Genomic DNA, 72,089 nt, shown 5'->3' on the forward strand with positions numbered 1-72,089 from the left:
GGAGTGGATTTTTGGCTGTTGGACCAGGTGTACTATAAAGGCATGCTTGTTTTTCATAGTGAATAATTGAAACTGAAAATAAGTCTAAGGTTCAATTTGTGTAATGGTTTAGGATGTCAGAAACAAATAGGCAATGGTAAAGAAACTTCAGGTTTTATTAAGAGAATGGCATGGAAGACATATGTTTGGAATCGCTTACCACATTCACGGTCTTCATTGGAGTTTTAATTTGTTAGTTGATCAAATTTACAGTGGTATTGGTAAAACATGTCAGGTGGTGTTAGAGGGAAGTAGTCTAGCATGCGTTGTAGAGGACCGTTAAATGTTCATGTGCTTCCTTGGCATGAGGCATGAGGCGTGGTCTCTAAGGGACCTTATGTCTAGGTGGCAAGCTCTGAATAATTTTAGGAGACTCTTAGAAACCCATGATTTCTCTCAATGGGATGTATGACATCTAGCGTAAGGAGCTTTATGATTTTAGAAAAATATGAATAAATCTCTTGCTCTCTAGGAGATCCGTATGTTTGATATGCTAGCTTGCATGTTTTTGTCTTGGATTAAATGGATCACTGTCCTGTATGCAGGTGGTTTTGATAAAGGTAATACGTAACAAGATCACTAGTCAGCCAAAGGGTTATGGATTTGTGGAGTTCAATTCACATGCAGCAGCTGAAAGGGTTTTGCAGACATACAATGGGACACAAATGCCTGGAACTGAGCAAACTTTGAGGTTAAATTGGGCTTCCTTTGGGATTGGAGAAAGACGCCCTGATGCTAGGCTGGAGCACTCTATCTTTGTGGGGGATTTAGCACCTGATGTTACAGATTACTTGTTGCAAGAGACCTTTCGAACTCAATATCCATCAGTTAGAGGTGCCAAGGTTGTGACTGACCCAAATACTGGGCGCTCAAAGGGATATGGTTTTGTTAAATTTGCTGATGAAATGGAAAGAAACCGTGCTATGTCTGAAATGAATGGTGTCTATTGCTCAACTAGGCAAATGCGTATCAGTGCGGCAACACCGAAGAAGACCACTGGCTTTCAACAGCAATATGCAGCAGCTAGAGGTAATATTCAATCTTATTGTAATAGAACCAAACCTAACTTGCAAATTGTTGATTCATTTGCATGTGAAAATAATTGTCCGTACGAGGTTGTGATTACGTATTGTTGTAATCTTCTTTATAATGTTGTCCTCTTGTAGCCTTAATCTTGTCCGAAGCTCTCTTTTCTCTTTCTAGTAAAGTGCTTTTTTTTTTTTGGGTATAGATGTTGATAAGTTTTTTTTGGTAGTGCATATAATATATTTCAATGGGCCATTGGTTTAGTAGTTAAAACTCAACATATCAACTTTCAGGTTGTGGGTTCAAATATGAGTGCAGCCACTTTGTGCGGTTAATGCCAAAAGGTTAGGTCTGTAGCCCAATCTTTTTCTATTGGACCATCGTCCACTAGGGACTAAACTGGGTGTATGTTTCTTTTTTATTTTTGTAGTATTATATATATATATATATATGACCATAATGTGTCAGGTAGTGGGAATGTGAATTGACTAATTGAAATACATGTCACGGACACTTATATGGAAGAGACGTGTCATGTTGGACCTCGTGTCAGACATTGGCACACTGTGAGCACTAATAAAAATATGTCCACCACTTCTTCAATGTGTCTTAAAAAAATTTAAATAATAATATCAAACACTTTAAAGACACTTTGCGGACACTTTGGTGGACCTTTCGTGCACTATTTTTATGATGAATCTCTGCATAGTCTACATTTTTGGGAAAGTAACTCGTACACTCTAAATATGTTTTAAAATATTTCTAAGATGGATACATCACATATGTATTTCGATGTTCTATAATGGTTTCACATTTTACATTTTAAGAATGCAATTGTTTTGTGAATGATATCTTGATGTTTAAGTTGTGAAATATATGACCTTTTAATTTTAATTAGTGTTATGTTGCATTTTTTATTTCCTTTGAATAAATCATTCATATATTTGATTTTACAATAAATTTATAAAGACATAATTTTTTAACATGCTTCAAGTGTCATGCCTTGCCTTTTTATTTTTATTATGAAAAATGCCATGTCCACGCCATGTGCACAAGAATGTTTGACTAGAAGTTAAAAATGAAGTGTTAAAATCTACCATCACCTACTCCACCTACTACACCTACCACCACCTACTACCACCTACTACACACCTACCACTACCACCTACTCCACCTACTCCACTACATCTCCTATATAAGGAACCCCTCACCATTTGTAATATAGACAACATACATCAATCAATAATACAATCATTTCTCTTTATACATTAAATTTCTACATGGTATCAGAGCAAGGTTAAGAAACTAGTCATTCTGCTTCACCGGCGGGCGGCAGCCTCGCCTTGGCCGCCCGTCGGACCTCTACACATACCTTGAATTTTTTCACTAACAAGGCCCGCCATGTTGCTATACAATCATCACCTTAAGATCAGCTGTGATTCATGATCCGACGGTCCAATTTTGTTACTGCTTTTCAACTTCAATAGACCATACAACTTCCGTATCTCTTTCACTGGAACCAAACTCTCTTTGCATCCACTGGACTCGCCGGAGTCATCCGCCGACGGTCTCGACGACGAGCTCTCCCAAGATCTCCGGCCATATTTTCCGGCCACTCTCGAATCGCCGTTGGTCTGCAGCGCCGCCGCATCACAGATTTCAACTGCCCTACCTCATCTTCGACGACATCGACAAATACTCCGTCGACGACATCGCCATCCGAGGCTTCAACCCAACGTTCCTCTCCCTGATATCAAAGGAATTTGTGCTCTCTGTCGCCGCCGATGGTCGCCGTCCCTCCATCGTCGCCGATGTCGTCTTCGATCTTCCTCCTCCGCCACCGACTCCACATCGTCAGCAATCTCCTCCTCTCTCGGTCGCCATGCATGACCACAGAGCCACACACGGCGCTCCCTCTCTCAATCTCTCTCTGTCTCCCTGATGGGGGAGAGAAGAAAGAACAAAACCAGTGTGTGTTGAATACACACCGCGAGGGCTCTATCTGTGTTCCACCAAACACACCACAACAAAGCTTCCAATGTTATTATAAAATATTATCCCCACTCATCCACCACTCCACTTTCCTTTTCTTTATTTTATTTTATTTTTCGTAATCAAAAAAAAAAAAAAAAAAATCCTGCCGACCTCAACAGGAAGCATGGGAGCATATCTCTAGCAACTTTTTATTTATTTTATAATAATAATCATAATTATTATTATTTTCTCTCCACTCAAGGACATCCCCCACTTTGTCACCTTTCCCACCATTTCGTCTGATGAAAGGAGGAGACAGCACATGGAGGGGACACACAGCAGCACATAGTCCAAACCCATTTTCTTTTCTTCTTTTCTTTCTTTATTTATTTCTTTTAATCACCTTTTGCACCCCACTCACTGCCTCCCTCACCAAAAAATAGAATACCTTTATTTATTTATCTTCTCTTTCTTGTGTTCCATTTTTCACAAAAAAAAAATAAAAAAAAAAAAAACAAAACCAAAAATACAGCTTTGCACAACAACTTTGTTTTATTTATCTTAGGGATCCACCCCGATCACAATTTTACACACAACACAAAAAAAAAAAAACAAAACAAAAAACAAAACAAATACACAAACAACCACATCCACCGGCGGGATTTTTCTTCTCTACTCTGCCGCCGGTCTCTTCTTCTTGCCTCCGTCCTGGGCGGCCCTTGACAGTGTTGCCTCCGTGTTTCCCACTCCACTGGGCACGATCACTCCACCCTGCTCCTCCACTACAGCATATGGCGGACCTCCAAATCGGAACATAACGGTGGCCTTCCGCTTCAGCTCCTTATTTTCCGCCTTTAACACACTTATCTCTGCTCGCGCATCCTTATACATGTGTTGGAGCAGAGCCAGCTGGGCGTTTAACTGCTGCACCTCATTTGTCCTACTCTGCAGCCGGTGCGACAGGTTTGTGACCGCCGTCATGGTCTCCACACATGACTTCAAAGTATACTGATTGGCCTCAATATCAGTTTGCACCGCTATTTTTTGCTCCACCGACCGCATCGGAAAGTTCAACGGAGCAAAACCAGAGGCGCTTGGTTGAGGTTCACTGGCCACCGCACCAGTTATCTCTCTTGTTAACTCGTTGAGGTCGGGAAAGAGAGTGAGCAGACCACGGGACGAAGAGGCCATATTCTGGGTAGCTGAACGGGAAGACGAGGCCATGTTATGGGTTGCTGAGTGTTTCAGAGAAGGGTTGGTTACAGAATGGCAACAGAGTGTTCCAGAATCTCTTTCTCAGAAACGGAAGAGTTTTTTCAAAGGATTTTCGGCGGTTTCAGACTGCTTTGCACAGCCTCCGCCTCAACCTTGGTTAAATAGCCGAGGCAGACACACGCGTAATGCGCCTCTCGGCGCTCGCCAACAACATGGGCGCTCCTTTTGATAGGCACGCCTTTTGATGGCACGCCTTTTTATGGATTGGGCACGCCTTTTGATGGCACGCCTTTTGAAAAATTGGGCACACCTTTTGAGGGTGCGACTTTTTAGGGGTCCGACAAGACTCTGTAAACTGTCCCGACATTGATTCCGGTTAGCTCCTTCATGGGTCCGACAAGACTCTGTAAACTGTCCCGACATTGATTCCGGTTAGTTTCTACAAGGGTCCAGCAAGACTCCGTAAACTGTCACAACAACTGTCACAACATTGTCTGCTCCAACGGTCCGACATGACCCCATAAACTGTCTTCTACATCGGTCCGACACGAGCCAGTGTCTTCTACATCGGTCTGCCATAACCATACAGTCTCCTACAACGGTCTGACACGACCATACAGTGTCTCCTATCCATTTTTTATTTTTCAGATTATTTTCTTGTTTTGTTACTCTCTCCAAACTCAAGTTGGTTAGTTCCTATCCCCCTTGAGTTTGCGGGAGGCTGTTAAAATCTACCATCACCTACTCCACCTACTACACCTACCACCACCTACTACCACCTACTACACACCTACCACTACCACCTACTCCACCTACTCCACTACATCTCCTATATAAGGAACCCCTCACCATTTGTAATATAGACAACATACATCAATCAATAATACAATCATTTCTCTTTATACATTAAATTTCTACATGAAGCTTGGAAGATGATGCACATGACTGCTCCTGATTTTAACTTTGAAATGCTTATTTATTTAAAAACTTGGCAAAACAGTAAGAATGCTCTGCATATTGATGTCGATGGATAATAGATATGTTGAGCTCCCTGAACACATATGTATCACAGTTGAGTGACTTGTCATTATTGTGAAAAAAAAATTGAAGTAATATTGAGAACTATGTGAAATTTATGATGAAACTTAAAGGTAGTAAAACTGTAAAGGACAAGTACACTTTAGTAGGGCAAGGAGAATGATATTAATAACACTACAGTAAGTCCAACACTTTGAGTTATTTATGCTTCATAAGTTCCATTTTTTTTTATCTAATGTGTTTTTATTTTGCAGGTTTTTATTGGAAACCTGGACCCCAATGTCACAGAAGAGGAACTGAGGCAAATATTTTTGCAGTTTGGGGAAATTATCTATGTGAAGATCCCCACATCAAGAGGATGTGGTTTTGTGCAGTTTACAGCTAGGTTCGCCAGGCTTGTGGAATTTCTATTTGAATTGTTGGAAAAATTTAATACGATAAGTTGAAAATATGAAAGATGTCTTGATTTATGTTCTCTCCCATCGAAACATTTTTTTTCCCTTTACTTATCTCCTCTCTCTCTCTCTCTCTCTCTAGGATGGGGATGGATTTATATTCTGTTTAATTTGACCATATGGTAATTGAGTTAAGTTGGTGATTTTATGGTCTCTTGTCCATTTTTCCCATGATATCTTTGCTTTATTGCATAAACTTTACGTACTCCCACTTATTTTACCTCCCTATTTATTGTCTTATCATATTGCTTTATATTTCTTTGTGCAGGGCATCTGCTGCAGAAGCAATCCAATGGATGCGGGGAACAATGATTGGTCAACAAGCGGTCCACCTTTCTTGGGGCAGGAGTCCAACAGCTAAACAGGTGAATCTTCTTTTTAGACTGCTGTAGTATAGTATATTGACATGGCAGTAATGGAGGAAGGAACTACATATCGTTCTAGGAGATGAAACAAGGACTAGATATCATTCTAGTAGACATGATTCATTAAATCCACAAGAACAACCTTGAATCGACAAGGAAAATAAAAAAGAATCTGAAAATAATATTGATTGAATGAATAAGTTACTCATGCCGTAGTCTTTACGCATGTATTTATTATAACCTAAACCTAATACATGTAGAATAAATAATTCTAAAATAAACTAGGGAACTTTAAATTATTACAAACTAGGAAATCTAAGAGAATAATCCTAGTCAAAATTAAATTATGAAATAATAAAAATATAAAAAGTTTGAAACTCTTGTTTTACATCATATAATTATATGGGCTTATAAGAAGTGGGTAGCATTTCTAAATTTAGATAGTAATCGTCTACGAAGCATGGACACGACCTCATTAAGTAACATTCAGTAACATTAAGTTGGCCACATTAAGTAACATTCATAGTAATCGTCTACGAAGCCATCGACCTCAACCTCCATCCAGTCGACTTTGACCACCGTAAGCCTCTCTCTCTCTCTCTATCTTGCCTTCCCTCTCGCTCGCGTCTCTCGCTGATTAATATGTATAATATATATATATATATATATGTATTTATTTAATATTAATAAAAAAGACATCTTATATAGAAACACATTTATTTAAAAATATTATAATTAAATAAAATAATTAACTTGTATTAAAATAAAAATATATATATAATTTCTTTTTTTGCTGTGTCCTTAGACGTGTCCGTGTCCCTATTTTTTTAAAATTGCCATGTCCCGTGTTTGTGTCCGTGTCCGTATGCATGTCAGTGTCTGTCTGTGTCCGTGTCCATGTCTGTGTCCGTGCTTCATAGGTCATCATCATCATTCTTAATTGTTTATTGGTCCAATTGACTTATGTTAAATAATATTTAAAAGGTTTAAACCGACCTGGCCCACTCACTGTCCATTCAGTGGGAGCAACTCCATACTTTCCTTTTGGTCCCTCCAATGTTGAAATTATGTCCCCACCCCAAGGTATGTGTCTAATGTAAGCAATGCTAATGGTTAAGGTTTGAAAAAATTCATACAAGCACTCTAACTTTAAAAAAATATAGTGGAATTTTTAATCCGAGTTTATATGCTAGTACCATACAAGCACTCTAACTTTAAATCCTCCACACTTACGACACTATTGCCAACAGAAGAGTTTTACACAATCTTGTCCTATTCTGTTGTCTCAAATTCTATATCGTACCACACAATAAATATCGTACCACACAATCTTGTCCTATCCCCTTTTATCTTGCATCTTTTACACTAAAAATTTTGTTAGTATGAATAACCATATTAAAAAAATTTGCGCATTATACACTTGCTTATAACACTAAAAATTTGCGCATTAAAATTTTTTTGTTAGTATGAATAACAATATAAATCACTTGCTTAGATATTGCAGTTCAACAGGACTAAGCCACTGGATAAAGTATTTTGCGCATTATACATGGGCAAAGTTAAGCAAAAAATATTTGAAAAATGGCATCTTAATTGTGCTCAATGTGGTATTTATTGAAACAAGGATTAGAATAAGCCATATTTGGTGTTCCTGTTAATATATATGGTCGTTGGTTTTGTGTCAGTTTATATGCCAAATTGTTTGTATTACAACCCTTCGCTTCTGAGTCCTGACCTGATGACATCCTTTTATATGCATGAATTATTAAGAGAGGATCTTTTTCCATGAAAGCAAATATCTCCAAAATAAATTATCAATTTTAAAAAATGTTAATTTTCAAATGCATAGCAAAATATTTGTATTTGCTATAGTGAATGATGAGCATTTTATAAATCCTAAATATTTTTTCCTTGAATTTTTTTGGGGTTTAGAATAGGGTTTTGTGAATTGTTCCTTGTTTTTGGAATCAATGTTGCTGCTGCTGAGTTATGTGTTGAAACTTGGATATAGAAAATTTTATAATATTTGCTAATCTGTAAAGAGTAATAATTGATTTACATGGGTTTAATAAAAAACTTCAATTTTGAAGTCGAGGGTTTTGTGGATCTTGGACTGCTGGGGTTACTAACATGCATGGGAGGGAAATAAATACTTATCTATGGACAAGAAAGAAAGCCCGAATTGTTTTATCTTATTTTATTTTCTATGATCCAAGTGATGGTCACTTGGGGGTGAGGTGTCGTGAGTATTGATTTTTTTTTTTTTTCTTCCCCTTTCCCGTCATTTTAATGCTTTTTGATAGTAAATGGTGTAGATTATGAATTTAACATATGTGGGCAGACTACTTGAGAGGTCATGATTGTTGGAAACTGCAAAACGTGTGGATCTTTGTGCTGGTTTGTAATTTCAATTGCAATGAAATGCTGATTATTAGACTATCACACAGCCTACTTAATGGAATTATAAGGAGCATTTCGACGAGATGTCAGATATTTTTGACCTTTACACAATTAGAAGAAACATCGCCATGACTTGAAGGTTATCCTTGATATTTCTAGCGCAAAAGGCAATAATTAACTTCAACTTTCAGATAGACAACTTGTTGGACTTCGTTTGAACTAAGTCGTTGTCTGAATCCTTAAGATCTTTTCTTATAAGGCGAATATATTACTCGGATTGTTGTGTGCTTCTCATGGAATTTAATGATTGTTATTTGTTGCTGCAAATTAAGCCGTAGGAATAGGCCTGCTTTGATTCATTCATGAATTTTGAGTGATCTGGGTGCCATTTTGAACTTTGTCTTGTCCATATATCTAAGTGCTAATTGTTGAAAATGTTTATATGTGGAATGTTGGCGTTGAAGAGATGAATGATTTTGATTGCACATTTCTTTTGGGTACATGTTGCTGATAAATCGGCCTCACATTGTTTTTGTCACCCAGTAAGATGACATTGTAGTTGTTTGATCTTCAACTTGATCCTTAAGAGTGCTTGCTTAAACATTTTGTATTTGATTTTCAATCCTCGATATTTGTACTCATTTATCTGCTATATTGCTTCAGCAGCCTGATAGCAGCATGCTCTTGGAGCTCACCTTTCTCTATCCTATAAATTGCCACTTTATACTGAGTTTGACATCTGTAAACTGATAAAGACCCTAGTAATTGATTGACCTTGTCTGATGAGTATAATGGAAGAATTATTGGTGCATGTTGAGATTTTGGTGTTTTTAGCATTGAGTTAGGTCAACCAAGCCTATTTATTTTGGAATCTGAAATGTTAATTGCATACGTAATATTGATTCTATTTTGTAGCATTCACGGTTGTCTAGTTGATTTATTGTTTTCACAGTTTATATACTACTGACTTGTAGCCTTGGTCTGATTGTGTGGCTTAATTTTTTTCATTAACTCATCTGACATTACTAGGTGGGGACAATGATTTTAACGAAGCAGTATCGCTGCATGCACTCAACAAGCTGTACATGCACGAAAGGGCATCTAACTGAGGATGCGATCTTTCTAATTTTTCAGCACTTGAACTGGAATCCTAAGTTGATAGCAGCCTTTTCTTGTGCATGCAAATGGTTTGATGATGTTGCTAAAAGAGTACTCTGGAAGGAGTTTTGCAAGGCTAGAGCTCCGAAGATGATACTTGATCTGCAATCTAGTGGGAGTCACAGTGTTGATGGGAACTGGAGGGCGCTTGGGAAGCTACTTATTTACTGTCCTGGATGTACCAAGGGTGGCTTGTTCAATAATATTCATATTCGTGGCCATTTTGTTTATAGGACCTGTTTCTCTAGGACTTCAGGGAAAAGCTTTCTTTTGCCGCAATGCAGAACAGATGTACTGTATGTGTCTGATCCTTGTGAACATCTTGACCAAGGGGAAGAGGGAGATGTGGGATTTTTCCGTGGAGTTTTCAAGTCATTTGCAATGTCAAAGGTTCGAAAGATGCTGATCAGCAGGGGGGCCAAGTTTCATCCAACAGAAGTGTGCCCCTATTGTAAGGCAAAGCTGTGGAGCATGCTGCAAGCAAAAATGGTACCGCAGAGTGCTAGCTGCAGGTTAGGTTCTTACGAAGATGCAATCGAGTATTACGTGTGCCTTAATGGGCATGTGCTTGGTATCTGCACCCTCTTGCCATTGTCTGATTCAGAGGCATCTGAGTTGGAGTGATACTTTGAACTGAACCCAGGTATATCTAATCTAAGCACACAGATTTTTCTTTCCTTTCTGGTTTTTCTTTTTTAAAATCAATAGGGTTCCTTTTCGTATTTGTCATGGAACGCTACCATATATATTTATTTAGTGTAATTTTCTACTTTTTCCTGAATGAACACTGCAAGACACTCTGCTACAATCTGTTAACTCTTAAAAGACCTGGCCTTTTAGTGTAGACATTAGGATTTTTATGAGATACAAACGAAGATTCTTTTGCTCGGTCACCTTTTTAACACAGCACCAAAAAATAGTACACACTCGGGGGGTGGTAAATAAGCTGAACTGAGTTGAGTGTTGACCATGTTTGAGCTCTGGTTGAGAATGTAACATTGCAATAAGGGGTTTATCTTGAAAGTGCCTGATTACAATCAACTAACTATTTCACATGTGATTTATCAAAATATCATTGGCTTAAAGACTGGATTAACACCAGATTTGGGATGTAAAACCTTGCAGTCTTTTTTACTATTGTTGTTCTTTTTTTTGTTGACGTGTACGACAAAGAGAGATCACTGTAGGTTTTCTGTAATTGTTTTTTTTCTAATAACACTTTCTTTGTCCATGTGATTTGCATGCAGGCACTTACCTTGATCAGAAGGAGAAGCTCATTAAGTACAGTGATTTTGTCAACAAAGAGCTTATATTGTTTTCTAGAATGTTATTCTGTTGTTTCATGTTGTATATTGCTATTTTTTTGGTGAGGAAGGTTAAGTTGATTATGTTCTCTCTATGTGTCTGTTTGTCTTTGTACTTGACACGATTGTAAAGAAATAAAGTTGTGTTGTAATGTTTATGATTGATGGGGAAATATTCCGATCTTTTGCATTCCATGGCAACTGAGAGTGTGTAATGTTGTACTTTTGTCCCAAATTTCCAATAGCTTTTGCTAATCAAAGCCCCAAAACTAGTAAGGGTACTCGTGCCCCAGTAAGTTATACTTTTGCCGACTAAATAAAGTAGTAGGTGTATCACCAAACACATTTGGCGACTAAATAATTAGTCGTTAAAATTATTAATTTTGGCAATCAAATGATTTGGTCGCGAATAGGTTTATTGCCGACTAAAGTTTTAGTTGCGCAAAACATGTTTGGTCGCGGAATGTGACAATTGGCGACCAAAATTTTTGGTTGTGGAATGTCACAATTGGTGACCAAACTTTTTGGTCGTTGAATGTAATAATTGGCGACCAAACTTTTTGGTCGCGAAGTGTGTCAATTGACGACTAAGATATTTGGTTGGGAAAATATCACTTTTTGCGACCAAAGTGTTTTAGCGACTAAATGAATTAGTCGCGATAATGATATATTTAGCGACCAAAAATTTAGTCGGCAAATCCGACTATTCGTGACCAATGAAAATTTTGGTCGCGAATTACTTTTGCCGACCCTCGATTGGCGACCAAAGTAGCGACCAAAAAAATTGGTCACGAATAACTTTTGCCGACCAAAAATGGGCTTTTAGCGACCAATTTTTTGGTCGGCAAAAGTGTTAATTCTTGTATCTCATGAGATTATTCTGATAATTTGAACCGTCGTATTATAAAGTTTGTTGAACATATTATTTATGAAAAAAAAATTAAGTTAATCGGACATACATAACCCTACGATGTTTTAAAATAAATTATCAAAATTATATTAACCGTTTATTTTTTAAAAAAACAAATGTGGTCTTGTTTTAAGATAATAAACATTCAATTAATTAAAAAAAAATTATGAATAATTTACTCGACAAATCTTATAATATAAACGATTCAAATTAATAAAATTAGCTCAGAACAAGACCCCATAGACCTCACAGCACCGTGCACGCACCCTTTGTCGGTACATATCACTTGTTTGGTTTTAAATTTTCATATACAAGTGTTACAGTTTTTTTTTTTTTTTTGGTGTTTCGATGTTTTTAAAGAACTTTTCATATTTTAATAATTTTTTTTTTTACTTTTTGAATATATATATAAAAATAAAATATTTGTACATTTTTTAAAAAATAATAATAAATTCAAATAATATGAAAATATACTTTTGGGGGGCGGCGCGAATAAAAAGTTGAAAGACCATTAAAAAATTATAGTTATTTCAAATATGGAATGATAGAAATTTACTAATTTTCCTTCCTAATTCGTAGATTTTGGATCTTGAGTTGGAAAGAGATTTATAGAGGGAAATGTAAATAAAATCAACAAAATTTTTTGTTACTTTTCTTTCCTTTTTTCTTTCATTCTCTCTCTACAAATCCCTCATGAGTTGGAAAGAGATTTATAGAGGGAAATGTAATAAAATCAATTAAATTTTTTGTTACTTTTCTTCCATTTTTTCTTTCATTTTCTCTCTACAAATCCCTCATGAGTTGGAAAGAGATTTATAGAGGGAAATGTAAATAAAATCAACTAAATTTTTCTCTCTACAAATCCTGCATGAGTTGGAAAGAGATTTATAGAGGAAAATGTAAATAAAATCAACTAAATTTTTTGTTACTTTTCTTCCCTTTTTTCTTTCATTTTCTCTCTACAAATCCCTCATTGAATCTTAAATTCATAGGTTTGTTCAAAAAAAAAAAGACAAAAAAGAAAACACTTAATAGTCTTATGTAATCTGATTCATTTTCTCTCTACAATAAACCCTCCTTAAATCTTAAATTCAAACACTTAGATTAATAGTCTTACGCAATCTGGTCCAACAAAACAAACGTGGCCTCAAATACTAAAAACATTTCAGTGGATTGGAAACTTCAATCACATGAAAGAGTGATTAAGGTAGATATGCTTGAATTGAGCTTCCACCGCATCCATCAAATTCTTAATCATACAACCAAGTGAAAGACTCTTAATCGTCCATAGGTTATATATACATATATATATATATATATATAAGACAAAGTAAGAAGGTGGGGATCTTTATTTCATGTTCAAACTTTCCACAACATAGATTAACAAATGCTTGTGTGTCTTGTAAACAAAAGCTCGATCTCTAAAATTATGCCAACAACTGTGATCTTGGAATCTTCATCAGCTGAGGATATGTCTTCGCTGAATGTTTCCCAAGAGAGAAGCTCAGCATTGATTGGCAACATTTGCATTTGGGATGTTTGAACTGCGATCTGCAACATTTGCATTTCTCATTCAAATTACCTTGGCGGTGTTGAAGACAACATTTTTGCAATTGGGAAGAATGCTGATGGACCAAGGCGGGAGATCATAGTGCGTGCCTCTAAATGTCACCCTTGAAGTTGTCTAAATGGTAGTTTGAAAGAAAAACCGCACAATCTCCCGACTTGGAAGAGAATACATGTGCCTGAAAAAAATAAAAAACAGAAATCGTCCAATTATCAGAAATAGCAAAGCAATTTCAAGAAATAATCGGCAACTATAATTATTTCTAGTGGCCGGTTCAAATGCATCCTACGATGGTGGAAGAGGCTGCAATGTAGAATGCCTTCAAGAGAACTTGGGTGCAATCGGTATCATTTATGATTTTTGTTTTGAAAACTCTGAAAATGAAAAATAATATAGAAAACTTGTTTGGCAAATTGTTTCCAAAAACAGCTTTCATGAACTAAATCACTCCATTCTTAGGAAACACTTTCAAATTGTTTTATGAATTTCCAAAAATTGTCACACAAAAATGAAAACAACATAAGAACCATGGGTATTTTTTAACCATGTCCTTGAAATTGAGAAGGCGGAAAACCTGTGAATAGCTTCCCAACAAAGTAACAGTAGGATCAGCAGAAACTAAAGCTCGCTCGCATAGCTTGATAGAGCTATGTAGTTCCTTCAAATGACCATACTTGGGTTGCCTAATCAAGCCTATCCATTTCGCACGATAAAATAATTTAGCTCTTTTTTTTAAAAAAATCTTTCAAAACAGAAAAAAAAAAAGTTTAAATTCAACCAAACATGGTCTTAATCTTTGGCATTGTGGAAGACTATGGCATTGGTTGATACAATAATTGCATTCTGCAAATCCTACCAATTAAACACATTGTCAAACATATTCATTGATGATTATTATGATAAGAAATCTTTGAAGACCTTCGAGAGAAGATTTAAAATTTAAAAAAAAATGTCAAAAAACTCAACCAGATCAGATCAACAAAATTACATTGCTAATCAATTGAAGAGAGAGAACAACATGCATGACAAATATTAATTGAAGAGAGAGAGAACATACAAAGAAACAAGCTGTTGATCAGGAGTTTCAATTAACTGATCCATCTCATATGCTGGCAGAGCTGTCAATGGTGTGTAAGCTCAACCCCCCCCCCCGCCCCAGCCCCCCCGCCCCCCCAACCCCCCCGGCCCGCCCCGCCCCAGCCCCCCCCGCCCCCCCAACCCCCTCCCCTCACGTCACTCCCCTCATTCCCCTCACTCACGTCACTCCCCTCCCCTCACTCCCCTCCCTCCCCCCTTTGGCCCGCCCTCCCCTCCCCTCGCTAAGAGTGATGTGGAGAGATGAAAGGTTCAAGGAAGGTGCTTCAACGGGTGATCATCAAAGCACCTATGAATGCGAAGACGAATCCGGCAGTGACTTTCTGGGAAATAAGGTGGGTTTCAGAGAAAGAATAGGATTTACCGGTGGAATCGATGATGAGACAGGGTCTGTCTAGGAATTAAGAGAGGTTTTGGAAGCAGTAAATGTGGAGGTAGGTGGTTGGAGATGGGAATGTTAGGAAGCTTTGATTGGAAAACATGGATTTCGAAGATGAAGACGATTGGTGATGAGACGGGTCTGTCTAGGAATTAAGAGAGGTTTTGGAAGCAGTAAATGTGGAGGTAGGTGGTTGGAGATGGGAATGTTAGGAAGCATTGATTGGAAAACATGGGTTTCGGAAGATGAAGACGATTGGTTGTGCGGCGGAGGAGGAGAATGAGAAAGCTTTGGTTTTTGTGTTTTAGCAGAAGCCACAGACAACATTGTTGAGAAGAAAAAGCGAGAAGAGAAGAAAAAACGATTGCCCTGTCTCTTTCAACGAGAAGAAAAAGCGAGAAGAGAAGAAAAAGCGAGACCGCTGCCTCCATCCCCCTCCGCTCGCCCTCCCCTCCCCTCGCCTCCCTCCCTCCCTCCCTCCCTCCTCCCCTCCCCTCCCCTCCCCTCCCCTCCCCTCGCCTCGCCTCCCTCCCTCCCTCCCCTCCCCTCCCCTCCCCTCCCTCGGCATAGGTGGTGGTAGTGGTGTTGGTGGTGGTATAGGTGGTGGCGGGGGTATAGGTGGGGGTGGTGGTGGTGGTGGAATAGGGGAAGGTTTTGGTGGTGGTATAGGTGGTGGCGGGGGTATTGGTGGTGGTGGTGGTGGAATAGGGGGAGCTGTTGGTGGTGGTGGTGGTGGTGTTGGAGGAGGTATTGGTGGTGGCGGTGGTGGGAGTATTGGTGGGGGCATAGGTGGTAGTGGTGGTGTTGGAGGAGGCGTTGGTGGTGGTATAGGTGGTGGTGGTGTTGGAGGAGGTATTGGTGGTGGCAGTGGGGGTATTGGTGGGGGCATAGGTGGTAGTGGTGGTGTTGGAGGAGGCCGTTGGTGGTGGTATAGGTACTGGCGGGGGTATCGGTGGTGGTGTAGGTAGTGGTGGTGCTATTGGAGGAGGTGGTGGTATAGGTGGTGTTGGAGGAGGTATTGGTGGTCTGCCCCTCCCCTCCCCTCCCCTATATATATATATATATATATATGCGGGAAGCTACAGAAATAAAACTCAGAAATAAATAAATAAATAAATAAATAAATAAATTTCACTATTTAAAATTCCCTCCTATGCTCAACTATTCCTTTTTAACATTATTCCCTCCCTATGCTGATGGTGGCATTGGAGGAGGTATTCCTTTTTTTTGTTTTCATTATTTCCTTTTAACGTTATTTCTTTTTTCTTTAGTCATTTTTTATTTTGATTCTTTTCCTTAATGGCTGTGGTGACCCACCATTCAAATTTATTTACTCTAAATGATTAAAATTAAAAATAATATTATCGATTTAGAATTTTTTTTATATAAATTAAATTTATTATAAATACGTCTCACACTACATCAAGTTAAATTTATATTATATAGTCACTTTCTAAGTAAAATTTGTAGAAAAATCTGCAAAAAGAATCACACAATTATTAGACATACATCCTTCATGTATTTTATATGTTAATGATTGGACATACTTCATGTTCAAATAAAATTCGTTCACAATGTAATTTACCAAACACATCAGAATATTAAAACCAAACATTTTTTAACAAGATATGATAATATAAATTTGAATCTCAGTTATACACATTATAAATCTATTTTGATTTTAAGTGGTTATGATGAATTGTTTACTTTAAACCATTGATATATGCACATGAATACCAGGGTGTGTTTATATACAAATATACACCAGTTTGTAAGGCGTTATGTGTAAGCAGTGGTTAGTAATGGAAGAAGGGGGTATTTAAAGTGAGGGTGAGTGGGGGGACAGTTAAATAAAGAGTAGGAATTCATAAGTGGATAATCTTGCAACAAATTCGATATAAATTTTTTTTTAAAAAAAAAGAACAACAGCGCAAGGGCAAGTTTTTTGGGAATCCTGATGCTTCAAGGTTATGTACATACTGTTATTATGAGTCATTTAGTTTTAATATTTTTGGGCGAATTTTTGAATCAATCTAATACATTTTATACTAAAACAGTAGGTATGAACTGGTTTGCCTATATGGTTGCAACATCTACTTGTAGTGTAGTATGGTGTATGAAGATGGTTATGATTTCCAATTTTGTGTAAAACACCATTGAGTGTTATGAAATTTGATAAAACAGTAGGTATGAACTGGTTTGTCTATGTGGTTGCAACATCTACTTGCACTGTAGTATAGTTGCGGTGATAGTGTATGAAGATCATCAGATGGTCTGTGCAGAATACCATTGAGTGTTATTCTCTGCTTCTCTATTTTTTTTTTTTTTTTTTTTTTGGTGAAATTAGAGTTGGTTTACTGATTTATTGTTTAAAAAAAAAATTGTTGTCAAATTAGAGTTGGTTTTCTGATTTATTGAAAAAAAAAAAAAAAAAAAAAAAAAAAAAAAGACGCACCATTGAGTGTTTATGTTGGCTGTTGATTTAGATTTTGTTTGTTTGTTTTTTTTTTTTTTTTTGCCTATTAGTTGGTTGTTTACTTTTTAATGTACTTTATTGAATCTATAATTTTGATGCTCATATAAGACATGAAAGCAAATGTATTTTATCCGGTATGCCCGTGCATATGTCCGCGATAATCTATTTAATAAGACAGAAGGATTGGGATTACAATTATATTAAATTGATAATTGATAATTTATTAAATAGTGTTGGGATTACAATTATATTCTAATCACAACATTATTTATATCGTACCTTCAAGCACAAGCATACACTAGTATATTTAATTTCAAGTAAATTTATATATATTTACAACATCTTATTTAAGAATATTATATAATATATAATATATATGTGTGTTCGGTACAAGTCCTTGTACCCATATCCGATTTTGAAAAAATATCCCAATATCTTAAAAGATAAATTACACTCCACTAAACTTACATCATACATTGTTCTCTCAATAAGTTGTAACTTACATAATAGTTAGGTTCTTTTTCATCAGTAATTTGTTACTTGTATAAATGAAAAAATAATATTGTCATCCATTTTTCAATTAAAATGTATATTTATCTTCATTTATTTTATTGTGTATTGAGTATTTGCATTAGTTTCAGTTATTTTAGTTTTACTAAAAGGGAGGTCAGTATAATTATGTCAAAAGTGCAAGCTGACTATATTTTCTCCAAACATCAGGAGAGATGAGCGCAATTTACCTTATCTTAATCTTAAAATTTAAATTTGTAAAGGTTTGATACTTAGACATACACCCATACCTGAATCCATATAACATAGATAATTGTTGACAAAATAATGTAAATAATAGTCCAAAACTATATTACACATACACTTTTTGAGATTTAATTTTAATAAATATACTTCAATACTGTTTTAGAAATTACATTTTCCTCCCTAAAATTTATAATCTCATTATAATTTGCCTCCTCTATTAAATAACCATTGGGTTACCTAACAATATTTGCTGACATCATCAATTAATTTGTTTAATGAATCACGACGGTAGCACCAATAACCTAGGACCCTTCTCGACAATCAACAATTTTTGCACTATATATCTCTCTCTAATTTGTTTCTCATAGGCCACTTGTTTTTTGATTTTGCTTTTGTTTTTGTTTTGTATTGTTTTGTTGTTGTTGTTGTTTTTTTTTTTTTTTTTTATTAAAACTTTATGTTGCTTGATTTTTTCATGAAATGTGTTGAAATGTCTTACAGAGAGTGATTTTTTTTTTTTTTCTTACAATCTTTGCTTGACTGTTTTTTTTTTTTTTTTGGTTCATGTGTTGTCCCTCTAATGTTTAATGAAATGTCTTCCGGAGTGTTGACCAAATTTGTCCATGGTGACAGGGAAGAGATGGGCCATGAAGGGAGTTGAAACTCTGTACTAGTCCATGTCAAGGAGTTGACAGACAAAAACATTACAGAGAAAAGAAAAAAATTATCAACACATGAAGAGTGCAAGTGTCACTCCACACTCTTTCATTTACATCTCATTATAGACACATTTATATTTTTCATGTATTAATAACTTTTTTCTGTTCCCCTACCATACGTAGTTTCTCCAAAACATTAAAGTCATTGTGGAGAAGTGGTTTTTGAAAATACTCTTCCGATCCTGGGGGACGCTTGTGATCCACTGATAGGCACCTGAAAGGAAGTAAACACTCCGGTCGGGGGTGCTAGAATTAGCACTCCGACGGACAAGTCAGTCTCTCGTTCTAGATTACTTGTATTCTAAGTTAAACACCACAATTATCACATACATTTCTCAGTCTTCTATTCCTTTATTTATACTCGTTCCCTGGGCCTCGGGGCCAGGTCCACTTTTCGCTCATTATGTTCATATTTACTCGGCTCCATAGCTCAGTACCTATTCGGCCCATCTACCCTTTATATTCGGCATCCTGATGGTTCTGGATAGAGCCGGGCAATACCTATCTGTTAAAGTATGCCTCCTTTAAAATCTGGCTCCCACAATTGCCCCCCAAACACCCTTCTAGCATCAGTTAGTCAGCGTGTTTGGTTCCTGATTTGGGAAAACAGAAATTCGGCGGTTAATCATCTTTCTGATGCATGTCAGGACGCGTACATGCTTTTCGGTCACTGTAACGCCTTCCTGCCTCATTCATGCTTCTCTCGCATTTATTATGATTTGAAGTTTAAGTCCCTTCGAACACATACTTTTTTGAATATTTGAACCTTCTGGACCGCCTATCGGTATTTCTTCTCCGACGTATTTTCTGCAACTCCTGTCCGTGGCATGGCATGCTGCTGGCTTGGGCTGGGCTGCCTTTGCCGTGGCATGGCATGCTGCTTGCTTTGGCTGGGCTGCCTTGGCCGTGGCATGGCATGCTGCTGGCCTTGGCCTTGGCATGGCATGCTTCTGGCTTTGGCTGGGCTGCCTTGGCCGTGGCATGGCATGCTGCTGGCCTTGGCCTTGGCATGGCATGGCATGCTACTGGCTTTGGCTGGGCTGCCTTGGCCGTGGCATGGCATGCTGCTGGCTTGGGCTAGGCTGCCTTAGCCTTGGCATGGCATGCTGCTGGCCTTGGCCTTAGCATGGCATGCTGCTTACTTTGGCTGGGCTGCCTTGGCCGTAGCATGGCATGCTGCTGGCCTTGGCCTTGACATGGCAGGGCATGCTGCTGGCTTGGGCTGGGCTGCCTTTGCCGTGGCATGGCATGCTGCTGGCCTTGGCCTTGGCATGGCATGCTGCTTGCTTTGGCTGGGCTGCCTTGGCCGTGGCATGGCATGCTGCTGGCCTTGGCCTTGGTCTTGGGGCTGGGCTGCCTTGGCTGCGGTTCTTATCACTAGACGTACATTGCGTGCGAAGGCGTGCAAAGGCGTGCGCGACCATGCGCGCAACACGCGCATCGTGGTCAAAAGACCACGCGCGCGGTATTCGCATAGGCCACGCTGCCCACGCCGCGGGCATGTCAGGCCAGGCTGCCCAGGCCGGCTGCATGCCAGGCCGCCCAGGCCGTGCGCATGCCATGCCGTGCTGCCCACGCCGCGGGCATGCCAGGCCAGGCTGCCCATGACAAGCCGCCCAGGCCGGCTGCATGCCAAGCCGCCCAGGCCGTGCGCATGCCATGCCGTGCTGCCCACGCCGCGCGCATGCCGTGTGGTGCTACTCTGGCCGCACGCATGCCAGGCCGCCCACGCCCGCGCGCATGCCACGCCATGCTGCCCTAGGCCGCGCCCAAGGCCGCGGTCCAGGCCCCCCAAGGCCGCGCCCGAGCTGCCCAAGGCCGCGGTCCAGGCCGCCCAAGGCCGCGCCCGAGCCGCCCAAGGCCGGGTCCAGGCTGCCCAAGGCCGCGGTCCAGGCCGCCCAAGGCCGAGGCTGAGCCGCCCAAGGCCGCGGCTCAGGCCGCGGTCGAGCCGCGGTGCATGCCACCCAAGGCCGCAGCCCAGGCCGCGCCCAACATGGGGCGTACCTGCCACTGCCTTGCCCTGGGCAAGGGAGGTGCCCCCCCTTATAATAGCCTGTTAAGCCCTTTTCAATCTGGCAGGAGGAAACATCAACCATGTTCGAGGAGTCATAATGGGGGTTTTTTTAAAAGTAATGGTTTTTTGCCAAAACTTTCAACATGAAAGTTGCAGGAAATAATTTAATACACCATAAAAAAATAAAAAAAAAATATTTTGGTACCGGAAATATTTTATTTTAATTTATTTCGATTTTAATACTTAAAAAATAATAAAAATTAATAAAAATGGTCAAAAAAATTACACTTTTCACCTTTTGATTCTATTTCAATTTTACTTTGATCTTACTTATATTTTAACTTTTAGTCAAATTTTGACCTATTTCAATTTTACTTTGATCTTTACTTATATCTTAATTTTTACTCAAATTTTGACCTATGGAGTGACAAGAGGATTATATTAAAACTAAAGCTTGAAGTTTGAGGACTCAGCTATTACAATTAAAAAGTGAGAAATTAGAATGAACTTCAAGTATAAATCGGAGGGTGAAAAATGAAAATGGTAATTTTTGCTATTTTACATGTAGAACTTTTCATAAGAATGTTTAGGATAAATTACACTAATCTCTCTTGACATTTGAAGAAAATACATTAGGCTGACAAATTTAACATAGTTACATCAAGCCTCTTCAAAGTTTTAATTCACATAAAACTTAGTCCTCTTTTTTATTCATTAGTCGTATGGCTAGAAAAATAACATTGTCATATCTTTTACACTAAATATATTCTACCTAATTTATTCATGTGTTTACATATTATTTGTATTTGTTTCGATTGATTTAATTTTTTTAAAAGAGAAGTCGATATTCTTATATTGAACTTGAATAATCTAGAAATCACCTAAATATTGATTTGTGATTATGTATCAATTTTAAGCAGTAAATAACAATCACAATCAAACAATCAAGAGAAATCAACACAAAGATTTTACATGGAAAAACCACAATTGAAGCGCCTCCAATTGTGATAAAAAAAACCACGGACAAAAGCCACAAAACAATCCACTAAGAAGACAAAGGAATTACACAAGTGTACTCTCAATTACGTAGCGAATCCACGTCCGAATTGAACTGACCCCTATATGCCTCTTCCACCACGGTCTTCATCTCGGAATCGTCTTGCCCAATGTTGAATCCACAGCGTCGATGTCGAATCCACCACGACGAGCCACTCCAGAATCCACCAAAGCTTTAGGCCTAAATTCCACGAAATCCACCAAAGAACAACACTCTCTTTTATATTGAACGAAACAAACAATCCTTTGATGTATACTTTTCAAACTAGATTTAAACTCAAAGAAACATCAAAAAAACTAGCAAAGCAGCTCCAGATATAAACCCCAATATCCAAGAAGAATATCTGGAAGCCGTAACCCTAAAATCTAACTGAACCGTATATTTATAGAAAACTTATTCGCAATCTCCGCTTGAGAGCAAGAATGGCCGTTCGAGCACAGGAAAGTTTGCTCGAGCGTAAAATTCGCCCGTTGTTGACCAAATATGGTTCAAGTCCAAATCCGAGTTCCTCGACCCATCTGCCTTTGGTTTTCTCTAGCCTCTTCTTGATACCGTCCAAGATGGATTTATTAGAGGCTTCGGCTTGGCCATTGCCATTGCTTTGGGGATAAGCCGGCGTAGAAAAGTAAGGCCGAATACCGTATTTGCTGCACAACTCTCGGTATACGCCACAATCAAACTGGGTGCCGTTGTCTGAGATAAGAGCTCTGGGAATGCCGAATTGTGTTATGATGTTCCTCCACACAAAGCGCTTAGCGTCAGCATCTTGGATGTGTGTTAATGCCTTCGCTTCAACCCATTTCGTGAAGTAATCTGTTACGACGATTAGGTATCGCTTGTTCCCTGGGGCCCTCGACAGTGGTCCTACGATATCAAGCCCCCACTGGGCGAACGACCAAGGGCTGGTGATTGAGTTCAACTCTTTAGCAGGTAGATGGTTTAACGGGAAGAATTTCTGGCATTGTTCACACTTTTTCGCATAACATTCGGCGTCCGCTCTCATTGTCGGCCAATAATACCCCTGCGTTATAGCTCGATGGGCCAAAGAGCGTCCACCAGAATGGGCTCCGCCTTCGTGTATCTCAGCCAGAAGCATGGTTTAACGGGAAGAATTTCTGGCATTGTTCACACTTTTTCGCATAACATTCGGCGTCCGCTCTCATTGTCGGCCAATAATACCCCTGCGTTATAGCTCGATGGGCCAAAGAGCGTCCGCCAGAATGGGCTCCGCCTTCGTGTATCTCAGCCAGAAGCTCCCCGACTTTATCCAGGTGCACACATTCCAAATATGGGCTAAAGAGTGACTTTTTATAAAGCCTTCTTTGCGGGTCCAAGTAGTATCGCATGGCTTTGTTTCGCAGCTTATGTGCTTCTCTCTTGTCTTCTGGGAGTTGTTCAGAAGATAGGAATGCAACAATGGGATCCATCCAACTTGGTGCAGATTCTATAACGTTGATTTGGACTTCCTCCGAAGGGCCAATGCTTGGCTCTAGGATGAATCCTACTTCAATGGCCCGTTTAATCTCTGAGTTAATTGCGGAGGCTAGGCAAGCCAAGGCATCTGCATGGGTGTTCTGATCACGTGTTATCTGGTTCAACTCATGATGGTCAAATTTTGCCAACAGGGAATTGGCCATTTTAATGTAGGCCGCCATACGGTCGTTTCTTGCCGCGTACTCCCCGTTTAGCTGATTGATCACCAGCTTTGAGTCGCAAAACACAAGCAAACGCCGAGTGTGCATTCTGCAAACCGGCTAAAAGGGCTTCGTATTCAGCTTCGTTATTTGATGCTTCAAAGCCGAGCTTGACGGCCTGCTCAATTTTTGTGCCGTCGGGGGTCATGATTACAACTCCAGCTCCACTGCCCCGCTGATTGGATGATCTATCACAATACAACTGCCAGATGTCCCCAACATAAATCCTCAAGTTTGGCTTCGGTCGAACTTCATCTAACTTGAAGTCGGCGACATCAGATTTGAAGTCGGCGACATCAGATTTGAAGTCGGTAAGGCCCCCTGTGAATTCAGCGATAAAGTCGGCAAGCACCTGTCCCTTGATTGAGGTTCCGGATAGAAATTGAATATCGTACTGGCCAAGTTCCAGAGCCCACTTTGAAACACGTCCAGATGCTTACGCACTGCGTAGTACTGATCGGAGGGAATAATCTGTTAGCACCCCAATGCTATGCCCCTGGAAGTAATGCATAAGCTTCCTTGCCGCCATAACTAGGGCTAGGATGAGCTTTTCCAGCGGAAGGTAGCGTGTTTCGGCGTCAACCATCACCTTGCTCACATAATACATTGGCCATTGCTCTCCCATCTCTTCCTTTATCAATACGATGCTGACGGCTCGGTCAGAAACTGCCAGGTACAAAATGAGCGGGTCGCCAGCAAAGGGTGTTGTCAGGAGTGGTACTGAGCGGAGGTAGGTCTTCAGGCCGTTGAAAGCGGCTTCACACTCGGCGGACCATTCAAAGGCCTTACCCTGCCATAGCGTATGAAAGAATTGTCGGCAGCGATCTGTGGACTGGCTGATAAACCTGTTGAGTGCGGCAGCCATCCCCATCAACTTTTGAACCTCCTTTACTGAACGAAGGGAGCCAAGCTCCAGGATTGCTGTGATTTGCCTTGGGTTGGCTTCGATTCCTCTGTGGTTAATAATGTAGCCCAAGAATTTTCCAGAGTCGATACCAAACGCACATTTGGAAGCATTTAACTTCATTCCATATTTGCGTAGAATGCTGAATGTCTCTTCCAGATCGGCTATATGATTCTGCTCTTCTTTGGATTTAACCACCATATCGTCAATGTACACTTCCATAGTTTTGCTGAGTTTCTCCTTGAACATGGTGGTGACCAGTCTCTAATAGGTTGCCCTGCATTCTTCAGCTCAAAGGCATTACCATAGCAATAGGTTCCTCTTGGAGTGAGGAATGCAGTTTTCTCTTGATCCTCCGGATGCATAGCGATTTTATGATAACCTCTATAGGCATCAAGGAAGCTCATACGCTGATGGCGCGCCGTAGCATCTATAAGCTGGTCTATTCTGGGAAAAGGAAAACAATCCTTTGGGCAGGCTTTGTTTAGGTCCATGAAGTTGACGCACACTCGCCAAGTCCCATTTTTCTTCTTCACCACCACTGTATTAGAGAGCTATGTAGGGTAGGTCACCTCCCTAACTGCTCCGGCATCAAGTAGCCTGTCAACCTCCTCAACAACGGCGACAGTGTGCTCTGCGGCTGACCGCCGATTTTTCTGGATAATCGGCTTGCGCTTAGGATCGACATTCAAATGGTGCTGTGAAACTGACGGATCTATGCCCGGCATCTCATACGGAGTCCATGCAAAGACATCGAGGTTGCTGAGCAGAAAAGATACTAGTTGTTGTCTGTCGGCCTGATTTAAGGAGACGCCGACCATGAAGAACTTGTCTGGGCTTCGATCGATTTGAACTCGTTCCAAGTCTTTCGTTGCCTTTTCATTTGGGAGCCGACTGACATCGTCGAGGCTTTCTCGATCCGGCAACTCAATGGAATTCACCTATAGTTCCATTGGCGTTTTCTCAACGAGAAGATAACATGCTTGTGCCGATTTCTGGGAGCCACGGATTTGCTCAATACCGCGTTCTGTAGGGAAGTGGAGCAGCTGATGATAGGTGCTGGGCACGGCTCGCATAGTATGCAACCAGGATCACCCCATGATGAGATTATACGGCGACGACAGCTTGACGACCAAGAATCCCACATCCACTGTTTGGGAGCCTGCTCGAACAGGAAGTCTGATTTTTCCCAACGGGTACTCTGGATTGGCATTGAAGCCGAATAATGGATAAAGGGCTGGAGAGAGATCCGAATCGGAGAAGCCGAGTTTGATGAATGTCTTGTAGTACATAATCTCCGATGTGCTCCCCGGATCAATGAGTGCGCGCTCAACTGTGAATTGGTTTACGCGTAACTCAATTACCAAGGGATCAATGTGGGGCAGTGTTACTCCGGCCAAATCCAAATCATCAAAAGTGATAACTTCGGCTTCATGGGGCCATTTAGCCGAAGTGAGTTGCTCTTGAGGGTTAGACCTTGACTGAATCGCGTGCACTGCTGATGACATTGGTAGGCTGTATATCATGTGGATCACGCGGAGCGCATGTGAATCCTGTGTCAAGGCTATTGCTTTGGTTGGGTTGCCTTTTCGGACGTACCGTTGTAGCCGGCCATCTTATGCCAATTTACCATCGTACAAGGTGAATGACGGTGCTTTGAATTTCTTGGATAGCACTGCCTTTGCAATCCGTCGTACAAAAGGATCGTGTTGATCGTTATCCGAGCTGTTTCTTCTTCGCTTATGCCTTGCACAAGGACTCTCTTCAGAAGAACTGGAAATTTCAGATCGTCCCTTTTTCTTGGGCTCCGAGGATAATGAGTCGGAGTTGCTATTAGTATCTTGTTGTCGGGCTTGAGAACGTCGAGCAGTTGCCCTCACGGGTCGTCTCGGGCCTTGGTATGCAGATTGTTTGGACTTCGCCACCTCCAAGGCCAAATCTTGACGGAGATGTCCATTCTTTGCGATCATGTTCGCCAATCTTTGTTCGTTTTGCTTTGCTTGTTGCAGGATCGCTTGTATTGCTTCGTGCTCTGAAGTCGAGGGTGAGGCGAAATTCAAGGCACATTTTGCGGCGATAGTCTCTGTTCCAAGCATGTTTGTTGGAGTGGTTTTATCTTGCGGTATAGGGTCGACAGTGACTGTCGGAGGATCTTCCGTCACGCTCGCCATGGATGTGCTTGAGTATTCCCACAGACGGTGCCAATTGTGAAGAAGTGGTTTGGAAATACTCTTCTGATCTTGGAGAACGTTCGTGATCCTCTTCTGGTCACTTGAAAAAGAATAAACACTCCGGTCAGGGGTGCCAGAATTAGCACTCCGTCAGAATCCACACTCAAGAATGCTTGTATTCGAAGTTAAGCACCATAATTCTCACATACCTCTTTCTGACTAATGTTCTTCTATTTATATCTTTTCTTCCATGGGCCTCGGGATTCAGTCCATTTCCAACTCATATTCGGCGCATTTTATAATAGATCGACCTTCACTCGGCCCCTTGCCTAATCGGTCATTTGGCCGAATAGGGTTGGATTTGAGCTTGTGAGCCAATTGCCGAGTGCCTCGAATCTCGACTCTCCGAGATTCGGCTATCCGAAATCTCTATGACTCCCTCTTCTCGCCCCCCACAATTGTAACAAGTAGAATGTAAACTCTACTCTCTAGTGGTTCTTAAGCATATTTTGGTAACTAAGATAAAAGTCAATTTATTAGTTTTTTGACTTTTTTGAATCATATCGCATCTCTATTTTTTTGTACATTTTTTAAAAAAAAAAGTAATCAAAAAAATCAAAAAGTCAACTTTTTATCTACTTTTCAAAATAGGTTTTGGTAGGACTTGCTTGGGAACTTTAGCATTTAATCAAAAAGTTAAAAATCATTATAAATTATTAAATTATTACCTCTATTTTTTTATACATCTTTTTATAAAAAATTTAAAAACATCCCTACATGAGTTTTCTCGTTTATAAGAGGGAGACTGGTTCTCTGCATTTTCGTTTTTTCTTTTCTTATACTTTTTTTTTTGTCTATGTGGGTATTGTTGTTGGGGGGGGTCCTCTGTCATTTCTGCTCTCGAAGTCACAGCAATAGTGCTCTTTTCAAACCGTGACAATGACGAACCAAACATCGAGTCTGATTCTTTCTTCTCAACTGAGTCTGTCTCGTTCAAGTTCGAATCTTCTTCTGGGTCCTCACCGAGCGGTATGAGTTCGACCGACGACTTGTTCTTGAACGTTCAGATCCGGCCGATGTCACTACTACGAACAGCACATCATCATCGCATTCTGGAGTTGGAAGATTCTGAAACTCCGTCGATCGAGACAACACCGTCAGGCTCTGCTTCGTCTTCAAGGTCTTCATCGTTTGGAAGGAACTCGAAGAAGGGTTTCGCCGTCAGCTCACGAGTTGCATTACGCTGCGAATAGAGCACAGACGGAGGAGATAAAGAAAAAGACAGTTTAGATGATAGTAAAAATTTATGCACCTGTACTTTGGGTTGTAATTTAAGCTCTGTATAGTAGATACAGAAGCTCTTGGGTTCTTTAGCTATGTAATTTAAGCTCTGTATATTATTAAAGTATAAATAATATATTTATTTAAATTATTTTAAATAATCTCACTATTCAATTTCTTATATGAATAAATTAGTGAATTAGTGTTGATGACAGTTTAGATGATAGTAAAAAATAAATTATTATTGGGTTTTTCATAAATATTAAAATTTTTAAGTGTATTTATGTTAGATGTATATAAAAATTTTAAAAAATTGCTGAAAATATTAAAAACAAAATAGAAAAATACGAAACAAAAAATTTCAATTTTTTAAAAAGTGAATTTAAAAAAGTCAAACCAAATAAATTGATTAATCTTTGATGTTATGGCATGTTTGGCAAATGCCAAACCTCCTGTCAAATTTAACAACAGAAATGACATTTGCTATATTTGACAAGAAGAATAGCAGACCATTGGAAACTTTTTTTTTTTTTTACACTTGCCAAATTATACCTTTGGCACCTCCATTGGAAATGCTTTAACTAAAGAAAAATAAATAAATAAAATAAAAAATTTAGTTATAACTAAATAAGAAAATAGAATAACTAAGGATACATATAATATATATATATATATATTCTACATCTCAGCAGGATGTAATTTCTCCATTAATAATTCTCACAAAATATGGGCCTTATGTAAAATTTGGAATCCACTAGCGAGAGATGGGCCGACCCTTGGAATAAACAATAATATAGATTTTTTCTTTTCAAATGAAATTAAAAAAATTCACCAAAAATCAAAAAATATAAATTAAAAACTCGAAAACAGTTTTTAAAATTTTCAAAACCAAATAGAATAATTATATATATATTTACTTGAGATGTAAAAATGAAGGAAAATGATTGAGGGCCCTAAAAAAGTTGCCCCTAATACCCCTAATTTCCAATTTTGGAAACTGTTTTTTTTTTCCTTCTTTTTTCTTTTTTTTTTTTTTTTTTTTTTACCCGAAATGGAATTTCGAGCCATTCGGGGCTCCCCATTTCGGGCCCTCAATCACCGCCCAAAAATGAATTTCCATCAGTCACCAAATAGAAATAGATTTTGTGATTCAAATCAAACTGATAGCTGCAAGATGACTTGGGCTATGGACTTCTCCATCATTCCTTGGGCCTGGAGTCCACTTGCTGCATAACATCCTTTGGGTTAGAGATGATAAGAGTTTTTTAGACCTTAGCCGAAGCTTTATCATGGCACTTCATATATTTATTAAAAATAAATCAAGTTTGTTTTTTTATATAATTATCAAATTCTACTTATATAGATAGCAAAATTCAGGTTAGAATAAGGACAAATTACTCATAAATCTTATTTGGAGAAAAATTATTTCATTTAGTTTTAGAAAAAAAAATTCAAATCAATTAGTTCTTTTTATTTTGAGTATATTGTATTTCCTTGATTTGAGAGTTTGAAAGTTTACTTGTTTGCTCTTGCGTGTGATTTTGTTTAGATTTTTTTTTTCTAATATTGGGTGTGCCTGGGTAAGGTAGGTTTTTACATTTTTTTTTTTTGGGGGGAGGGGGGAGGGGATTTAGTAGAGTGATTTTTAGGTGAATAATATTACCCCGTTTGTGGTGTTATTGGTGCGGTGTTTGTTCATTTTTGTGGTGTTCGTCCCTATTGTAACATTTTTTTGGATAAGTAACCTATTGTAACATTAACATTATGAAAAATGCTTAGGAGCACTAATTAGTGCTCCCACTAATTAGGTGGCAGTGGGTCCCGTCATTAATGATGTGATGTTTTGGTCTTGGAGTTGTATTTTTTTTTTTTTTTTACTTTTTTAATGCATTAGTGCTATTAGTGGTGATATTTTTAGTGGGATGAATCATTGTTGTTTTTTTAAAAAAATTTTGGGAAACACAAACCAAACAAGGCCGAAATATTTTATAGAAATGGTATGAAATCCTGATGTGATTATATACTATTTTCATAAAATATTTTTGGATGATACTTCTTCAAGATCAATTCAACACAATAATTGATTTTTAGATTCATATTGTGAGCTTTGTCTTCAGTCTATGCACCCATGAAAAAATCATTGAACAAAAAAATTAGTGTTTGAATCATTGTATTAAAATAAATTTTTAATTTTATCAACTTAAAGTTAAATTTTTTTATTTGTTTTCAAACTATAAGTCATTAATTTTTTTTATACAAAAAAAAAAAAAAAAAAATCCACTTAAAAGGCAATGAAACTAAACGACGAACAAGTCCATGTACAACCAATACCGAGCGTATCAATTCTAATTATCTAGAATTTGCGTAAGAATTTGTAGATGAAAATAAAAATAAAAATAAAAAATAGTAAATAAAATATAGCTTCTCCTTAAGCCTGGTTTGGATTGCCTAAAAAAATTTAAAAAATTAAAAAGTTACTTAAAAAATTAAAAAGTTATTATTATTCACAAAAAAAAATATTAAAAAATTAATTTTACACAAAATTAATTTTCAAACAACTCTGACGTCCCCACAGGCGGAGTTGACCTTTTGGAAAAATTGCACTTATTTAAGTGCACAAATAACACGTGCTGTTCGGCTCATGGGGGCCCATCACGGGTCCCATTTTAATAATTTGAACCGTTGAATGTGTAGAACTCGTCGAGTACTATATACTTTAAAAAAATCATGTTGATCGGATATCGCTAACTATATGATCAAATCAGTTAAAATTTATAAAATGGATGGTGTCATAGTTAACCGTTGAAAAAAAAAACTAATCCGATTAGATAGCTATCGATATCTGATCAATATGATTTTTTATAAACATATAGTATTGACGAGTTTTACACATTGAACGATTTTGATTAGCAAAATGGGACCCGTGGTGGTTCTCCACAGGTCGAACAATACCTCTAATTCAATGCTCGAAAAGCAGGGAATCATCTCCCAACCTATACTCTCCTCACGCTATCCCTTAATTCATCTCGTTGTACAGCTTATTCCATCTCAATCTTCTTCTATATATTAATTTATACAATTTTTTAATACATATTTTTTCGTAAAAAGTCAAAAAGTTATCCCAAACAACCGTATTTTTTTCCTCAACTTTTTAGTCTAAAAAGTCAAAAAGTACATTTATTTAAGGCACCCAAAATAACCCCTTATTTTACTTTTTTTTTTTTTTTTCATTTATGTTTCTCTCCGCGAAATCCTTCTTAAATCGGTTATTGCAAAAAAACCTTAAGATTTTCATGAATCTCATATGAGATACACATCAAAATAAAAAGGGTAAATTTTATTTATCTCTTTTGAAATTTAAAGAAAATACAATTAATTTTACATTTTGACATATTTATCCTGAGTGTTTTTTTCCCTTGGGTGAAACACCAATAAATCTCAAGATGTGATATTATGAACAGTTTAGTCCTCAATTTTTTTTTATAAACCCAAAGGTCCCATTAAAGTAGAAATTACATAAAAAGGTAGTCACTTACATGTTTGAGTTTAATTTTTTAAGAATAAAAGTGATTTTCTTAAAATGTAAAATTACACATCTGGGTAATCTACACTATAGAAGTTCTGGTTTTTCCCTCATTTTAAAACAAATCACACATTACGAACAAAAACTTAAATTTTAATGTAGCACTTCAATAATGTAACACTTCAATGTAACACACTAAAAAACTTATTAGTGTATTTTTTTCCAAACGTAACAACAATAACACTTAAAAAAAAAAATTTAGTGTATTTTTCCAAAACGTAACGTTCCAATGTAAAAAAAATAAAATAAAAATAAAATTAAAATTCCTTTGTATATGTTCTCCAAACATAACACTTCAATCAGTGTAATCTCAAACGTAACATTCCAATGTAACACACAAAAACACTAAAAAAAAATTATTTAGTGTACTTTTTTCAAACGTAACACTCACAGTTTGAAATTTTACATTTGTTCAAAACTTATTAAGGAATATTTGTACTTCTTGTGGAATGGTTTGAAGAATCTCATATTCTTTTTTTTTTTTTTTTAGTGTTACATTGGAGTGTTACATTTAGGAAAAATACACTAAAAAGTTTTTTTTTTGGCGTTACATTGGAACGTTCGTTTGGGATAAGTATACCAAAGAGATTTTTTTTGTGTTACATTAAAGTGTTACACAAAGAATTTTTTTTGGAGTTTTATATTGAAATGTTACGTTTGGAAAAAGTATACTAAAAAGTTTTTTTGTATGTTACATTAGAATGTTACACTAACGAGTTTTTGTGTGTTACATTACAGTGTTACATTGAGGAATTTTTTTAGAATATTATATTAGAGTGTTACATTTGAAAAAAGTATATCAAGAATTTTTTTGTATGTTACATTAAAGTGTTACACTAAGAGTTTTTGTGTGTGTTGCATTAGAGTGTTACATTAATAAGTTTTTTTGTGTGTTATATTAGAGTGTTACGTTTGGGAAAAATATACTAGTGAGTTTTTTGTGTGTGTTACATTAGAGTGTTACAATAAGAATTTTTTTTGTGCGTTACTTTAGAGTGTTACACTAAGGAGTTTTTTTTTTTAATGTTATATTAGAGTGTTACGTTTGGAAAAAATATAGTAATGAGTTTTTTTATGTGTTACATTAGTGATACGTTTGGATATTAAAATATTTCGGTCTTGTTTGGTTTGTGTTTCCCAAAAATTTTTTAAAAAAATTCTCTACAAATAAGTTTTCAAAAGTAATCAAACTAAACAAATTTTTTAAAAAAAATTTTCCAAAACTTGTTTGGTTTACAAGTTTTCCAAACAAATCTCTCTCTCTCATGCACATCAAATCAATCACTTTTTCCAAAACTCTCTCTCAAAACAATTTCAATCACTTTTTCCAAAACTCTCTCTCAAAATAATTTTTCAAAACATCTTTTGAAAAAAATCAGACCAAACAACTTTTCGTACTTTTTATCTCTAAAACTAATCTCCCAAACTCAAACCAAAGATACCCTTCAATTCTTTTGCAAAGATCAATAATTTAGCCAAATATTAGAATGATGATTCATGAATAGCTGTCAATTATATGAATTATTGTAAGAAAGTGATGGATAATTCAAATTCTCATGTCGGCCAATCAAAGTCAAACACTACTACATCCTGTGGAGACTATTGACTTAACAGCTTTATTTTTTTGTAGCATTTGACGGAAGTCTCAAGAAGCAAAACAAGGGTCCCAGTCCCCTGTTTGGAGTAATTTATCTTGTTTTATTTTAAAATTTGTATGTCATATTATTTAGTATAACTTATGTTTATTGGTTTGTTTTAAATAAGCTAAAAAATATGATTATCGAAAGGGGGGAAATTTGTGTTTTTTACTTTTTAACTTATACTTTCTAATTATCAACTTTTAACTTATAAAAAATTACACCAGATAGGTCTTTATGAGCGTTCAAGAACTAACTTAGTTGGATTTTTAGGTGAATTAAGAGTTGAGTTGATTCTTATGATTTTAAAAATTTATGAACCAAATCGAATTTTAGAACCTTCTTAATCAAATAGCAAAAAGCGGTTTAATTCTACTATTCTAACTTCAGAAAGATTATCCCAAACAAGCCATTCTCCGTGGTGACATTTGAAAAATAGAGGATGGTGAGAAACATCGGTCTCACATATTTGTTTAAATTTAAAGTGAATTTAAAAATGAGTAATGTTAGGAATCATAAAAAAAATATCATGAAATATTTTATGAAAATTTTTTATCCTTTGATTAGTGTGTAGTGTTTTATTGTATGTGTAATTCAAAAATTTAGCAATCAATTCAAATCTTAAAACTTTTGAAATTGAACTAGAATCAAATTGAAAAAAGCAATCACTTTTTTTAATGGTGACATTCTACGTCTTGGGTAAAACAATTTAGTATACCATACTATCTTAAGTCAAAAAAAAATGAATTCTACTTATAAAAACATTTCAAAAAATTCAAAAGCATTCTTAAAAGTTTCATAACATTCTTCAAACTAACTTTTATTAACTATGTAAATACATATCAAATTCTTCTATTCGCTTCTTTTGACCCTTAATCTAGTAATTCATCCATAATCAACGGTTCCCAATTACTTGGAACCAAAACCTAATCATCCTCTCAAAAAATTGGATCAAATGATACGATTTAAATTGATCTAGATTGATTTGTCAGTTTCACCAATGTTTTTTTGAATACTCCTAAAGAGTCTAAATGCATCTTAATCAATTTTAGCATGAAACACATAAAACAAAGTTTCATTGACCTACCAGCTAATCATGAGCCCATGCTTATCTCAACCATTAATGCCATGGAACCCAGGCAATTTGAAAGGTACATTGTGATAACAAATAGTGTCATCTATCAATACTTGATCATATTATTAGCTACAAACATTAAATTTTAGGTTGGAAACAATGCAGAGATTAGACAAGAAGTCCAAAATATGTGGTAGTGCTTCAACTTGGTTTTTATTTATTTAAACAATGAGACTCGTCACTGTTATGTTGATTTTTAAAAAATAATATAACAAAAAAGTCTCAACATGAATGATGTGAAATATTACTCCTCAGAGTCTGCTAAATAACTTCTCCATTTGTTGTGTGCATCAAAATAGCTGGGAGGTCAATCTTTACTGAAAATAGGATTTAATTATTTTTTTCTATGTTTGGATGCTATTTCTCAAGTTATTTATTTGTTCTCCATTATAGAACTCTTTATTGTATTGATATGGTTGGTGATGATATTTGTTACTCCCTCCGTCTCAAAATAATGATCCTTTTTGAGAAATCTAACTTTTTTTGGTAATAAAATTATTGCATTTAAAAAAAGTTGATTTTTCAAAATTATCTTTTTAATAGTACATTTTTTGAGAATATCAATATCATAATTGCACTTTTTATATTGTTTATTAATTTAAAAGAACGGCAAAATAGAAAATTTATATTATTTTTGTACTTGATTTTTAAGAATAAACTTATATTTTGGAACAATGAAAAATGGAATAAGCGAGTAATATTTTGAGACGTAGGGAGTATTAAACTTTCTTTATATTATTCAGTTTGATGCTCTTGATATTTGAAAATAATTTCCTACCAATTGAGAAGAAGATGCAAAATCACAATTCATCTGAGTATGCATTCATGAATTTGTGGAGGGAAAAAAGCAAAGCAAATGTATTTTCTCATTTGTTCTCATAAAAAAATGACACCCCTTGTATTTTATCATTTGGTTTCATGAATTAGAGTTTGGCGGGATTGTAAAAGTTGCAGCCTAAATTCAATTGTAGACTTGAGATAAATGCAACTTCATTAAAGTAATGTGAAAGGATTGAATTAATAAGTATCTTAAAAACATTAGTTAACAAATTTTAAAATAATTTTACATCTTTTATCATGCACACTATCATACATCATGTACATAAGGGAACTTGGTTTTGTTTTACTCTATCAAGTAGTGTCTTCAAACTACCCACCCAAATGATTTCTTCTGATTTTTATTAAGCCACAACTCCTTTATTTGTAGGGAACACTTTGGGTTATGCCAAAAGCAAGCACTTGCACAATAGCTATGATTGAAACCAATATAACCTAACCTCTGTAGGTTCACATTCCCTTAATTTATGAAATGTGTTAAGTGATGAATAACATATTTACAAGTATAATATATATATATACATATATTTGTCCCACCTTTTATATCATTGGGGTTGAGCTTCTCTCCCTCCCGTTCACTGATTGTAAGAGAAAAATGAAATTTAAAACAATAGAGTTCATAATTTTGGGACTCATCTCCCTCTCAAAGGACTGAATGATTCGATTCACATAAGAAAAGTCACTCTTCCCAAATAAAAATCAAAATTATTAAATACTTTAAAAATATTATGTAGCATTGTCTACGTGATATTCTCAATAAATAAAAATAGAGATCTTGTTTGGAAAAAGGCTATTTTAGCCTAAAAAAAAAACTAAAAATCACTACAAAAAACCAAAAATGTTTGACATACATCTAAAAAAAATGACTTCTACCGGTGTAAAAAAACCAACATAACCTCGCTTTAACTTTTTCCATACAACTAATATAAGGATTAAATGAGAATTCCCGACAAAAAATCAGATCACATCAGTTTTTCACATTTTTCTATACAATGAAAAAAAATCACGAAAAAAAAAATGCATTCCCAAACACGACTTTTTTCATCTCATAAAAAAGTCAAATAATCACTAAAAGAACTCTTCTCAAACAACACCTAAATAAAAAATATTACATGATAATCCAAGACTGGTGAATAATTATTCATTGAAAATCTTAGAAAAATGGTTAAAAATTAACAATGCATGGGCAAATGAATAAATCATTTGCATGGGACCAAGATAAAGTGAGTTTATTACTAATTCAACTATTAAAGATAAGCATGAGAATCTATTCTTAATAAAAACCTTTTTCTTTTTCTTTTTCTTTTTTTTTTTCTTTTTTTTAACAAATAATAAAACCATTTCAGTCACATAATTTTGATAAAGATTGGCACACATTGATTACTAGAAGAATATGCCCCCATGCCCCCACCATGAAACAGAGTTTGGAGTTGTGGCCACGCTTCAGCAATCATTGGCCAACCCACAACCTAAGTTTAATCTAATTAAAAGTCTCTACCAATCACTATTGCATAGACTCGCTATTTTTTCCAGACCTAATAAGAATAAAGATGTGACATATTCAATTTAAAAACTTGAAATTTTTAATTTTTTATGATATTCGCTCGCGCACACCTAAAAAAAAAAAAAAAAAAAAAAAAAAAAAAAAAAAAAAAAAAAACCCTTATATTTTCTAGTATAGAATATTTACTCTCGCGCGGATAGAATATGAAATTTTCTTATATTTTGAAGTCTTGACCCTTTGGACACGCACTCCCACTCAATGCTCAACCCAAAACCACATAGCTGCTATCTATAAATAGGAACCTAGCTTCAGGCCATAAAACACTACTCTTTCATTCCCAAACACCAACCAACCCAACTGAGAATGGCCAAAATGTTAGAGAACAGTTTTCTTCTTCCTTTCACCATGGCTATTGCCTTTGCCTTGTTGGTCTCATGTTCACAAGGGCTCAACACAAGCCTCGATCAACCTTCTTCTCTAGTCCCATCATCCACCATACTCAATTACCATGGCGGTCCACTCCTTACCGGACCCAGAACCATCAACATCTATCTCATCTGGTATGGAACCTTTTATCTGAAAGATCGAACCCCGATCACTGACTTCTTTGCTTCCTTTAATGGACTCAATCCACAGCCGAAGGAGTCCACGGTTGCATCGTGGTGGAATACTATTTTGTCGTACAAGGACAAGGTCGGGAAACCAGTTTCCAGCACTTTCACACTCTCGAAACAGCTAGGAGACATACGATACTCACTTGGGAAAAACATCAAACGTGCTCAAATAGCCAACTATATTAAAAGCAAGATTGATAGCAAATTATTACCTTTGGATCCCCATGGGGTGTACTTGGTTCTGACCTCTAAAGATGTCAGCGTGGAGCAGTTTTGCATGAGTTCATGCGGCTTTCATGGAAGCGTCATAACAACAGCAATGAAGAGAAGAGTAGTCTATGCACACGTTGGAGACCCCTCCAGGCAGTGCCCCGGCCTGTGTTCATGGCCATTTGCTCTTCCGGCTTATGGTCCACCTGGTCAGGCGGCTCTGGTGGCTCCCAATGGGGTTGGTACAGATGGCATCATTATGAACCTCGCAACAATTCTTGCTGGAGCTGCCACAAACCCTTTCAACTCCGGGTACTTTCAAGGAGATGTGTTGGCACCACTTGAGGCCGTCACAGCATGTCCGGGGATTTTTGGCCCCCGAGCTTATCCAGGGTATCCGGGTGACCTGAAAGTGGATAAAATTAGCAGGGCAAGCTATAACGCTTATGGCGTCAATGGCCGGAAGTTCCTTCTCCCAGCTATGTGGGACCCAGTGCAGACCAATTGCAAGGTGGTTGCCTGAAATTCAAAATCAATTTCAGTGAAGGAACCATATGTATATGAATATAGCTCATGTATGCACAAACTTTCTAAAACAAATACCAATTGCAAAACAAATAATATTAATCATGAGAATTAACTCTTCTTTCTAAAAATTATGCTTTGATTTTCCTTCAATCCACTGTTTCCATTACAAAAAAATGTGGGAGGTTTTCTCCTTATTAACCCCAATCAACAGCCAAGTCACTGAAAAGGATCCAGAAGACGAGAGCCGAACAGATAAAACCTCAAGAATATTGTTTTCTCAGAAAGATACAATGACCGTTGGATATTTATTTCCTACTCTCCAACTGATAGAGGGAAGGGGTGCAAAAATGGTTACATCATTGCAAACCCTAGAAGTTTATCAAGCTGGTTAGTCTGAGGGACCAATCATCTTTTCCGGTACTACAAGTTGGTCAAACTCTTCACTAGTGAGCACTCCAAGATTTAGAGCAGCTTCCTGCAAGATTAAATTTTGTCAGAATTGAGCACGCAGAGTTGCAAAATTTAAAAATACCAAGTTACTTGATTGCAAAAAGATAGTAAGTTTCCCGAATGCAAGTCATGGATATATAATCGAACAGCAAAAAGACACCCCAGCATTGCAAAGAAATGAGAGAAGGCCATCACCTTCAGAGTGCTTCCCTCCTTGTGGGCTTTCTTGGCAACTGCTGCAGCGTTGTCATAACCAATTTTCTGGAAAGAGGCAACAGCATATATTGTTATTCAAAACTCCCCCACAAGAGAGAGAGAGAGAGAGAGAGAGAGGGAAACTTACAGGGTTCAAAGATGTGACAAGCATTAGCGACTGAAAAACCATGCAGAGTAACACAGCAACAAGATACGATCAATTAATTTTGGGCTTTAGCATATAATATGATCTAAAATTTTACACCTTTTGTGCCTGCAGCTACTTACCTCATGCAGTAATTTTGAAATCCGTTCCCTATTGGCTTGAATTCCCCTCACACAATTCTTTTCGAAAGAAGCAGATGCATCCCCAAGCAATCTGACCGACTATCAGACGACGAATCACAAAATCTAGGTGAGTAAGGAATAATGTATCTATGGCTACCCAATAGAATATAAAATCACACATCATATATTCAGGCGACTCACAAAATTTCATCTGTATTACCATTAAGATAATATTAAATTTAAGGCAGGTCATTGTCAAACATGAATTCAGAATTTAATAGTTTGCATTCAGAGGATGCCAGGTGAGAGGGGAATCCATAACGCTTTTCACAGGGTTTTGAAACCACAACACTTGAAGCAACCACTAGCCCAAATGTCCCCTTTATTCACCATGAAGAGAAACTCTAAGGCTGTGTTTGGATCTTGGATTTGAGTAGAGATTTGTCCCTTTTCCCTTTCTCTCCAAATATCTACTCAAATCCAAGATCAAAACACACCCTAATAAATTTCAGGTCGGACATTACAGAAAAATTAAAAATATATTCAACAGACAAGACTTCTTTTTCCCAAACATTCAAATGAACAGGCAAAAAAAGTAGAGAGAAAAAATGAAAGAATCAGTAAAGTTTCAGTTGTGGCTAATTAGCAGATGCACCAGCTTCATTTGTGCCTCCTATAAGGAACCTAAGTTTCAAAATTACATGTTCTGCTATGCCTTCTCCAATAAAAATCAAAACAATAAATGATCACAGGACTTACATGTAGAAGAGCATTAGCAATCATAGGCTTGAACACATTCAGCTCAAAATGGCCATTTGATCCACCCACTGTAACGGCAACATGGTTTCCCATAACCTACGAGGCATAAAGAAACAGTTGATTGGTTGAAAAAGCACAAAAATGAATTGATAGTGACAGCCAAGAGAAATAAATCAATGACGGTACGTTATTGGACATGCATTATTACATTTCCTAAAACATCTGATTGATGAATTCTCCATTTAACATTATTTATCATCTAATTAAACCAGAATAAGACATTAAACCTTACCTGAGCGCAAACCATAGTAAGGGCTTCACACTGAGTAGGGTTAACTTTCCCCTGAAATAGAGTAAACTCACACATAATTTTTTTTTGTTTAATTTAGATTTTTTTTTTTTTTTTTTTTTTTTAAGTTCAGTAATGAGAGAAAAGGATAAAGATTTTTACAGGCATAATACTGCTGCCAGGTTCATTTTCAGGAAGAATGAGTTCACCAAGGCCGCAACGTGGACCACTGGACAAGGAAAAGAATATGAAAACCCCAAAAATAAAGCAATACAACAAAGAGAGTAAGGGTTGTCAAACTAGAATATATACCTTCCTAACAAGCGTATGTCGTTCCCAATCTTCATAAGGGAAACAGCAATTGTGTTTAGGGCTCCACTGCTTTCAACAAACGCATCGTGTGCAGCCTGGCATTACAAAAAATATATGACCATGCAAAACAGTTTTGCTTGAAGGATACAAGGTATTCAAATAAAATAACAACAGAAGCAAAATTCAGTGGAATCAGAGAATAACCAGTGCTTCAAATTTGTTTTCTGCTGTGACAAATGGTAAGTTTGTTTCCTCTGCTACTGCTGCAGCAATCTTTACATCAAACCTGAATAAGGCAAAAATATTGAGAAATGTGGAACTAAACAAGACAAAGCAAATCTAAGTGGATAACTAATCATTAAGACAGAACTGTGAAGTCCAACTTGTTGCCAATTATTTTTAAGGTTTGGATGTGCTCAGTGACAAGGTGATGACCAACTGCTTTCTCTGTCAAAAACAAGTGATCCATAAACTTGCAATTCTCAAAGACAAAGTTTCTACACCCTTTCTGATAACAAGGCAGAAAGTAGCGACCTGACATTCATTAATTTCAAATGAAGGTTGGTTCAATGCCATTGGGCCTTCTCTAACACCACTGATTAATGTGGGAAATTTCTTTTTAGAAACACAATATAGCAACTTGAAAAGAAAATTGCACATTCCCACAGGTTATCACACAAGAATCCTGTTTCAACAATTTTTAGCTATATGTTTCATTAAACTCTCACAACATTATCCCATATATCTTCAACTCCAAGGATGCACACAAGTTCAATAATTCAGGCAAATGAATATCTCCAGATTTTCAAATAAACGGCATGAATTTTTATTTTTTTTAAAAGATACTAAGTGCTAACAGTAACCACGTGTGTAATCCATGCATGTACATGGAAAAGAATGATGGAACAAGTAATAGAAAGAACACTGGTTGCAGAAAACTCAAACTATAAGAGAAATGAAACCAAAAGAATGAAAACAGAGCAGTGACTCTCATATAAAGGATGGGAAAGATCACAACCACAAAATATTGTAACACATACCCTTTTTTTGTGTTCAATCCAGTCCCCACAGCAGTGCCACCCTGTGCAAGCTGCTCACATGACACCTCCAATATTTAAGATCTCAAAAAAAAAAAAAGGTAACACAGAAAATATATATATATATATATATGAATTGCCAACCTGATACATGCGAGGTAGGGTGCACATGACTCGGTCAATACCATATTTCACCTGCAACCAAAGAGCATGCTTTAAGGAATCCCTTCCAACATAATTAAGGCTTGTTTTGTTCCTTCAACTGGGAGAAATCCATTTCTTAGTAAAAGCCAACACTCCAAAAGTTTGATAGCAAAGTAAGCTTACCTGTGTGGTATATCCACTAAATTCTTGCCCAAGAGTCAAAGGTGTTGCGTCTTGAGTGTGAGTACGTCCGATTTTAATAATATCTTTGAATTCAACTGACTAGAAAAAGCAAATAAGCACGATTGATTAGCAGTTGCAATCATAGTTGTAGTAGGACTAGTAGAGACATTATGACAATAATAGAAGCATGACAAATAAAAAAGCACATACATGAACATAAAGGTCAAAAACACACCACCAAAATCCTTTTACATGAACAAATAATTAAGATCAGTTAGGAAAATATTACGCCCCTGTATGATAGAATATATATCATAAGGAAAAGCAATTTGCAAGCCACCTTAGTAATTTTTCTTTTTTGCACTAGTGTTGCCAGGAAATGCTAATAGTTTAGCGAATTTCATGTTGGAACTAACAGTAAATTTAGTGAGCCCAAGCAATCCCAAAAGTTTTTTCCAATATATTTTCCTTAGGAGGAAAAAAATCATATATAATGAACTAAAATCTAATCTAATCTAAGATGAGTAAAGTTTTGATAGGACAAAACGTCAAAATTGGGTCATAACACAAAACTGTAATTTATTAGATGTGTAAAAGTATTTTCAATTCTTGTGGTGTAATCTATATGACTCTATTCCATATCTAACACATTTTTAGAGCATGTAGCATACCACATTCTCATTCCCGTTCCACATACTAGAGAGATCCACGTTCTAGGTAACACAGTTTTGCACTATATCCTAGACTCTATTTTCTAATCTTTCCAACAAGTCAATTGTTAGTACTTAAATTTTCCAAGATACAGCATTTACCAGTGCTGGTAAAACCTTAGTAAGAGACAAATCTCTTCATGAAGTTATACCAGTTTGTCCCTATCATTTTAGAGTATGGAGTGTACCATGTTCCCGCTTCTGTTCCACGCACCGGAACAATCCACGTTCAGGTCACATAGGTCCAGAATACCAAATGAAGATTAAGTAAATTTAAATGCCTTTGTAGACAAAGAAATGATGATTTGCACATGTTGGTTAGCTAGAAGTTCTTGAGAATTTCTTTATGTTTTTATTTATTACTATATCATTCATGTCATATGTGACATAAAACCAAAGCAGGGTTTATGATTTATAGTAAACAAACAATGACGAGAGAGATAATTGAAGTTGCCAAATATAAGAGTTTAGCAGATAGTTGCAGCCTATGAAGAAGTAGAAAATGGATAGTCACAAATTATTTCAGTGAACATGACATGCTAAACCCACACCATTGACCAATAAAATTTTCAATTAATCATGAGCTTCTTAAGGGTGAAAAAGTGAAATGCAAGCTAGATGCATGGACAACTTCATCAAATGCTCCACACAGAACAACAACCAAAAAGCACAATGTGGTTTCGCTGCATGCCCTCCTTACACCACACCCTCCTTTGGCCTGCCTGTAGTCTACAATGTAAAAAATATAATATGTCAAAGGACCATGCACACACCATGGATCCATATAAAAGACACGTAGCTACTTAAAAGAGGAAGATATATATATACGAATGTTCCACATTTTTTCAGTTTTTTGTCCATGCAGCATAGTAAGCTTTGTCTACCAATTTTAGTGCTGCATCAAAACCTTAACAACCTACACAGATTACAATCACAAAATCAGCATATGTATTACACATGTCATTAGTGGTAAAAATGCATTTAGCTTCTTTTTTTCTTTTTCTTTTTTTGATAAATAAGCAAATTTTATTAGAAAAACATCAAGACGATGCAAAGAATACAAAAACCAGCCAAAAACGAGCCTAACCGCTAATTGCAAATATAAACCAAAACAGCTCTAAACAGCAAGACAAAGAACAAACAAAACAGCTATTCCTCTACAAAAATCAACAAAAGTCAAAACATCCGGGTCCACTGTCAACGATATCCAACTATGCAGCACAATGAAAAAACGCTGCTCCAACCATGCCGCCGAACGCGTCTCCCCCAAAAAAGCTCGCCTATTACGCTCCAACCAAACTAACCACATTAGACAATGGCCAACCAACTTCCAGGCCTTTCGACATCTCTTCCCAACCCTTTCCCCGCAACCCAAATTTGAAGCACCGCCTTCACTGTCCCTGGTTAAACCCAGGCCAAACCAAAGATAGCAACAATAAACATTAAAAGGCATGAACCAACCGGACAGCAAATAAGCAAGTGATCCACCATCTTCGCATCCCCACAACACATGCAACACCAGTTCACTAAAATATGCCTACGACGAATCAAATTATCAATCGTCAAAATACGCCCTCATGGCGGTCCATTCAAAGAAAGCGACTTTGGACGGACAACCCACCACCCAAACACTCTCCCATGGGAACAACACCCCATCCCTACCCGTGAGCATATGGTAAAAAGAAGACACAGAAAATACCCCTTTGTACTTCGGGCAATCCCACCTCAAAGAATCCTCCCCAATCCCCCCAAACCGAAGACCGTACAAAAAGCCCAACAAATCTAGCAACTGTCCCACCTCCCAAACCTGCACTTCACGACACAACCCAACATTCCACACCACCACCTAGCCTTCCACTTGAGCATAAGAAGCCACCGTTGCTTCCCAATCAATCACAAGATGAAAAATCAACAGGAACGTCACCTCCAATGCCATCTCTTCAAACCACCTATCCCCTCAAAACCAAACCCTATCCCCCACCCCTACCCTAAAACAAACTCTCTTCCAAAACTCCTCTCGGCCCAACCAAATTCCTTTCCACAAACTCCGCCCATGTAGCTATCTAACCTCCAACCTCCCCAGTACTCCAATCCCCCCATCCCAAGCCATATTTAGCCCCCACTACTTTTCTCCATAACCGCTCCCTCTCTACCCCAAACCGCTAACCTCTTCCCTAAAAGAGCCAGATTAAATGAAACCGAACTCTGAATCCCCAAACCCTCCATCACCTTAGGAGAACAAATCTAATCCCATGCTACTAGATGGTAATGGAAAGACTCAAACCCTCCACCCCATAAGAAATCCCTCTATAATTTCTCCAACCGCTTTGCAACAGACACAAGAATAACATGAAATAAGTCAGAATGCTCGAGAGGACACTCTTTATCAATGCAATTCGCCCCCCTTTCAAAAGATATTGGCGCTTCCAGCCTGCCAAACGTTGTTGGGCCCACCACCCCATCCCACACCCCTTTCGCCTTATACGAAGCACCCAAAGGTAACTCCACATAAGTTGTGGGCAAAACTACCACCTTGCACCCCAAAATAGCAGTCAAACTCGATATCCGTGCCATTGCACCAACCGGAATCATCTCGAACTTCTCCAGATTCACCCGAAGCCCTGACACTACCTCAAAGCACAGTAGAACACACCTCAAATATCCAATCTGGCCATCCTCCGCTCCACAAAAAATGAGACATCATCTACATAAAACAAATGAGACGTCACCATGCTGGTATTTTGAGCCATGCCTACCTCGAAACCTGTCAACAAACCCCTATGAACCGCATTGGATAACAAATGCCCCAAAGCCTCCATAATCAAGATAAACAATAATGGAGACAAAGGATCTCCCTGCCGCAAACCCCTAAAAGTCGGGAAAAATCTTGTCAGCGTCCCATTCACTAGGATAGACATCCTCACAAAAGATATACAAAACTGAATCCACGTCCCCCATAATTCACCAAACCCCATTCTCTCCAACATATACATCAAGAACCTCCAGTTCATATTATCATACGCCTTCTCAGTATCAAACTTGCAAATAATTCCTGCTTGCCCCTGTCAAAGCTGCAAGTCAACATACTCATTTGCAACCAACACAACATCCAAAATCTGACGCCCACCCACAAAGGCATTGCGGGACTCTAACACCACCCCCTTCAAGACCACCCGCAATCTGTTAGCCAAGATTTTAGCCAGCAATTTGTACACACTCCCTAACAAGCTAATGGATCGAAAGTCCCTAATGTCCTCCACCCCTCCTTTCTTTGGAATTAAAGCTATGAAAATTACATTAAAGCTCCTCTTGAGCTGCCCTGTCTAATAGAACTGAGCAAACATAGCCAACACATCTGTCTTTACCACTCCCCAACACTGTTGAAAGAAGAGCATAGTAAAACCATCAGGACCTAGCGCCTTGTCCCCAAGCATCTTCTGCGAAGCCCCTAAAACGTCATCCTCTAAAAATGGCCTTTCCAACATCTATTTATCCGCCTCTGAAATAGCATCAAACTGAACCCCATCCAACCCTGGCCTCCAAGTCCCTCCATTCCCCCGAAAAAGATGCTAATAAAACTCACTATACCATCTTTCACCTCCTCCTCTAATGAAAACACCACACCATTAACACACATCTTCCCAATATGGTTCACTCGACGATAAGCATTCGCCATATAATGAAAAAAATTTGAATTTCAATCCCCATCTTTCAACTACAAACATCTGGATCTCTGGCGATAACTAACCTCCTCCGTGTGAGCCACATGACCATACTCCTTCCTTGCCCTTTCCCGGGCCGCTAACTTCTCCTCTGTCAAGCTACCCTCAACTTCCTTTTCATCTAACCCCTGCAACACAACCAAAAGATTTGTCTTCTGAGTTTCCAACCAACCAAATACCTCCTTGTTCCACCTCCGCAAATCAAACTTCAGAAGCTTTAATTTCTGAGCCAACCTACTGCTAGGATCTCCCCTCACATAGTAACCTTCCCACCACGACCGAACTGTATCCACAAAACCATCTAACTGCAACCACATATTTTCAAACCGAAATGGCACCGGTCCACTCCGAATCGCACCACTGTCCAACAATACCGGCCAATGATCTGAAACAGGACGCTCTAATCTTTGTTGAACCACCTGAGAGAAGTGCTCCTCCCAATCCCCATAAATCAAAAAACAATCAAGACAAGATAACACCCTGCTCCCAAACCAAGTGAAGCTACCTCCTTGCATTGGCAAATCAATCAACTCCAAATCATCAATCAACGATGAAAAAGCCCGCATTGATCCCACTAAAGCACCCAATCCCAACTTCTCCTTCGACCGACGCACCACATTGAAATCACCCCCTACACACCATGACTCCGACCATCAAAAAGCAATACTCTATAACTCTTCCCAAAAGTCATCGTTGCACCCCAACCTCTCCCCCTCCTCGTTTCGAGTTACAGTCCTCAGATGCAGCATCTGATTAAGCAAAACAACATTGCCCTCTAGAAGACTGGGCACGGGTTCACATCACGACGAGCTAGTCGTGGGGCTTGCGCAATGTTCCGTCGACCAGAGATTCGTTGCCGACAACCCATGCTCCTTTCCCGCCGACAAAGACGCCTCTATAACACTCGAGCCCACACTCCTTCATAATAGCTCCAAAACCCGCTGCACAAGCGGGTCATCCATTTGACTCAAGTGCTACAAATTTGGCCTAATAAGATTAAAACCCAACCCACCCCTAGTACCATGGACCAAATTTAAGTCTTCTAAGTCAACATTTAGGCCCCTTTTAGTCAAGCCCATATGCCTAACTTGCTCAACCTCTCTGTGTGCCTCGGTTTGGGCCTCAACTCGCTTCTCTTGGCCTAGCTGTTGCTGGGTCTGTGGTCTCCAATCCTGCCTGAGCCCCTGCCCTTCTAAACCACCACCCCTAAATTCCCCAAATCTTTGAGGATTAGGTTGAAATCCCCTCTGTCCCCCCGATCTCTGAGAATGATCTGTCCTCTGTCATCTTCGCCACTCATACCGCCCTAGATTCGCACCTTCCATACTTGACCAATTCTCGTCGCACGGAACTACCGTCATCGGAGCACAGACCACCACCGGCCCAGTTTCCCACCAAATTAGAAGCGTGTTGCTCCAAGAGCCCTATCAAACCGAGATTTGAAACAAAATCCCACTGACCATGCCGCGAACCTTCATCCAAACACACCCCAACAGCTCCGTCGACTGCCACAAATCCTTCGCACCTATTTCCAATCGCTCAGTACACCTCAATGCCTCGAAGATGATTCGGGAGGCCCAAGAGTTGCTTCGTGCCAGCGCTGGTACCCTTCCATCAGCATAAAGCGAATCCAGCGACCACTAACTCAAAACCAACTCGCGACCGGCTATCATCCACCTCCAACGCACCACCACCTCTGCCTCTTGCCTCGACCGAAAGACAAATAGGTAAAATTGGTCTCCAATACCAAAAACCTCCACCTCCCCCAACGATTTCCACCATCAATTCACCCAATCAATGACAACCCTAGTGTCCAAACCTTTTTCCCCCAAAACCCCAACCCTCCCCACCACTATTTTATTCAGCTTCTGGAACCACCCCCCTTTAGCTCCTACCTTAACCACAACATCTCCCTCAACCCCAACCTGGTGTACCACCACATTCGCCAACGGTGGCCCCTTTGATGCAACCACCCTCTGTTGGCTATTCTTTCGTCTGGTCCAACCATCCCCAAAAGCAAAACCCCTCATAACCAACACAATCCCCTCCCAGCCACCCCTAAATTCAGATTTCGGTACAAAAATATGTTCTCTTCTGCTACTTGTCGTGACCATAATCTGAATTGAGGACCTACCATCCTCCTCTCATCAAGTCCACACTACCACACTCCGCCATCCACCAATCAAACAACCCAAGTACACCAAACGACCTAGTTCCCTCGAGGCCCCCTCAAGCTTCTCACAACACCATCCAACCTCATACCCACAAAGGATAATCGCTCTACGGAGACCCTGCCCTCGCTCCACAATTGCCAAGCGTCGCCGCCCAATCTAATCTTCCCCTTTTTCTTCAATCTCAAAAGAACAACCTCCTAAGAAGAGAATCCTCCGACGAGGTGCATTCCTTCCTCCCGAGAACATCTCACTTTCCAACAATTATGCTCTAGTGCAAATGTTCTTTTTTCTTCCCTGCTACAAACTTCAATGGACTCCAATGAAATAAGGTTTATAAACTCAAAAAGCTATATGGATCTTGTCACTTCAAAACAAATTATCGCTATAAAGTGGCCCTATAGGATTGCACCCAACATTAAAAATGCATTTAGCTATTATATTAAAAAAGAGCTTTTAAGGATTACAGAAACATAATTAAACCTTGGAATGTAGTGAAGTTTGTAAAGTTTTCAGGTTTGGTATTAATCTCGAATTTATTTCCGCTGCAGCAGCAATGTGCATCACCTGTAAATAAAACACAATCGATTACAAACCAGCTAGAGACCAATCATTCCACAAAGATGATCAATACAAGCTCAGCAAGTTTCATAAGACTTACTGTAGGGAACGTGTCATTAGAAGATTGTGATCTGTTCACATGGTCATTTGGATGCACAAATTTTTCACCTCGCTTGTGGCCAAGAATTTCAGCAGCTCTATTTGCAATAACCTAGAACAATCAGTGACTATGTTATAAATTCAAAAAAAAACTGATATCAACAATAATCAACGTTGCCAAGAGATACCAAAAATCTAAGATTTGGTCACCTTGTGAAAGACTTAGAGGTATAGTCGAGAGCATGCACAATCACAAAAGGGATATGCATATAAAGATAGTTCCAGTGCATTGACAAGCAATACTAAATAAAACAATGAAAATAACATATATTGGCAAAAACTACAAATATTACAAAATAAGATACCAATGTAGAGAGCAATCTTGATGATCTGGATCGCCTTTAGTGTTAGTTCAACCAGCACAATTCCTCATAAACCTCCCAAATCATTGCCCATGCACAAGAGGAAGTCAACCAAAGCACCAACTCCTCTGTCTCTCACTCATGCGCGCACACACAAACACACATACTAGTCCAAAGTAGGCAAGAATTAGCATTGGCATCACAAAGCCCTGTAGCAACCCTGTCCAGCCAGTGCATGTACGTATAGAGTGCCCATGCAGGCAGCTCAAGTCTATATGAGGCCTTAGGCAAAAAATCTGAGCAAGGCCCTCTATAAATTTTTACATTGTAATTCTTTATTTAAAATTCATTTTTTTCACTTTTTTAGAAGCAAAATTACTAATTAAATTTTTATATTCAAATTTTGTTAACATAATTCATAGGAAGAAGTACAATTTATATTTTATAATTGACCGTTGCTAATGCAATAGTACTACACACATGGAATCAACCATAAAACCAACCACATAGTCATGTGTTGCAAAAGCTTTTGTGGCTGGTTATGTGGCTGTTTTCTCTAACATTTATCTTGTTGATCTGGATTTGCTATTTTGACCCAGAGAGGGATATAATGATGAGGATTTTTGTTTTCACTAAGAGAAATGTACAGTGATGAAGGCCTTTCATTTGTATAATGACAGAGTTTGTTTTTTTCTTCATATTTAACTCTTTAACTATACGAATATTTACTTTTTCTTTTGCCATTTTCCTTGTTATGATGCAGAGAAAGGGCAAAGTATAATGATAACTATTGAGAGATATAATAATGATAGGGTAGTTTGTTTTGATATGTATGAAATACGATTTAAAAAGAGATCATTTGTTGCCTATTTTTGCTTTTTCCAATTTCCTTTTTAACGTTTTTATTTTTATCTGATATATACATTGTATATAAAAAAAATGGGTCCCGCTTTTATGCAGGGCCTTGGGTGAGCACCTAAGTTGCCCAATGATCGAGCCAAGAGTTGCTTGAATCATCCATGACTCGAATCCGCACCTACACTAATAGCAAGCCTTTATAGTTAGGCCAAGCCGCCTACATAACCTAAAAGTTATCATATGAGACTAAATTTGGAACACAATGACCCTAGGTCCACACACAACAACAAAAACATAAAAAAAAATAACAAAAATTTGAACAAAGTTTTTTTAAAATTCCGCCAATGCAAATTGGGTGTTAGTAGCATACAAAATTAGAAAAACATGAAACCAAAAACCAAAGATTCATAAATATTTACTTACCTCATTGGCATTCATGTTGCTTTGAGTCCCACTGCCAGTCTGCCACACCACAAGTGGAAAATGGTCATTAAGCTTTCCTTCAGCCACTTCTTGGGCTGCTTGCATTATTGCCTTCCCTATGGATGGGTCAAGACCATATTCTATGTTGACCTGCAGTACAGTAAGTACATACAAGTCAAATTAGTAAGAGAAAACACATAAAATAGTAACATATCAATACCAAACCCGACTTAGCTATTAAATATAAATAACACAGAAGGTCAATCCAATGGGATCAATATGAAACAATAAGTTCACAAATATGTAAGACTCGTAGTTGACATTGATGCACTAGAATCCAAAAGTGAAAAATAATCTAAAACTTGTAATCAACCTTGGCAGCACATTTTTTAAGGATGCCAAAAGCGCGAATAATTGGCTCAGGCATTCGTTCACGATCACCTCCAATCTCAAAATTCTGCAATGATCTTTGAGTTTGAGCGCCCCACAACCTGAAATATTACAGTTACATAAGAAGAAAAAACAATTAGTCCAGCAAATATTTGGAGGATTACTAGAGTAAATATCTAATACAAAGTAATTGAGACTCACTCAAGTCTTTCCCACAAATACCCTTTTCCTAAAATGTCAAGTCCATATGATACAGATAAAAACATTATCAAATAATTACTAAAACAGCCTGAACTAAGTCCAATTGTGACACTAGAAGGTGTCCATTTTAATAAACACTCTCTGGATACAAACTAAGAAAGACATACACTTTTAAGAAGGAGATGTGTGACATGTGTTGGACACCGACACTAACACCTATCGAATACTTTCCAACACTCATTGAACACATCCAACACCTAATTTAGTATTCATCTTTTATTATAACATCAGTGCTTTGAGATTCATGGTGGACAAGAACACAGAAGCATCAGTGCTTAATTGATTGGAGCAAAGAAACAGGAAGGGACCACGTATAACATATCATACATAGACACATCAACTTACAAGGTATATATATGGAGCCTTTCAAGTTTTTGTGGGGCGCCCCCCCGGTTTCTCATAGTAGCTGCCAGCTTGCACCTTGCCGCCACTGGGGACTTGTAAAGACTTCGTATTGGTTTTATGCCATAGGTTGTACACGGTGTCTCATAGTAGCTGCCAGCTTGCACCTTGCCTGGGAAGTGTAAGGGCTCGGCTTGGAAAGGCAAAGGAGTGTTCCTATTTCAGTACTTGCAGTACAAGGATGGAGGTTTGAAAAAACCAGTTTTGGGGAAGCTCAAAAGGTTTTATTTATGTATCTCTTCAACCATTTCATGTATAAATATTGGTGTGTGAGATGGGTTCAGAGTGAGAAAGTGGGAGTCTCTCCTATCCTATGTGAGAGAGAGAGCATTGATGAAGAAATGGAGATGTATAGTAAGACACAAGGGTGAGCAGGGCTCTGAACTACCTTGAGCACTAGCTCAGGCAACGGTGTGGTTTTTGGTGTTTTTTTTTTTTGTCATCGCACATGTAAACTCCAATTTATTCATATAATGGATTTACCACTCTACCGTGTATGTAGCCATTGAGTTGTATGTGCATATTTACTTTGGGTATACTTGCAATGACACACGGGATCATATTTTAACAAGGTTGTATCAGAGTTTATGGGGGATTTATTCCCAACAGAACTAAGCACAGGTTTACATGATGGTCACATTTAATTTCAGTTGTGCACATGATTTACAGGGAAGATGATAAACTATAAATAAGATTATTCCAAAAATTATTAACTTTTTAATATGGTCTACTCTTAAGTAATGAAGACCAATGACTGCAACTTGAATTGAAGACAAAAATGCTCAGCCAAAAAAAAAAAAAAACATGGGTTATCTGCATTTGAACAGTAATTGATAAAAGAACATCAAAGACTTCAATAGTAACGTGAAACAATAACGAAATTAAGTAAAAAAGAACGAACTTATCGGAGGGAACAAGAATGGGTCCAAATGTGTCTCTTTCCTCCCTGAAAGAGGTCGAAAACGATCTCCAACAAACAGTGAAACGCATTAACGAAGCTTCCGATCCAGCAGAGAGACGACGAGACGCCATAAACATCGCCATGCCTTCGTTCTTCCAAATCTAATCACGAATCAACCAAACACGTCGTATCACATACATGAAATCGAATACATATAACGAAACAGGGGAATCGAAGAGAGTACTACCGAGTAATTAGGTCCAAAAAAAATACCTTTAAGATTTGGGTGGGAAATTAAACCTACAATGAATTGGGGTAATTGGGTTTGTTTGTCACGTGACGCTGGAATTAGGCATAGTGAGGCTTCGTTTGAAATTTCTCTTTTTTTTTAGTTAAAAAATCAAAAAATTAATAATTCATACAAAAAAAATTAACGATTCTTTTTTTTCTTTATTTTTTACACATTTTTTCATAAAAAGTTTAAAAATTATTCTAAATATACTAATTTTTTTAGCTCATATTTTAATCAAATAACTAAAAAATTATTAAATTAACATTTTTCCAAACGAGGCCTGAGCTCTTTCAAGGTCCAAGTTGGTGTGCTCTTCGACGGTCCAAGTTAGTGTGGTCTGGTGTGGCTCCTATAAGGGTAATTTACAAAGCGAGGTTTTCCTCTAGTCCAATCACAGATCGAAAAGTATTATTAGACTCGTAGAGTTTATTATGAGTTTTATTTTGATAATTCAAATCATTTAATATATAAAATTCGTCGAGTATTATATACCTATAAAAAATCACGTTCATCGAATATCAATAAATTATTTTAAATATAAATTGTTTTTTTTTTTGTAAATAGTAACGCGTTTCCGTTTAAATATAGATTTTTATTTTTGTAAAAAATCACATTCCCATTTACAAATACAGTCTATATTCAACATGATCGAGAGATAGTAATACGATCGCGGACTAGAGAGAAGTCATTCCCATTTACAAATATACTTTCAACTTTTTTTTAAAATATAGATTGTTCTTTTGTAGTTTGTAAAATTACAAATATTTTTTTATTATGATTTTTTATATAATTTCCCTTTTTAAATATTTTTGTAGTTTGTTTTTTTATCATAATTATCTAAACAAAATTATAATTGTTTTTTCATATAATAATAAAATTACCTAAATTATTAATTAAAACATATTTTTAATATAATTAAAAACTGTTAATTAAGCAATTTGTTATGAAATTAAAAATCTCAAAAAATAAAATGTAATTTTTAAAACTACAAAAAAAAATCATATTTTAATTAAATGTCAGTGGTGTATTTGTAATTTATAATTTACCTTTTCTATAACGGCGGTGTTACATGCACTAATACGAGCATCTATTTCCACACACCACTTCTCCTCTTTCCACACACTTAATGATTTTTTTTTTTTATTACATTTTTGTTCTAAAATAAAATTACCAAAATATCTCTTTATTCTTCATCCAAAACCCAAACCTAACCCTAACTATCCCTATCGTTGGCTGCCACCCCCTTCAATCGTTCCCTTCCTCAACACAGTCCCTCAATCCATCGCCTTTCCCCCAGCTCCCCTCTTCTCGAATCGAAACCCCTCTCTCATCCCGCTATCTGCAACTTCTCTCTCTCTCTCTTTGCAGATTGAGGATCGCGAAAGGGTGGGAGCTACAGCGGCGGTGGTGTTGCGTTACAAAGTAGAGGGTTATAGGGGTGGTGTTGTATCGCCGCCACCCCCTCCGCTTGAGAAGACAACCAACGTCGCCCCCTTCGCTTGAGAAGACAATTGATGCCACCCCTTTCGCCGTTTGTTAAACCAGGGTTGAAAGGAATAGACTAATTAGTAGATTAATTAGTGCATATAGCATTATTGCTTATATAAAGAGAAAGTGGCTTCTTGTCTAGTCTAAAACAAACTACCGAAAAAAGGACAATTGGAACACGCTTTTTAATAACCCCATGTCTCTGTTTGTTTCATTTTTATTTGGATAAATTATAGGGTTCATTTGAGAAGCTGGTTAAAAGTCAGCTTTTGATTTTTAATCCATTTTTTGTCATATCACTTCTCACATTTTTTATACACAAAGTTAAAAGCCAACTCTTAACCAACTTCCCAAAACACCAAATAGAGTAATGTTAAAGACTCCAAAAATTTTACCAAAAGCTCTAATAAATGGAGGTGTTTGTTTCAGCTTTTCAAAGCTAACTTATGACTTTTAGCTTTGAAAAATTTATTTTGGATTGTTTGGTTAAACTTATTTCAAACAGCTTCTGATTCTAATAACTTATTTTAACTTAAAAAAGCTGATTCTGCGAAGCTGCTCACCCCTTGCTTCCGATTATCAGCTTCTGCTGTAGACATGTTAATTTTTGGTTCTACTCTTAAATTTTTTTATTTTTTATTTTTTTAAAAATAGAAAAAGACCCAAATGGACTATAGATTATTATTATTTTTTTTAATGAGAAATGTAGACAAGCAAAAAATAAAAATTTATTGAAAAAGCTACTTCACAGCTTATTTAACAAACACTACTCAACAACTTAAATCTATAATCCAACAGCTACACCAAACAGATTAACAACTTCTGATTAAAGCCATAATCTATAATCTGTTAAGTTATAATCTATAAGCTATTTTAACAGCTACACCAAACGGGGCCAATATCTTACATGGGTGTGGGACCCACACAATGTGGGTCCCATATGGGATCCTACACCCATGTGAGACATTTGATAGAACGTTTGGTAGAATTTTTAGAGTCTTTAGCATTTTTGTAAATTATATTGGGTAAATTACAAACCTTACTTACGAATTACTTTTTGTAATTTTAAAAATTATATTTTATCTTTTTTAATTTCAATTTTATAATAAATTGTTATTTTTATTAATAAATTATGATACATTTATACACATGTCTTAATTTATGAACTTATACTTAAGATTTTTTAGACCTTCAAGTCTCATTAAATTTTTAATAGTTGGGATTGTCTTTGAAATAATAATTGTTCATTATTTATGATTATTTATAAAGGAATATGATGATTTGACATTTATTTAAAATTTTAAAATATCAACTTTTAAATTGAAAAAATTAAATAGTTTTTTTTTTTAAATTCAAAAAATTGATTTTTTATTTTTTTTTTGGGTGCAAAACTGAAAATTTTGTGTCTATAAAGAAGGAAGATTGTGGAATATTGATGTGCAAAACTAACAAAAAATAAATAAAAAAATAAAAAAGACTAACAACGTTCTCAATTTTAGAACTAAAAAACTATTAATATTTTCGGTTTTATTAGATAGTTGAATTAAAACAATAAGTAGAAGGGCTAAAACGTCTAATCTCATGCTCAAATTTTTTTTTATCAGTTAGTGAAATAATTACATGTAATATTACTATGTCAAATTGATAATGTTCTTATATTTAAAAATTGAGAAAAACTGATAATATTCTCAATTTTACTAAATAAGACTTATTGGTTCAAAAAATTTGAAATAGGATCGGACCTATCATAATATTTGTAAATAGGACTTTTAGGTAATTAACTCATAGATTATTAAGTCAATTATCAATTTTTAATAATGTCATAAATTTATTTCAATTGATAATTTTATTATTGTATAGGAGAGCAGTTTGAAAATTTTATTTTTTAATTAATTATGCTAAATACAAAATTATGATAAGTAAGTATTTGTAATTTTTCAAATTGCAAGAATAATTTATATTTTAAACAAATCTCGCTAGTATATTTATAATTTATCCAATTATATTAATTGCTTTAAGGTTTTAAAAAAATACAAAAAAAATATAATTTTAAAATAATTATATTAGCATTTTTTTAATAAAGGTTGGGCTCATCTCAAATACAAGGCTATGTTCAGGTATGGTATAGACTAGTAAAATATAAAAAATTAACTATCTTTACTTTTTTACACGCTTAAAAGTCAAAAAAAAATATATATATATTATTCACAAACAAAACATAAAAATGAATTTAAAATAACTTCAAGGGCCCATGGGTCCATTTGATAATTGAAACAATATTTTGAAAGACGTTATGTATATATTACTAATAAAAAAAGATTAAATTGATTTAATAATTATAATATTTTTATTTTATTGTATTTGCATTTGTATTAAAAAAAATAGATCAAAAAGAAAAATGTTTTAGAATTCTAATTCTTGAACTCTAAGGGAGCTCTGAACAAGTAGGTTCCACTTATGATGTGATGTGTGAAAAAATGCTTGGGACCTCTAATTAGAGGTGATACTAGTGATGTGGCACCACCCATTGCCACTGTTAGTGCTGTGTCTATTTTATTTTTTCACCTCATTAGAGGTGTGTTTAGAGCTTCTAAATTAGAGATCTCTAGCATCACTGGTGATGTGTGTGTCTTTGTTTTGTTTCGTTTTTGTTTTTTTTTTTTGGGCTGCCACGTTATTAGAGCTCTAATTAGAGCTCTCTATCATTTCTGTTTCAGAAATATACTTGTTTATTTTTTTACAAACAAAGATGATAAAATTAAAATGTTGTGATTATCGAACTGACTTAATTTTTTTCATTAATTATATATATAAAAAATCTTACAAAATAAACCATTCGAATAATTGAAATATGACTTATGATAGACCCTCACAAACTCATTTCCAAACGAAGATTTTTATCTCAAGCTAAAATAGCCATAAAGGCCAAAAAATCAAAAAACCAACTTACTTTTCAGATGAATCCTAAATTCATATTTTGGTGTTGTTTGACAATGCACTAAAATAAGTGCATTTATTTGTTTATTTACTATAGTTGTCATATCACCTCTTTATTTTTTTACATATTTTTTTTATAAAAAGTCAAAAAAATCACTAAATAAACTCAGAGTAATACTAGGGATCCCAAATAAACTATCAAATATTTTACCAAACCTCTCGCATGGGTGTAGGACTCACACATATATGGGTTTGTATGGGTCCCACACCCATGTAAAAAGATTTGATAAAACATTTGATAGATTATTTGAGATTTATAAAATTTTTCATAAACTCAACCCTCTAGTAAAGTTGAAATATAGTCTCTTTTATTAAGAAAAAATTACAAATCACATATACTTTCAAAAAAATAATTAAAAAGTTCATGATCTTAATAATTAAATTTTATAAAATTCACCATTAATCTAAAAAAAATTCAAAATATACCCTTATTTGTTATTCCTCTTTTATTAAAAGGTTGTCCTTTTTAACAATAAAAAAGGTAGAGATTTTAAATATTTTACTAAATACTTCATATCTGTACTATATATTAAGTAAAAGGGGGTTTTTAACCCCAAGCCTTGTGGGAGCTCCAATCTCCCAATCTAAATTTCTTGATTTTTTTATTTAAAAAAAAAATCTTAGCATTTATTAACTTCTCCCAACTCTCAAGTCTTACCCTCATAATAACACTTTAATGCATTAAGAACAAGCATAAAAAAAATTCTTTGAAATCCAACACATAAATTCTTTGAAAAGTTCCAACACATATGATTATTATCCTTCATAATAACACTTTAATGCATTAAGAACAAGCATAAAAAAAATTTCTTGAAAAATCCAACACATATGATTATTATCAAAATATTAAACTTTAATATAATATAATAATAAAAAAAAGACATTTAATTCCTTGAAAAGTTCAACACTTATGATTATTATCAAAATATTAAATTTTAATATAATATTAAAAAAGGAAAAAAAAAAGATATTTAAAAAAAAGAGAGAAGAAAATATTAAAAATCAAAATTCACATAAACACAATCCGTGCATAGCACGAGTGATATGTTAGGAAATATAAGATGTATATATAAATCTCACATTTATATAAAATATTTAATAAAATATCTGTGTCCTAGCCTTACTCTTTAACAATTGAACTATCCCGTGTGAGTAACATCACTGTCATTTATTACTCCAAGTTTACCGTTCATTTGAGAGTTTGACCCTTAACCCTTAAGCTATCCGCATGAGTCACTCATATTTCTTACAGCAATGATTCATCCCACTAAAAATATCATCACTAATAGTACTAATATATTAAAAAAAAAAATACAACTCTAAGATCAAAACATCACATCATTAATGGCGGGACCCACTGCCACCTAATTAGTGAGAGCACTAATTAGTGCTCCCAAGCATTTTTCTATTTCTTATTAGGGGTGTTGCAGTTCGGATAATTCGAGAGTATAATTATAAATCGAATGATAGATTAATGAATTGATGGATTGATAAATTGTAATTCGAATGATTTTAAACGGATTAACGGATTGAAGAATATTCAAACAAATTATCAAGTATTTACATAATATATAACACTAATTTCTATAATATTTTTCATATATATAATACAAACTAATTGTACATTATTATTTTCATATATATATATATATATAACTATTAATTTGTAATAAATTTCACATATTAAATATATCTCACACTCATTTTACTTTGATATTTCATTATAAGTTAAAAAATATAAATCTATTAACTATAGCAGAGCGGAACGATTTCGAAAGCGGATTATAAATTTTAAAATTTAAACTACAATTAACGGATAAAACAATACAAATTAATATATATCAATACAATTTTAATATATTAGGCGATATTTTACCCAAGGCTATTTCCTATGGTGTTCCAGTATGTCATGTATCTTCCTCACCCAAGGTGGAGACACAAGCTTCAAATTTCATGCTCATAAATTTGGTATGTCTTTTCTATGGTATTTTCAATGTCACTATGAAGTGTCTACATCAGCCCAAAATTTTGAAACATCTCTTTCTATATGGCCTTTAGTTTGAATTGAACTATCGCTCCATCTTAGGCTTATTTAGGTTGAATTAAATTATACTTAAAATAAATTTAAAGTCCTAGAGAGGATTATAGATGAATTGAATTGGGTCGAGTTTTGTAAAACTTGAGCTCCGCTCATTTGTTTATGGATCTCATTATTCAACTTGAGTTAGGCTTGTTAATACTCAAGCTTGAATTCAACTTAAAATTTGATAACAAAATTTCACTACAAGAAAAGAGGGCAAAAAAGACGGAATTATTAGCGACGTCGTGATCCCCGTCGCAAAAAATGGTATTTTGCGACGGCAAAACAAACCGTCGCAAAAAAGTAGTTTTAGCGACGGCGTTTAACCGTCGGTAATAAACTGCACGGGCGAGTATGAAAATCAGGAACTATTAGCGACGGCAATGTTGAACCGTCGGGAAAAAAAACTATTTGAGACGGCAAAAAGTTTGCTGTCGCAAATACTCGACCATTTGCGACGGCAAATATCCGTCGCAAAAAAGGATTATTAAAACGGCGTCGTTTGTTAATTGTTTTGTATAATTTGCGACGGTGTAAACCTTACCGTCGCAAAAAGTAAAAAAACATTTTCCCCCCTCTTCCCTCTCATCTTGCCGCTCGGTTCCATCGCAAAATCCCTAAAATTGATTTGAAGCACAAAATCCCTAAAATCCCTAGCGGTGTCCGATAGAAATCCCTCTCTTCTTGCCGCTCAATTTTCCCCCAAAATCCCCAAACCAGCGACGGGCGACCGGCGACGAACGGCGAAGGGCCAGCGGTGGTGCGGTGGTGCGGCGACGACGAACGGCGAAGGGTTAGCGGCGGCGACGACGAACGGCTAACGGCAACTCAGGTATGCTCTCTCTCTCTCTCTCTGTATATATATATATATATATATGTATGTATGTATTACCTGTTGCATATATATATGTATGTATGTATTACCTATTTCATATCTAAAAATATTATGAACCTCAAATTAATAGGAGGAACCTCAAAGAGAAAGGTCACATTCCAGAGGTGATTCAAGATTGTCGCTTTTTAAAATCAGGAAAAAAAAAATGTTATGTGTGAAAGACAACATTAATCTGACTTTCTATTTGGTTTTATGGAGCTCCAATAATCTGATAGTCTGATGAATAAAATGAAATCTTGACTTTAATAACTAAGATTTTATTTGGATAGATAAATTTCAAATGAATAAAATGAGAGAATTGACTATTATATATATATATATATAGATGTAGCTACTACGAAGAAAAGATAGCATAGTAGAATAAGCTAAAGAAGAGTTAATTATGACCATTGTGAAAATCCTTTGTAGAAACTATTTGAAATAACTATTTTTGCATTAGCAATGTTTCCTTTCACATTATTGGGCTAAATGACCCAATATTGGCCCATTCATCCGACATTCAATTCAAGCCTTAACTGATTTCAGCCCATTTATTGACTGGTTTTCTGGGTCAGCCCTACCCATTTGATTTATTAATCCTTGAAATCTCTCAAACTCATATAAGGGTAGGTGTGTAATTGGCTTGGTTTGATCGGTTTATAGTAAAAATCATGAAGAAAAAAAATAGGCACCTAATTGTATTACTGAAGTTGTCGGTTTAGCATTGGGCCAATTTGGTTTGATGAGTTGGGCGTCGTGAAAATTCATTGTGCCAAACAAAATTGGGTTCAATTATGAATTTAGCCTAATTTTTGGATTTACTAGAGCAATCAATTTTATTATGTGATTGGTTTCAACATTTATAAAGACTAAATAAAAACAGTGCCTGTACCTAGAATTGGGTATGAGAAAATTGATCCGGAAAATAAATGGAGTGTTGAGATTGTATATAGGTCCATGTATAGATTGAATTTGGGCTACACATTCATAATCCTTGATATAAATTATAGATTGATTTTATTTTGCTTGCTAATACTAATACACTTGGGATGAAATGAAATGTTCAGCTTACCCACAAATTAAGTCAGTCATTGTTTCTTTCATTATTTATATAACTTTTCTTTTTAAAGCAACGATTTCTTGTATGAAAATGTATCAAGTTATTTTAAACTGCTAAATCTCACAGATTGTCCCAGTCTAAAAAAAATTAGGGCAAATTACATATACCTCCCTCGAAGTTTAACTAAATTACAGATACCCCCTTGAGGTTTTGGAAATTACATCACGCATCCTGAGGTTTGTATTTTCATAATAATGAACAATTTATTTTCAAAATAATATTCTTTTTTAAAACATAAATACGATGAAATTATATTGTTATGATTATCAAATTAATCTAATTTTTATTATAAATGATCTACGCACCTATACCTTCAAAAACATCGAGTCATTAAAACACATTGGGCCATATTAATGTAGAAATCAAAATAAATTCATGAGACCAGATTGGACTGATTCATTCGGTACCATGAACCAGACCCCCAACGAATTTACTATGGAGATATTAGGCATCAATTATAATGTTATATCATTCTTTTAAATTTTTATATGATTATAATATACACATTCATGTTAAACATGTAATATGACATACATGATATATGTCCATAATTAAGTTTTGAACAAATAGATAAATAAAATAATGCACCATCAGTAAAGTCCCCTTTCCTCGTTATCCTTTTACTCAATTTACTTTTCTTTTGGAGCTTTGGAATGGATAGCTATATTCATTTCTATGGAATGGAAGTGTACTACTTGTTTTGATATATGAGGGTGTAATACGTAGGTATTATATTTAGAGTTACTTTGATGAGATATTTTTGTGGATGTCTACAGATGATGGATAAGAGTTGGATTGATTTGCCAAATAGGATGTCGAGCGAATACATTAATGGGATTGATGAATTCCTTGTGTTTGCCTACACCAATAGGGTTGAAGGTTCGATGATCAGTTGTCCGTGTAGGAAGTGTGAGAATCGATACTATTTTGTACGAGAGGGTGTACGGGAGCATTTGATTTTGAATGGTTTTTTTAAAAAATACAAACATTGGATTAATCATGGGGAATCTTACGTATCTGTACATGGAAATCGAGAGAATGAAACATTAGCTAATTTAGACATTGGGGATGATATGATTGGAATGATACAAGGGGCTATGGGAAATCCACATGCCGGTACAAGTGTTGAGGGTGATGACCCACAGGGGCCTGATCCCCATGCATCTGAATCCCAGCTCGGTCCAAATGCAGAGACTGCAAAATATTTCAAACTTCTTCAAGATGCACAAAGTGAATTGTATCCGGGTTGTCAGAAGTTCACATCTTTGTCATTCATTGTTCGACTTCTACATTTGAAGGTGCTTAATCAGTGGACAGACAAGTCTGTTGACATGTTGCTTGAGTTATTGAATGAGGCGTTCCCATTGGGTGTAAAACTACCGGACTCATATTATAAAGCTCAAAAGGTCACAACAGATTTGGGCTTTACGTATGAGACGTGGGATGCATGTCCCAACAGTTGCATGTTGTTTTGAAACGAGGACGCCAATCTTGATAAATGTGTTATATGCAACAGTTCTAGATGGAAATCAAATGGTGATGGTGGTTCAAATGGTCCTAACAAAGGTGGCAAACAAATAGCTGCAAAACAGATGAGGTATTTTCCTTTAAAGCCAAGGTTGCAGAGGTTGTTTATGTCATCCAAGACGGCCAAGTTCATGAGATGGCATGCAGAGGAACGAACTGATGATGGCGTCTTCAGGCATCCTGCTGACTCCCTTGCATGGAAAGATTTTGACCGTCGGAATATTGACTTTAGTAATGATTGCCGAAGTGTAAGGCTTGGCTTAGCATCTGATGGTTTTAACCCATTCAGGACGATGAATATAGTTCATAGCACTTGGCCTGTTGTGCTCATTCCATACAACTTGCCGCCATGGATGTGCATGAAGCAACCATTTCTAATTTTGTCTGTGCTTATTGACGGCCCGAAAGGACCTGGTGACAAGATTGATGTGTATATGCAACCGTTGATTGAGGAGTTGAACGAACTATGGAATGAGGGTGTGTCAACATTTGATGCATCAACAAATCAAATGTTTCAAATGCATGCAGCTTTACTGTGGACAATTAGTGATTTTCCTGCATACGCAAACTTGTCAGGATGGAGCACTAAAGGCGAATATGCATGTCCTTGTTGTAATACGGAAACTACATCGTGTTGGTTGAAGCATAGTAGGAAAAAATCATACTTGGGTCATCGCAGATTTTTACCTACTGGCCATAAATTCCGGAAGGATAAAGTATCATTTGATGGTAGTCGGGAAGTCAAACTCAAACCAAAATTGTTGTCTGGAACTGAGATGTTGCTACAATTAGAATCTGAGGGTATTTTAACCCAATACAAGAGGGATGACCTTAAGGAGAGGCATAGGAGACAGGTAGAGAAGGAGAAAGTTGGACATCGCACCCATAGTTGGAAGAAAAAGAGTATCTTTTATGAATTGCCATATTGGGAGCACAATCTAATAAGACACAACCTCGATGTGATGCATATAGAGAAGAATGTTTGTGATAATGTGTTGTGGACAATATTAGGGGTTGCAGGAAAATCGAAGGATGGTGTTAATGCTCGGTGTTAATGCTCGGGTTCCCGGTTTTGGAGTTAGAGCCGGATTTCACTTTAGGCAAACTAGTTTCTTAAAAAACTTGAACTCGAGGTGTTAACGCCCCAAAATCACCAAACGGCGTCGGTTTGGCACGAAACTTGGCACACACGACCGCCTAGGCACGAGAGACTTGTGGGAGAAGACGGGGCTCGAATCGGGTTCCCGGTTTTGGAGTTAGAGCCGGATTTCACTTTAGGCAAACTAGTTTCTTAAGAAACTTGAACTCGAGGTGTTAACGCCCCAAAATCACCAAACGGCGTCGGTTTGGCACGAAACTTGGCACACACGACCGCCTAGGCACGAGAGACTTGTGGGAGAAGACGGCGCTCGAATCGGGTTCCCGGTTTGGGAGTTAGAGTCGGATTTCGGTCTAGTCAAAATTATTTACTAAACTATCTTTGTAATTATATAGTAGTTAATTTTTTTATATTTTTCTGTAATTAAAATATTAACACCATTATATTGTTATTAATTACTTTTATTTTGTTTTTTTCAGATATTTCCTTAGTTGCAGTTTGCTTCTTGTGGAATGCGGGCGTATAAAGATTATAACCAGCTTTTATTTTTTGAACCCACGAAGGAAGCAAGACGAAAACTTTTGGTTTTGATTTTGATTTTGATTTATGTTATTTAAATTTGTGAACAATATTATGTATGTATTATGCGACATTATGTAGTGGTATAATTTTTATTTCTGTATTGTTATTAATGGAACAACATTATGAATGTTCATCATGTGCCGTCTTTTGTTTATATATGTATTTATATTATTATGTAATTTTTAGATTTTTTTTAGTTATTTTTCATTTAATACAGGTTTTTTTATATTTTTAATTATTTTTGTACAGGGATTTTTTTTTTTAAATTTTTTTTTGAGACGGCGGAGCTCCCCCGTCGCAAAAAATGGTATTAATCTTTTTGCGACGGCTCAAATACTGTCGCAAAAGGTAGGTATTAAATTGAGAATAAGACCTTTAGCGACGGCTTAGTTTCGCGTCGCCAATGGTCATTAGCGACGATACTTTTACCGACGGGATTAGGCAGTCGACAAAACTACTTTAGCGACGGCAAGTCTCTACCGTCGCAACAAAAACAGATTTTCGTAGTTTTTTGGCGACAGAATTATGCCGTCGCAAAAAAATGTTTTTACCGTCGCAAAAACAATTGCGACGGCTCTTGCCGTCGCTAAATCCCTTTTGCAACCCCCTCTCTTGCGACCCCCCACCTGCCGTCGCAAAAAACTGATCCCCGTCGCAAAAAACTATTAGCGACGGCGTTTGGAGTATTTGCGACGGCAAAACGCCGTCGCAAAAAATAATTTTTTTTGTAGTGTTTGTTGTTATTATTTATATCATTATATATAAATAATTTTATAATTTAAATAAAGATAAATTATCTAAACTTTACGAGTTGAGCTTAAGTTCGAGTTCAACTTACTTATTAAAGGAATTTAAAAGATTGAGTCAAATTCATTTATTTACTTAATAAACTTAGCCAACTTGTGCCAAATTGAATTTATGAACAATTTCATTCGTTTACACTCCTTATCACAGACTATATATATATATATATATATATATGTTTTTTGTATTCTAAGAACATCTTCACCCAAGTTACCAATTCTTACCAATTCTTATGTAACACTTTTGATAAGTACATTTGATATGCACTTGTATTTCACACGAACCTAAAAAGGTTATGTAACATTTGACAACATATCTTGAATAATGTCAATTTTCACATAGCAAAAAAAAAAAAAGAAGAAGATGACAAGTTATTTGATTTTTTTTTTTTTAATCTGTTAAAAAATATTAAAATAATTATCAAGTGGTGTGTTTTTTTTTGTAAAAAATATGCCAAATTTATACATAAGCTCAATGTTTTCAAACCTAAATCGAACCAGCCGGTTGGACTGGTGACCGGACCGGCTAGACCTAATTCCGGTCCGAATGACCCTCCAAATCCGCACTATGCTCAAAACCAGTTTCAGATTTGAAAATCGCAAGAACCACTGATTTAACTAGAATACCAGTTAACATAAGAACTAGTCGGGTTTGAAGAATTGAAGTTTTTTTAAAAATATGTTGTAGAGAGGGTTTAAACATGGAACCAAATGTATAAAAAGCAAACACTCAAACTATTAAGCTATCAATACAATTGTTGACAATGTAATAAGTGTATATATTATATATTCAATATTATCTTAATTATTTTTACTAAAATCAATGTATAAAAAAATGTAAAATAAATTTTAAGAAATATTTTTTTTGTAAATGTTTATTATTTATTAATTTTTTTAATTTTAATATCTATATTTTTTATATTTATAAGTTTTAATATATTTATGATATAAGTATGACATTACAATTCAATTCTTACTCACCTATGATTGAATTATTGACCCATCCACCTAATTACTTTATTGATTCGCTCATTGATCCGATTTTTAAACTATTAACTTAAATTTTTAAAATAATTTGACATAAATTTTTTTAAAGTTGAATTGAAAATGCTCTAAGTATATATATATATATTTATATTTTGTGTAAGTAAAACGCTTGATTGGGTGGGGGCATGAATGACGGGAGGAGGGGCAATTATCGGGAGGGTACCTTGGTCCCACACTCCAACATTTCCTCTGCTGATACCGCGTGAGCCACATGCAAACCTTTCCGTCCTATTCAACCACGTTACATACGCCTCAGTCATTATGAACCAGATTCCAAAATTCTAGCTCGCGTACTCTCTCTCTCTCTCCTATCTGTCACTCTCACCATGTAATAATTTCCCTATCTGTCACTCTCACCCCGTAATAATGAATAACTAACGTATGGCCGTGTTTAAAGATATTGTATAAATAATATTAAGATTAAAATATAATTATAATTTTAATATTATTTAAATTTATTTTTTAATTTGATAAATTCACAAATTTATTATAAAAATTTAGAGTTCTTATAAAATTTTTCACAAAAATTCGTTTTTACTTATATAATATATAACAAGATAAATAGATGTACTTGACATACATATAATTTTCACAGGCATACATATAACAATGCTTTTGTTTATATAATTATATAAAAATTGTATGTATGCCTGTAATGTCCTAGTGTATTATGGGCATACATACATTGTATGGAAATATGTGTAAAATATATTGAATAAAAATGAGAAAATAAAAAAATAAAAAAATAGAAAAAAAAATAAAAATGGGAAAAAATAAAATGAAAAGAGGGAGGAAGGTGGGATCATGGAAGGATGTGTGAGAAAATAAAAAAGTAAGAGAGAGAAGCTGTAAAATAGAAAATGTACATGTATGAGATTTTTTGAAAAATATATCTCAGCCATTGTTTTAAAATTTAAACAGATCTGAATCATCCAAATGTCATAATATAACAAAAATATGTTATAGATTCAAAAATCGTCCTAAATTATTAAAAAATGTTGAAAATTCATATGAGATCTAAATTTATGAAGTCTATCATGTATTCAATATATTTAAAAATAATAATTAATTGTTCAAATTCATTTAATTTGTGGAATATAAAATTTATTTAATTTGTGGACTATAAAATTCATTAATTCAATCTCTACAACAGCGAGTAAAATCTAGCTCCTAATTTTGGGATTGCAAACTTTTCCATATAATATGAATAAAAAATAAGGGAACAAAAAGAAGAAAATTAAAAAATTAAAAAAAAAACAAATAGAGAGAAAAATAAAAATGGGAGAAAATAAAAAAATAAAAAGAAAAGATAGAGGAATGTGGAATTATGAGATTATATAAGGATGGGTGAGAAAATGAAAAAGTAAGAGAGAAAAGCGGGAAAATAGAAAATGTACATGTAGGATATTTTTTTGAAAATATATCTCAACCGTTGTTTTATAAATTGAATAGATCTGAGTTGTTCAAATGTCTTAATAGGACAAATGTGTATAAGACAAATTTAAAAATCATCCTACTTAATTATATAGATATCAAACATAGCAGACAACTAATATAGGTGGGTTTGGGTTGGGTTTGGGTTGGGTTTGATGTGATGTGTTAGAGAGGTGATGTGATTTAAATAAGATGATGTGACTTAAATAAGATAGTGACTTTTTGGCTTATTTAGTACATGCCAAACTAGCTCTAAATAAGTTTTAAAGTGGGAAAAAATCTTTATGGCTCCGTTTGGATATACATTTGGACTAAAATAATTATATACGATAAAATGGGTTATTTTGATGAAATAAGATAAAATGTTACATTTAATTCATAATCATTTCATTTTACTTTCACAAAAGTCAGAAAAGTTAAAAAGTTTATCCTAAATAAAACTTTTTAAACTTATCCCAAACGAGACTTTTTAATTCCAGACATAATTAAAATGTTAAAAAGTCAAAAAATCATGCTACATCCCAAACGAACTCTATAAATATATCAGAAATAAAATTCATAAGAAGACATATTTAAATTACTAATCTTGTAGTGAGCTACAATAGTTCTAACTAAGGCACCGTTTGGGAAGGTGGGTTGGAGGCTTTTTTGGCTATTTTAGTCACAAAAGATAAAATAGGTTATTTTAGCCACAATAAACAAAACATCACATCCAACCCATAATCATTATATTCTTCTCTCACAAAAAAATTCAAAAAAATCAAAAAGCCAAAAAGCCCTTCCTAAACTAAGCTTTTTAGCCCAGGCTAAAATAGCCCAAAAAGTCAAAAAGCCAACACACTTCTCAAACCAGCCCTAATTAAAGTAGCATGTTAATTATCAACTAATGTTAAAGGAAATAATTTTTTATGTTCTTAATTATTTTTATTTTTAATTATTAAATTATATAAAAAATAAAATATGTGAATTTTTCAATATAATTCAATACTTAAGTGCTATAAAATAAATTTTAAACAATAGTTAATTTCACTTTTAGTTCCCAAATTATTGTTATTTTTTCTATTTCATTTTTTACCTACCAATTTCATTTATTTAGTCACTGTTTCTTTTTATAAATTTCAGTTCATATGTACTCTAATTAGAGATGGCCCGCAAACTTAATTCAATGAATGAAAATATAATTTTCCCTCCATTTCAAAATATAAATTTCTTATTTTATTTTTCATTATTCTAAAATATTAGTCATTATTCGAAAATTAAAGAATAAAACAATATGAATTTATTATTTTGTTCTTCTTTTAAATTCATTAATAACATAAAAAAATATAGTTATAACAATTAATACTCCAAAAAAAAAATGTACTATCAAAGAGTAATTTAAAAAAATTAATATTTTTAAAATGTAATAATTGTACTATAAAAAAAAGTTAAATTTTTCAAAAAGAATTCTTATTTTGGGATTGAAGGAAGTATTATAATTTGGACGATGTAAACCCTAACACTAAACACCCATCTTCATGTTCACATTATAGTAGACCACTTATATGATCAAATTCCCTTTTTTCTTCTCTAACGCTCATTTAAAAATAGTGAATAAAAAATAAAAGTGTTTAGTTATATAGTTTAAAAGTTGTTCAAATTTTAACATACTCCTTTTGGCCATCAAATAAGACAGTCTCGAATTAGGCCACATTAACTGAAATTATAGATTTAAGAGCTTGTTTGGTAATCTATCATATAAATGAAAATAAATAATTTGTTAAGTTAAAGGGAAAAAAAAAAAAAGGAAATTTAAGAAAATTTGTACTTTCTCTCTTCTTATTTGATTAAATTTTAGAAAAATGAAAAGAAAATATAATTATACCTTATTTGGATAAATTACTTAAAAAAGAAGGAATAAATTATTACATGATATATTGTTAAGACCTTTTATGTTTTTATTTCATTAACACCTAGATGTACAATTTTGGCACTATAAAATGTTTGTAATCAGTCAATTTATTTTTCCTCTCAACTTTTTTGAGAATTCAAAAAATAACTTTTAATATAAATTAATTTATCTCAATTCTTTATTATTCTCTTTAATAGTCTAAATAAGTGATTGGAATCTGTTGTCTTCCCTTTTAAATCACTTTCAAATTAGATGTAACAGAATCAAATATTAAAAAAAATGAAAAAAAATAAAAGGGAATTTTTTTAGGGTCCCTGGTATTAAAATTTTATATCATAAAGGATGTTTAATATTTTCATAATGTCTAAGGTCTCTCAACATTGATCCAGAGAAATTTCAATCCAGATAAATTCTTTTCCGAGAAATTCAAACCAGAGAAAATTCAAATTTCTCTGAATTCAAACTAGAAAAAATTGAACAACACAAAGAAATTTAAATAGGGCAAAGAAAATTATCTAGAGAAAATTGAAATTTCTCTGACTTTATTCAAAGAAAATTGAAATTTCTCTCTAGAGAAATTATGAACTTCTCAGAGAAGTTCTTAACTCAAGCCTTCGTCATCTTTTTCCTCCAGAGAAATTCCAGGAATCCAGAGAAATTCTAAAACAAATCATCAACACCTCTATGTACATGAAGCAATACATACACAATCATATATACATATACACAATTCAATTACGCATGCATATATGCATGTACATAAATGAATATATATATATAGAGAGAGAGAGAGAGTAAGGGAACCTGTGGTGTTAACGGCATAACCTAAAGGTGCCACGAACGGCTAAAGCTCTACTTTAGAGCTTTACGCTACCCTTTCCCCCCCCTCTCTCTCTCTCTCTCCATAGATTTTCGAAGGCGACTTGAATGAGAAACCAATGAATGATTTTCGCTCTGCTTGACGAGAGGTATATATATAAATGTCGTGGGCTGAGATCGTGTTAGTAAAAATTAATGTCTTTGCCACCACTAGGTCCGCGCTCTTTACCAGTGCTACTCTTTGCCACCTTTTTAAGGGGAAACTCATGTTGTTGCTGTTGCGAAGGAGGATGCGGTGGCTGATCTTGTTGCTCTCAATGAAATTGATGGAATTGGTGGTAATGAAGACTTTGATTCTCGGAAGCAACCAAATCAACTTTGGAGAACAAGTCTAGGTCATAGCTGTACATAGATTTATTGGCAGAATCAGAGAGGTTTGAGAATGGAGAAGTTCATAGAGAGAGAGAAATGATGTTTGATTTGGTAGAGTCAAATTTCTCTGTGATATATGGATGTGGAGTTGAGGGACCTTTGACATCACAAAATAATGTTGTGGATCTATTTTATTACTAAAAATAGGAGAAGAACATTAGACTAATTTCTCAAAATAGGGGTAAAAAAGGTAAAATCAAGAAGAATGCTAAAAACAACCTTTAAGATTATTGATAATATTGAAAAATATGTAAAATTTATATTAAAATATTTTAAACATACATTAAAATTTAAGAGTCATGCTAACTTTAGACCGTTATTAACGAGCAATATCAAGACTAACGACAATTTAATTTTAAATGCATGTTCGCCTTGTTTGGTAAATGTTATTTATTTTTTATTTTTTTGGATTGAAATCTATAAAAAGATAAAATAGGTTAAAATAATTAATAAGACAAAATGTCACATCAAATTTATAATCATTTTATTTTTTATTTCATAAACATCATATCTAACTATAAAAAATAAAAAAGTTTAGGAGTTTTAAAATAAGAGCTCTAAGGCCCCGTTTGTTTTCAAAGGTAGAATGTAAGGGATTCATAGTGAGGGGATTAAGTAAAATTGTGTTTGTTTTGATTATAATTGTTAGTGTAGGAATTGTTAAATTATTTTTATATAAAATAATAAAACAAATAAAAAAATATAAAAAATTAAACATTAATATTTAAAAAAAAAATTCCAATATATAAAAAATAAAAAAATTTCTTATCCTCTTATTATTTTTATAATACCATCTCCACCTCCACCTCCTCCATCTCAATCCCCCTTCCAACCTCCATCTATATCACCTTATTCATTCTAATCCCCTCTCCAACTTTACAAACAAACACAACACTAAATAACCTCACCTCCATCCTAATCCCCTCCCATCTATTTAACTCTAAAACAAACGGGGCCAAAAAAAGTTCTGAGGGGTGAAATCCACCCATTGAGCCTCCGTTTGGGAAGTGGGTTGGCTTTTTGGCTTTTTGACTTTTTTGAC

At 35.8% G+C, this 72,089-nt stretch overlaps 3 protein-coding genes and 1 long non-coding RNA gene across 6 annotated transcripts in view; 2 read left to right on the top strand and 2 right to left on the bottom strand.

The window, feature by feature from the left end:
* The window catches only part of LOC114278055 (EID1-like F-box protein 2), a 15,963-nt gene extending 4,806 nt beyond the window's left edge, over positions 1–11,157 (top strand). Inside the window, exons 2-6 of the mRNA XM_082899684.1 lie at positions 585–1,068; positions 5,547–5,677; positions 6,016–6,112; positions 9,542–10,313; positions 10,918–11,157. Of these exons, the coding sequence (XP_082755810.1) occupies positions 976–1,068; positions 5,547–5,677; positions 6,016–6,112; positions 9,542–10,294 (1,074 nt within the window). The 5' untranslated portion in view covers positions 585–975 and the 3' untranslated portion in view covers positions 10,295–10,313; positions 10,918–11,157. The remainder of the gene's footprint in view (positions 1–584; positions 1,069–5,546; positions 5,678–6,015; positions 6,113–9,541; positions 10,314–10,917) is intronic.
* A 2,058-nt stretch (positions 11,158–13,215) lies between these two features.
* Positions 13,216–14,592, bottom strand: LOC145804735 (uncharacterized). The gene is made up of 2 exons (XR_014347096.1): positions 14,509–14,592; positions 13,216–13,629 (listed from the first exon to the last, which is right to left on the bottom strand). It is a non-coding gene; the product is annotated as an uncharacterized LOC145804735 (long non-coding RNA).
* Positions 14,593–37,056: 22,464 nt separating this feature from the next.
* On the top strand, positions 37,057–38,173 carry LOC114269091 (protein EXORDIUM-like 2). The gene has a single exon (XM_028210359.2). The coding sequence runs from the start codon at positions 37,057–37,059 to the stop codon at positions 38,038–38,040; it is 984 nt and encodes a 327-aa protein (XP_028066160.2). The 3' UTR covers positions 38,041–38,173.
* LOC114269090 (fumarate hydratase 1, mitochondrial) lies at positions 38,161–53,234 on the bottom strand. 3 transcript variants are annotated; one of them, XM_082899685.1, is made up of 18 exons: positions 52,810–53,234; positions 52,563–52,723; positions 50,982–51,099; positions 50,609–50,758; positions 48,967–49,077; positions 48,789–48,872; positions 41,703–41,801; positions 41,520–41,570; positions 41,379–41,428; positions 40,543–40,624; positions 40,339–40,433; positions 40,189–40,255; positions 40,030–40,080; positions 39,738–39,833; positions 38,979–39,077; positions 38,839–38,868; positions 38,691–38,756; positions 38,161–38,520 (listed from the first exon to the last, which is right to left on the bottom strand). In XM_082899685.1, the coding sequence occupies exons 2-18, from the start codon at positions 52,703–52,705 to the stop codon at positions 38,434–38,436; spliced, it is 1,479 nt and encodes a 492-aa protein (XP_082755811.1). In that variant the 5' UTR covers positions 52,706–52,723; positions 52,810–53,234; the 3' UTR covers positions 38,161–38,433. The 3 variants fall into 3 exon arrangements, with proteins under 3 accessions (XP_082755811.1, XP_082755812.1, XP_082755813.1); XM_082899686.1 differs by having other exon boundaries at positions 52,836–52,949; XM_082899687.1 differs by lacking the exons at positions 52,563–52,723; positions 52,810–53,234 and adding an exon at positions 51,605–52,535.
* Between the last annotated feature and the right edge of the window lie 18,855 nt (positions 53,235–72,089).

This window comes from Camellia sinensis, chromosome 12, assembly GCF_055761805.1.
Source record: "Camellia sinensis isolate YWXY chromosome 12, ASM5576180v1, whole genome shotgun sequence".
NCBI lineage: Eukaryota > Viridiplantae > Streptophyta > Magnoliopsida > Ericales > Theaceae > Camellia > Camellia sinensis.

What these genes read in the sequence shown, in the direction of transcription:
- LOC114269091 (XM_028210359.2), top strand. Translation starts at nt 37,057, where the DNA reads ATGGCCAAAATGTTAGAGAACAGTTTTCTTCTTCCTTTCACCATGGCT.
- LOC114269090 (XM_082899685.1), bottom strand. Translation starts at nt 52,705, where the DNA reads ATGGCGATGTTTATGGCGTCTCGTCGTCTCTCTGCTGGATCGGAAGCT. An exon ending in CCCTACCTCGCATGTATCAG is followed by an intron (nt 41,429 to 41,519) that starts GTTGGCAATTCA and finishes TCATGTGAGCAG; the next exon opens with CTTGCACAGGGTGGCACTGC. An exon ending in CTGGCAGCAGTATTATGCCT is followed by an intron (nt 40,081 to 40,188) that starts GTAAAAATCTTT and finishes ACTCTATTTCAG; the next exon opens with GGGAAAGTTAACCCTACTCA.